Source organism: Onychostoma macrolepis, chromosome 20 (assembly GCF_012432095.1).
Source record: "Onychostoma macrolepis isolate SWU-2019 chromosome 20, ASM1243209v1, whole genome shotgun sequence".
Taxonomy (NCBI): Eukaryota; Metazoa; Chordata; class Actinopteri; order Cypriniformes; family Cyprinidae; genus Onychostoma; species Onychostoma macrolepis.
Window position 1 is genome coordinate 15,736,368 of NC_081174.1, and position 72,089 is coordinate 15,808,456.

The 72,089-nt window shown below is 37.9% G+C and overlaps 1 long non-coding RNA gene across 1 annotated transcript; it reads left to right on the plus strand.

The window, feature by feature from the left end:
* The first annotated feature begins 7,187 nt into the window (after positions 1–7,187).
* On the plus strand, positions 7,188–28,785 carry LOC131526935 (uncharacterized). The gene is made up of 3 exons (XR_009267558.1): positions 7,188–7,252; positions 16,631–16,879; positions 28,047–28,785. It is a non-coding gene; the product is annotated as an uncharacterized LOC131526935 (long non-coding RNA).
* The last annotated feature ends 43,304 nt before the right edge of the window (positions 28,786–72,089 follow it).

Below are 72,089 nucleotides of genomic sequence, written 5' to 3' on the forward strand. Positions count from 1 at the left end.
TTGGCCTAATTTGTAAACAGTCACTTTCTCTTTCATCCTTTCTCTAAGGAGTCATAATCATCTGGCGGCACACTGTGTGGCTCATGCTCTCTAAGAACTGGGTCAGACTCTCAGTCATGCACTCAGGATTACCTGTGTGTATCTAATTATATTCGGTATGATATATTTACTCGATTTTACTTAAATGACAAAGCCATACAGGCTTCCTTAAGCCTATCATAATTTAAATCAAACAAGCGTATGGCAAATACTGAACAATCTTGTCATTTTCTATTTATTCAGTCATTTTACATCAGACTTTCTGCAAGAGTATTCTGAGAGTCTTTCTAGGGGCTTTCAGTGCAATAAAACTGGAAGTATGGTGTGTGTGAGTGAGAATGCGTTTGGCCAGGGATCCTCGGAAAGGGCTGCAGTGAAATGCATATCATCCGTGACCTTTCACTGGACAGCGGAGAGCCGTGATGCCATTAGCACCTGAGGCAGTGAGGCAGGCTCTCCGTGTGGCCGAGCCGTGTCTGGGTGAGGACAGGCCTGCCACTAATGATGGTGTCTGCCATGCAAAGGTCAACGGAGAGACCACAGGAGGGTTTGAAAAAGAAAAACTTGTGCCAAATATACAGTGTTGGGCAAGCTACTTGGAAAATGTAGTGAGCTAAGCTAACAGTTACTCTTCTTTAAATGAAGCTTAACTACACTAAAGCTACAGCCCTGGGAAATGTAGCAAGCTAAGCTACAGCAACATGGCAAAAGTAGTTTACTACATCCAAGCTATTTAAAAAAAAAAAAAAAAAAAAACAACATCATACCAAGTCAATGCTCTCTCAGTGATCAATAAAACTGTCCGTCAAGCAGATAGACAGGCATGTTCCGTTTAATTGTTTATTCAACAGCTGTTCCAAACCAATTTGGCAACATAATCAGTATCAAATACAGGGCCGGATTGACCTCAAATTGTGTTTTTGCTGGAAACCTCCTATTGGTAGTTGGTATTGTGGCTTTATTGTGTACAGATACATTTATATAAATGGTAACACTTCACAATAAGATTCAGTAGTTAGCATTAGTTAACTAGTGTTAACATGAACTAAGAATAAACAATACTTCTGCAGCATTTATCTTAGTTAATTTCAGCATTTACAAATGCATTATTAAAATCAAAAGTTGTTTGTTAACATTTATTAATGCACTGTGAACTACCAATGAACGACTGTATTTTCATTAACTTTAACAAAAATTAATAAATACTGTAACAAATGTATTTTAATGTAATACTGTAATGAATGTATTTTATACATTGTATGCTCATGTTAGATAATACATTAGCTAACATTAATGAAATCGTATTGTATAGTGTTACCATATAGATGTTTAGGCTGCGTTTATTTGCATCGTTGCATGTGTCATAATATTAATATAAACATTTCACCAAAATCAAGTTCAAATACGAAGCTTTTGACCAGTGAATGTTTTTTTTTTTTTTTTCTGACTCGTGTCCCGTTTTCCCCAGTTTTCTGTCGCTGTGTGGGCGTTCAGTTTTTTTCTGTTATTTGGCCAAAGTATCATATTATGAAAGATTCAGCGCTTCGCACGAGCTATTTGGCTGTGACTTGACAACAAATGCTAGATAAACTCTTCCCGCGCCTCAAATACAAAAAAAAAAAGCATTAGCCTTTATAAAGTGTTTTTTGAGTAAAGAAACCGCTGTACTTATTCAGTCAACAGTTCTTTATTTACCTTCAGACTGCAAACAAGCTGAGATGCTCTAAACTGTGCGCCGCACTTCATTCACGAGAGAGGCGGGAGCAATAATGAGGTTTGACTGACAGTTTGAGGAGCCAATGGCATTACGAGCTTTAGTGGCGGAGGCGTCACTTACTGATCCAGGATCAGTGATCCGTAGCAGTTATATTTCTGATTTGAGTTTGAGCTTCAGAATGCTTTCTTTGGAAAATGTAACGTTAGCTTTTGTTGACGCTACCGCGCTACTTGATCAAAAAAAGAGCTTAGCTACTGAAAAGGTATTTGATTCAGAAAGCAGTGACGCTACCGCCACGCTACTGAGAAATGTAGTTAAACTAGTAGCGTCACTACTTGTAGCGACGCTACTGCCCATCACTGCAAATATATAAATCTGCCGATTAAGAGTGGTGACTGGGCATTTGAGACAGTTTGGAGAACTCTGTCAGTTAAAAACGTTACAATATATTTATATAAAGAACTGCTTGATGCTTTTTTTTGTTGCAGACACATTTTCACTTGGCTTTGTTCAGAAAGGACATATAAGTGATAAAAGCTTGAGCTCTAATCATTTTTATTATATTGTAGCAAGAAAAATGGCTAACAAGCACAATAACATCTTTTTCACTTGCACAATTTTTGTAATCTCCACTATTTTGTCAAGAACTGAAGGAACAGACAGTTTTTCAAATTTTCACTATTTTGTCAACAATTGAAAATCTAAAAATTATATGCATATTCTATTCTATTCTGATGTATTATAATAATTATAATATATATTATAAATATTTATATTGTTTTATTTAATTTTGTTTACCGATGCTTGTATTAGTTACACCAAAATGCTGGTGCCGCTCAAAGTCAGTAACTCCAGTAAAATCAAAAGGGTAAATTCATGCTTGTAAATGTAAAAATGGCATTTATTTTAAAGAGTTTGTTCTGGATTACTGACAGGCCATCATATTAGAATGAAAAAGAAGTCAGCTGCCATGAGATGGGTTTCCCTTCGCTGGAACTGAATAAAAGGAACTGTAAGAAGCTACAACTGAAGGAGCGTCTTGATTGCTTTTTCTCTTGCTAAGGAAAAGCAGATCGGCACATGCTCTTCCTGCAGAGCGCTGGTGATGGAGAGAGCACTAACATCTGGCTCAGTTCACTAACAGAGTTACCAGGAGCTGTAATCTGTCATTTTATGCAAAACAAACAGGAGTGAATTCACTAAACAGTTGCGCCATTTTGGATGCAGTATTCTTTTGGATTCTTTTCAGTGCAAACATGCCTACTTTCTATGTAAATGAGAATCATTTATTGCACCTTGAATAAACGTTGCACTATTATCACCATCAGGGAAAGCAGATATAGAATAATTTTACCTGAACATCATGTCAGATCTGCTTTAAAACCAAACACATGTAATGAAGATGGTTGTATAACAATTAAAGTGCTACATTGACGTTAATGAGTTTTAGTCCTTGCAAAGTGAAGACCTTTGTCCTAAGTCCTTTGCAAAACTCAAACTTTCCATGAAAGTAAATTCATCTCCGGAGCCAGTTCTTCATGCTTCAATGCTAAGCCAGATTTTCAAAGTGTTTTTACCCGGAAATTTGTGGTCTGAAACCTTATCCTCTGCAATCTCTGTCACTCAAATCCATGTTGCGACTGGCATATGAGAGAAAGAGCTTATTCGTTTGATTTGCACAATAGAAAACACAATTTCTCTTTCCTTGAGAGGTTGAAATGGCCTGTGATGAAATGGGCCGAACAGCAGTTGGAAAAACAAAGACAACTTCTCATCTTGCTCGTGTCAGGATGCATCATGCTCGCTACATCATCAGACAGAATGATGACTGGGTTGTTGAAATTTCGCAAATGAAAAATATTGCTGATGAAAATACATCAAGCTTCTCAGATGCAATCTGAACAAACAGCTCATAGGGTGGTGACAGTATTTAGCTAGTGTTATTGCGGGAATAATTTCACCCAGCAGACATTAATTCTTCAAACAAGCCCAAACCAAGCCTGCCTTATTAAATGCTGTAGAACAACAACTGTTGCAGGATAAATAAATTAAACAGATGGAGATACTGGAAAAAATGGTCAAATTTTGATAAGTTAGGAATAACCACAATCTCTTTGCTCGTGAACTTTGAGTTTTAATGTCAACATCAATAAGCCATTGCTAGATTTTTCTAAATTAGCATCTACATCAAACCTTAATGGGTTTTCTAGCTTTAAAACTCAACACATTTCATGACCCGGATAACTTAATTCACAAACCATGAACTAATATAGATGTGATCTTATTTTTCATGTGCCAGTGCCTCTGCTCAACACTAACCTGACCTGAGGGTTTATATTGAGTCCAAGGCCCTTTTTCTCATTTAGTGTTGTCATAAAATTGTCAAGGTTCCCCTGCAGTAGGAGAACAGGTTGCAGTCTTTTATCCATCTGTTTCTGAGTACCAAGCTCAGCACATTAAGAGGTGAGATATGGGTAACAAGAGCATATCACAGTCTCCAGTGAACCATAGTTCAGGAAAACAGAGCTTACCCGAACTCTTCTCTTCAAAAATAAAAAGTGTAATGGATATATTTTTGATAAAATATATCATCATAAGAAAATATATCATCAGCATAAGAGACTTTTTCCCAGAACAATCTTAACGTTTTAAAACTTTTGAATGGTCGGTAAGATTAAAAAAAAAAAAAAAGTTTTTTATGTTCAAAAATACAGTAAAAAGTAAGCCATTAGTCTAAACTTCAGTGTCACATTATCCTTCATAAATGTATTTATATGCTGATTTTGTGCTCAAGAAATATTTCAATTACAGTAGAACTTTTTCATTACTTATTTTAAAATGCAAATAATTCAGTGAATACAACTACATACCTCCATGTTTTCTTAATTTATTAATTAATGTCAGGATGCTACAACTGTTCTGATATCATAATGAAGAAAAAAATCCTAATAAAATAATTGAGTGAATATATATATATATATATATATGTGTTAATTAATAAAAGCTGTTGTAAATAGGTTTTTTTAAAACATGTTTTTCCATTTTTATTTAATTTTGGCACTATTATTTGTCATTGACCATGCTAACAGTGAACATACTCTTTTGCATTTTGTGTTATACAGGAGCTGATGTGGCTTAAATAAAAGCCGTTGTTGTAAGTTCTTTCTCCTTAATTACATTTTTAATGATCTACTTTAACATTTAGATGATGATTCAAAGCATTTTGTTATTCTTCATTATATCTTACAGATTTGCAATAGAAAATGGCAACAACTACAATGTTCTTCTCCCTGACCCTGATGGAGGAGCTCTACATGCTCAGTGACTGTGGAGTGAAGTAGGGTTGGATTGAGACAGCAGAGCATGAAAATTACTTTCCCCAGGCTCAAGGGTAGGCAGAAAGAAAAGAAACGGAGAGGATGTGTAAGCCACGCCAGGCCTCTCTGCTCTGCAGGAGAGGACGCTTCAGTCAGGGAACTAGAGCAGCAGGAAAAGTCACAGCGAGACATGTCTACAAGGCGCTTAACGATTGTCACGAGCACTTGATTAACATTGCATTTGATTGCAGCTGTTTGCTAACAAAGGTTCAGCAAAGTGGATTTGCATCATCAAAAGAAATGACATCAGTATGACCCCTGGCAATAGAGCTTGAAATATACCTGGTGATTCTGATGGTAGAATTATTTATTTAGTGATACATAGAATACTGTGCTGCAGGAATGATGACAGATAAGAGATTGTTGTGGCCTTTCCCTATTTAAATATTAATTTGAGCGTTTTTTTTTTTTCAACTTTGTGGACTATAAAATGAATTTTATTTAACATATCCTACTTTTTTTGCACTCATGCATTGCAGAATAAATATTTTTGTTGATTTTTTACTGAAAGCCATAAACAGTTCTATCTCAAATAATTCACTGTCTGATAGCTTCTGTGAACGCAAATGATGATGTTGGAAATTACATTTAACTGACTAAAACATGTCCTTTGTCATGCTACACAAATAAATTATATTTTTTGTATAGCTAATTTAACAAAATGAGACGGTGGAAATGATGCAAGGTAAAAATGTCCTGTTAAAAAGTGATATTTAACTAGGTTTGTTTTTGTTAGCACATCTTTTTCATATAGAGTAGAGTGGGGGAAAACGCCCCCCTTAAGGATTGTGTCATTTTTTGCTCTTCAGTTCTTTTAGTGGCAATGACATAAATTATGAACCAAGTATGAAAAATGTGAAAAATTTAACAAAAATTGTATTTGTACCGGACACATGTAAACCTGGTTTTATCCTCTGACCTTACTACAAATTGATTGCTTTGCTAACCCAAGTTTGTGTCTTCTTAATGATGATTCTGGTCTCTGTATAAGCTTAATACAAAAGAGAATGTTGTTTGCTGGTTTTACAGCTGCAAAGAAGACAATAATACAGAACTGGTTTACACCGCACATGTGTGGAAAAACATATTGGATCCATAGCCTCCTGAAAATAGTGACTTGTGAATGTACAACTGTGTGAATTAATGGGGCCAAGCCTTCTACTATTGATGCGTGGCAGGGTTTTTTTCTTTAACATAAACGATTATAAAGGAATGACTTGTTTGTTTTTTTCCCCTCCCTCTCTCTCTCCTTTTTGACTTTTGAAGTGTTGATTGTATGTCTGTTGTTTTGTTTTGTTTTGTTTGTTTTGAATGGATGTTGTGATGTTATGTAGAAAAATTAATAAAAAGTTCATAAAAAAAAAAAAATAAATAAAAAAAAAAAAATTTGTACCAAGGGGGGAGTTTTACCCCACCTATGGGGAAAAATGCCCCCCAGTCTGACAAAGCAATTTGCTTTAAACATTTAGACAAGTTAGCTAATGATAACTGGCTAGCTAACGAGCTACCTGATGCTAACTTGAGGTCATTTTTAAATATAAAGTCCAAATATTCAACCAACCAGTTAGAATTCATTTTTACCCCACACACTATGTTTGAGAAAAAAATTATGTTATTCTGAAAATATAATTATATTTTTTTTATCAAATAACACGTACTCTCTGTCTACAGGCCCTACTGTTCTCATATCATACATAACTGTGATGTTCTACAAAACAACAAGCTTTAAAACACTTTTTTTTTTCTTACTGCTGAAAATGAGATAATTTACTGTGAAATCCGTTTTCTCTCTACATCACTCTTGTCTGTGTAGTCCATAGTTACAATAAAAATGTATCTTGAATTTATCTTGTGGTTATTTTGGGAAAAACAGTAGGAGGGCGTTTTACCCCATGGGGGCGTTTTCCCCCACTCTACCCCAGAGGTCTTCAACCCAGTTCCTGGGGACCCACTATCCTGAAGAGTTTAGCTACAACCCTAATCAAACGCACCTGAAGGGGCCAATCAAGCTCCTCAAGACTGCTTGACAATTGCAGGCAGGTGTGCTGAAGCCAGTTGGAAATAAACTTTCCAGGAGAGTGTGTCCCAAGGAGAAGACCTCAGCTCTACCCTATGTCATGTAAACGAAACTTTTAAACTATTTTTAATTATTCCTAACTTAGATCACCATTGCATCCAAGATGTAATAATTCCAAATAATTCTATTTTAATTATAGATATTCATAGTTTAAATAAGTTATATGGTTAAAAATAAACGATTGGTCACGTGACACTGGTGTTTCACGTCAGAGATGTCAAACCAACAGCAGCGTCGCGTCAAATAGCGCCATTTTTTATTAAACACGTTGTGAATCTGCAACTGTAGGTGAGTTTCTCAACTGTCATATTTCTCTGAATTATGTTAATACTGTCAAAATAAGTAACGCATCAGAACTTCGTAAAATAGCCTACATATGGGCAATATTTGGCACTAAATTAAAAACGTTTTGTGTTAGTTTAATAATATAATCTTATTGGTAATATTTTAAACTAAAATAAATATTGGTGTCAATGAATTTATTGATATTATATTGAGCTGAATTTACATACTAATGATAAAAAATAGTACTCGAAGCAAAGACTATGGGCGAATTCCAGTGTTGTATAAAGTACTAGAAAGCAATACTTGAGTAAAAGTACAAGTATCGTACTAGAAAAATACTTTGGTAGAAGTGAAAGTTACCTTTTACAATAGTACTTAAGTAAAAGTCTTAAAGTATCTGATATATACTGTACTTAAGTACCAAAAGTAATTTTCTGATATTTAATGTACTTAAGTATTTGAAGTAAAAGTAAAAATGTTTAAAGCAAGCGGTAAGAACTTTGATTGTGAACTTTATTGTGGCTTTCTTATAGTAAAGCATGAAGCATATTCAGGGTATCTTCTTAATCTCACTCTCACAAAATTAGTCTTTTCCAGGACTTTTCAGGCACAATTCTCTTAAGTTCAAAAAACAAACAGCATATTTTTTGAGCTGACATCAAAGAAAAAAACAGAAACAGAAATTTTGATTCTGTTGATTTGTTTGCTTTGTTGCTTGGCAACCTCTTTGGAACTACATTGCTTGGCGGAGGAATACATGTGTTATAACGTTATATTTGTTTGTTGCTGGTGTCTATTTTATGAATAAAACAAATATTAAAATGAATATTTTAATGGAGTAACCGTTTTATAAAAGCAAAAAGCCCCTTGAAGCCGTGTTTTACAGTGGATTTAGGACAGCTGAGGGGGTTTTAACATGTGCGCCATGTCAGTTAATTAGCCATGCTTAAAACAAGCAGACATTAGCCTGGCCATCACGTTAGCTAGCCAGATCTGATACGGCTTATGATAACTAATGTTGAATCACATTGACATTGTGGCTTTACTGAATAACTATTAATTTAACCTACCTCGATGTGCTTCTTCAGGTTGGACGGGGAGTTCTTGAATGCCAAAATTTCAGTGACTTTCGGTAGGCATAAGAGGCACTTCATCCGGTAGGAAGAATCTTTCACTCCAATGTACAGAAACATTTCTTGCAAATACGGCCACGGGTGTATAACGTTATCTTCAACCTGTTCACCGAGTTCACCACTATCGTCGGGGTGGTCGTCTAAACGGGAGGTCCTCCAGTTGGTGCTTCCATGGCGCCGGCGGTTTCAGTTGTGCTTCCTCCGCCTTTTTGGAAGCATTACGCTGAAATAGAGCGTGTGGAGTGTGCGAATCTAGGAGAAGTGATTCGCCAAACCTCCCTTATTGCAGTCGCACACATTTCTTCTTCTGATCATTTTATTTTGTAGTAACGAGTAACGAAGATGCTTAGTGGAAATGTATCGGAGTAAAAGTATACATTTTATCTAGGAAATGTAGTGGAGTAAAAGTGAAAGTTGACATAAATTTAAATAACGAAGTAAAGTACAGATACGTGAAATTTCTACTTAAGTACAGTAACGAAGTATTTGTACTCCGTTACATTACAACACTGGCGAATTCCAAACAGAAGTGAGCATCCCTATGCCCTACTCCCTTCAAAGGGCAGAGCCCTTGAAGTGTGTTCTTTGAAGTGTGTAGGGCATTACTGTCTCGTATAAGCGTTTGGAACTCGCTTGGCGAAGGGAACAATGGACAAAATGTTACCTTGACAACGCTGTGCATGCATGCAGCATTCAGCGCTCCAACAGTTGTTGCAAATAAATATTTCTTCTTATTGTTATTATTTTATTCAAATACCGTCTAATTGTTTCTTATTTACTATTAAATGTTTTCAAACTAAACTTGCTCTGTTTTAAATCAATACTTTTATCATAAGTATTAAATCATATTTTTATCACTGACGAAAATATTTTGTATTACATAAAAATAAAGACAAATTTAATTAGTTTATCCTACTTACGTTTGTATGTAAAGTCAAAATAAACCCCAACTTTGCTTTAAAATGCATCGCAAGATCTCCTAAGTGAAGATTATGGAGTCAATTTAATGCCGCATATATATGCAAAAGAAAATAAAGTTTTACAAAAGAAAATAAGTTTTGCAAATAAAAATAAAGAATTGCAAAATAGATAAATAAAACAGAGCAAAAGCAATGATTTTGCAATACATATTTTCCATGGCCATATCTACTAATTTATTTGCAATGCAACTTTTATTTTGCGTTTCAGTCAAGTTTGAGCTTGCGATACCGTTTTCCCTTTGCGCTTCACGTTTCTGCGCGTCTCACTTTGTGGCGCTGTTTTGACATGGGGGTGGAGTCAGGGGACGGGGGCGTGTCCAACAGGCCTGGGCATGCCTCCCTGGAAGTGACGTCATCGGCCCGAGACGCAGATCACAGCTGATCCAGGCACCGTCACTGAGCAGAGGCATGCGGGCGGATCGTTTCCTTTTATTCACTAGCTTTAAAACATGCATGTTTTCATTTTATTGACAAATGTATATGTGTATTAGCAGCGTTTGCTCAAGTTAAAGAAGTTGTTAATATGAACATCTGCTGTTTATTTCTCTCAATGTGTGCACACTTTAGCATTAAAATGTGTGTTGTTTCATTTGGTTAACTAAATGTGCATTAATAGTGCTTGTTTAAAATCTCTTAACCTGTGCACAACGCTTTTTGTTTACATTAGTTCAGAGTTACTGCTAGTTTTAATGTAAAAGAATGCAATTAACTTCACAAACTATACATCATTAAAAAGGTCTAAGACTCAAGCTTCATATCCATCTCGACTTCGTTTTTCATTTACATAACTCCTGGCATAAATTAAGAAATGACTGGCACTGGAAGTTTAAAAAAAGATTAAAAAGTATGTTTGGTTTAGTTTTGTCGTGGCCACGAGATATTAAGTCGTGGGAACGTGATAATACTGTATGTCGTGGCCATGAGTTTAATCATGCATAAACAAACCCGCGTGACCATAGCAACCTGGGATTATCAGAGATTGATCAAATATATTTATCCATCCCACAGTCCGTTGATCGTGTCTTTTTATGTAATATATGTGTATATTAGGCTATTATTATTATTATTATTATTATACAGCCCTGAACGTTAAGAGATCGAAATGAAGGGAAAATAAATCAAATACATAACAAGGAATATAAAAATATTACCAATACTAATAAAATACATGGACTTACAAGACTTGTGGGATGGATAAAAATGTTTTCTTGTCGGCCTATTTTATTATACTTTATGTAACATTTATTCATAATAAACTTAATTTGAATGTTGTCTACATCGCGATACAGTCCAGTACGTAGCCTATGGTTAACACTTCAACCACCAGAGGTCGCTGTATACCTAAAAGCGCCAGCGGCTCAAATTCACCCATGCCATGACTACTGTTTTGATATGGCTAAAAACGTAGTTTGTCACTGTATTATGACACTGTCTTCACAATGTCTAGAGTCATAAAATTATTATTTTGAGTCATCAGCTATGTTTTTGTCCTGTTGTTTTAAGTTCACAGCTATTTTTAAGCAGGTTACACTAATCACTTTTCTTAATGATGAATAAACCAGCCTGCAATTACAACGAGAATTACGAGGAAATAAATACATATTTGGGTGTTGTAATATTATAGCTAATAAAATGTTTCAAGATAACCCATGTTATTTAAATGACTAAAACACCCTAAATAGACTATTATAAGCAATACTAATTCACCACATTGCAAAGGATGTACAATGACAAATTCAAGTGCACAGTTTCACCTAATTAATTAATTTGTTTAGTTATATAATTTATCATTTGAATAAGAGAACAACACCAATAAACTTGGGGTAATCATAAAATTGTTTTATTCATTACATCATAATTCAGATTTTTTTCAGGAATAAATAAGCAACACAGTAGCGAACCATAAACGATAAAAAATTGCAAACACAAATTAATATTTAATCCAAAGTTTGAACATTTATGAGTAGAGGAATAGACATCTTCATTTGAACGTGATGACAGGAATTATGCGTAAATTTGTCCTGATGGCGCTTATAGGTATAAATGCCCCATTTTTGTTCTGGTTTTATCTAAACAATTTTTTAACAATAAACAGGGATTGTAAATAACACAATTTTAGTAAAAGTCAATGACTGTAAGACTTGGATATTTTTAATTGAAAATATATTATGTAGCCTATTTGAAAAACAGCCATGGGTAAAATTACCCCGTGGTGGTGTTAATATAATAATTTAATAATGTATTTTTTTTTGTATAATTCTCTGATAATCCCAGGTTGCTATGGTCACGCTGGTTTGTTTACCCATTAATATATCGTGGCCACGAGAAATTTAAACCAAAAAGACTCAAGCTTCATTTTTATTTTTTTTTAAACTTCCAGTGCCAGTCATTTCTTAATTTATGCCAGGAGTTATGTAAATGAAAAGTCGAGATGGATATGAAGCTTGAGTCTTAGACCTTTTTAATGATGTATAGTTTGTGAAGTTAATTGCATACTTTTACATTAAAACTAGCAGTAACTCTGAACTAATGTAAACAAAAAGCGCTGTGCACAGGTTAAGAGATTTTAAACAAGCACTATTAATGCACATTTAGTTAACCAGATGAAACAATACACATTTTAATGCTATAAAAGTGTGCACACATTGAGAGAAATAAACAGCAGATGTTCATATTAACAACTTCTTTAACTTGAGCAAACGCTGCTAATACACATATAGATTTGTTAATAAAATGAAAACATGCATGTTTTAAAGCTAGTGAATAAAAGGAAACGATCCGCCCGCATGCCTCTGCTCAGTGACGGTGCCTGGATCAGCTGTGATCTGCGTCTCGGGCCGATGACGTCACTTCCAGGGAGGCATGCCCAGGCCTGTTGGACACGCCCCCGTCCCCTGACTCCACCCCCATGTCAAAACAGCGCCACAAAGTGAGACGCGCAGAAACGTGAAGCGCAAAGGGAAAACGGTATGGCAAACTCAAACTTGACTGAAACGCAAAATAAAAGTTGCATTGCAAATAAATTAGTAGATATGGCCATGGAAAATATGTATTGCAAAATCATTGCTTTTGCTCTGTTTTATTGCTTTTGCTCTATTTTGCAATTCTTTATTTTTCTTTGCAAAACTTATTTTCTTTTGCAAAACTTTATTTTCTTTTGCATATATGCGGCATTAAATTGACTCCATAGAAGATCACATGATCACAAACGGAAATCACTTCCGTGAAGTGACCATGGCATGTTCCCTTCACTAACGGACTTCTGGAAGGGCCCTTCGTGAAGGGATTAAGTTGTTCACTTTCGTTTGTAACGTCCCTACAAATGGCGCCCCCTTCCCGAAGTGCCCTTCAAGGGTGCAAAAAAGCCGTTTGGAATTCGCCCTATAGAATACCCAAGACGTGTCACTCGTATAGTTTTGAATGGGGAAAAATGCATCGCTCAATATGGCCGCTCAATCGCAGGAAGCCCTGCCTTCTGAATGAAAGAGCCAATCACTAATCGGTAAAGTCAGCGTGTCACTGCAGCTGCCGTTAGAAGTCCCGGTTGCTATAGAAACAGTCAGCGTTCTGAGACGTGCGTTTAGGACTGTGCATGCGCACTGGCTGATCTAGCCTGTAAAATAAGCTTTTTATAATGCTTTTTGAGCAAATGAAACAACATTTATGATACAGTTGTTGTCAGATTTCTTTGGTGATTTCAAATATGAAATTTAATCGTAAGCTTAGTGAACAGTTTTGGAGAATTTGATGTTTCCCCATTCAAAGAGATAGGAGCTGCACTTGGATGCCCGAGAGGCGTTTCAAAGATGGCCGCCGAGTGACATGACTTTGCTCGAAGCTACACAGACCATAGACTGTAAAAAAGATGGACGAAGCGTCTCCGCTTTCTTCCATATAGAAAACTGAAGCAAATACATCTCAGTATGGCCGCTGCCATCTTCAGTAAATGACGTCATTTGGAGCCCAAGTCTGCACAGTAGAGATTCGTTTGGAGCCTGAGTCTGCACAGTAGAGTCGTGAGGTGGAGCCGCGGAATCAAACTCCCGCCCAAACTCCCGCAGACCCAATCAACCATAACGACACTCCCCGTTTTTATAGCATCAAATTACTAGCTAAAATCAAACGTATCACAAAAACGAACAATTGAACATATATCAGTGTGATAACAACTACCTTACCCAAAAACATATTTCGGAAAATTGTATTGGAAGTGTAATTAATTTTTTTATTTTGACGGAAGTCCCATTCATTTACATGGAGAGGGCGGGGTTTATGACCTGTACTGCAGCCAGTCACCAGGGGGCGATCAAAGAGCCCACAGCTTCACTTTTAAGGACGAGTGAGACACACCCGACACAGACTAATAAAGCTGCGTTCACACAGCGACTTTGTTGCTGCATGTCACCGGGGCTGGCGATGAGGTCATTAGTGGGCGTTCCCACTACTGGTTGCCTTGACAGCGAGCAGGTTTCTTGCCGCTAAATTCAAACATTTTGGAGGGAAAAGACTAAATATAATCTAAATCTAAATTATATCCGTACATACAAACAAAAATGAATGAGAAACAGAGCCTACTTTCTTCCATTGCGTATGTTTATCTCCGGCTGAGAGGAGAACGATCACATGAGCTCAATCGTCTTCTTTCCTATTGACTGTCGCTCCCAAAAGTCGCTCTTCATTTGCATAAAGTTTAAGGATTCTGAACTTTGTCGCGTCGCTGGACACGCCCCATCCGGTCGCCAACGGTCGCTATCGTTCAATGTCGCCGGAAATTGCCAGCTCTCCATTGAAATCAATGGGATCATGTCGCTTTGTCGCTGCGTGTCGCTTGTAGTGTGAAGGGGGTTATAGTCAGACAACAACATTTAAAGCAATTATATGAACATCTTTGAATTCCACCCCTATTTTAATTATTTTTATTGAATTACACCCTTGATTGTTAAACATCTCTTGGTATGCAGTAAGAATCCCAGCTAAACTTCAATTAGGTTTACAGGATGCTGTGTGCTTGCTTGGTCTGTCACCTGCTTACCGCTGTGTGATGTAAGCCTTTATCCTTTACTGAGGAGAATTTGTATTCCACGAGACCTCTGAGGTGTTCTGTAGTTTTTATTGAGAGAGAGAAAAATAGAAATCTCACAGGAGCTCATTATGTCAAACCTGATATCTTCATCTCTATCTCTGATGCCCCCTGAGGAAATTTTCCACATAGAGTCTCATGTATATTATCACTATGCTGGTTTGATCCTGTTACGCTGGGATATTATTTGAAGCACAGTTGACTCCATCAATATTACATCAGACAAAAAGATCACATACATAGTCTATCCACATCAAAATGTACCTCTCACCGACAAATATTTGAATGTCACCCTTTTCCGAGTTTTCCTGCCCCATGTACGTGTAGTCTGTGAATTATAGGGTTTTATAAAGCTACAACAGACCTAACTGGTATCCAACTGGTTGTTTTTCCTGCTGCTGGTGGCAGGCATGTGGTACAGGTCCTTCAGAGGTCAGTGATCTAAAGAACAGATGAAATGAAACAACTGTCAGAGGAATTCCTGCTAACACCTGCTTTTTCATGCCTGTCCATGCACTGTGGTTAGTCAGAAAACGATACTGCCTGACCAGGCTTGTACCATTGCACCAGACCCATTGTGCTCAGTCAGAGGTTCTCAACCTTTTCCACCAACCTTTGTCCAAAAATGAACGTTCTGTCATTTACTCACCTTCATGTCATTCCAAACTATGACTTTCTTTTTTTTTGAAGAAGAAGAATGCTGGATACAGTTTTGGTCACCATTGAGTTCCGTTGTATTGTCAAAAAAAAAAAAATTATTCTTTTATGTTCCACAGTAGAAGGAAGGCCATACAAGTTTGAATCGACATTTTTCATGTCCACAATTTTCATTTTTGGGAAAACAATCCTTTTCATTCTTTGCCAGGCTGTGACCAGTGTAAGAGAGTTTAATGTTGATGAAACGGTCACTTGTCCTATGGATGATTTTTACATCCACTGAGGTTGTACATCCATTTTTTTTAAGCCTTGCGAACATGATTATTTGGGTTTTCTGCGATACATGTGTATTCTACACTGATGCTGCAAATTTGGCTGATTTGTCACTAAGATAATGTTATCCTAAGATAATGTTTATCTGTCTGAATGACTGAGTTTAGGTTTTGTTTACGTTTTAAAAATGCCTTGGAAGCTTTTCATAAGAATGTGTTGAAAATTCCAAACCAATCAGTAATGTTTTGCGCAATGTCACCATTTATCAGCAAAAGTGTATTTATGATTATTGCTGCATAATTAATTATTATTTTAATTATTTATTATATTATTATTATATAAATTATTTATTTGTGGTACGGCCAGTGAAAATCAGAACTTCTGATAGATCTAATCATCATCTATGAAAATTACGCTCTTTTAAATAATAGCATAGAAATCTCCCCCAGCCCCATCAGCATCTTTGGCAAGCCCATGTTTGAGGTATAATTTTATTTCCCATTCCATGCTCTGTGATTTGAAACTGGCTGATGGAAATGAGAATGACTGAAAAACAAACTGCATTAGACCATTTGGGCTTGAGTGAATCATAAAGATTCAATAAAGCGTAACCTAGAGCTGCTGTTTTGTGTTTCTGGCTCATGACAATATTTCAACATTAGCCTTATATCGCATGGAACCACCTTGGTAGTTCCATTGCCTTCGCAGACGTTCTCATTACACCGGACCACCTAGCTCTCAAGTGTCGACAGATAATTGTTTAAAAGCTCTCTCCTTTACCTGACAGACCCATTAATGGTTCCATTTACAGTGAATGGGCCATTCAGCCCAGTCAGAGCTCATAGAATGAGCTAATGCCACACTCTATTCAACAAGTACAGCAACCCAATTTAATCTCTGGTGCTGTTAGCCACCAAGTGGTTATTCTCTTGCCTGAGGAGAAAGTCTTGGACACCTAGACCTGTCAGTTCAGCACTCACTTCAGCCCTTCTCTTCATGTTTCTTTTTTCAGCACGCTCAGGAGGGAGGTGAAGGTCGAGCAGAGGCTAATGACGCTTCAACACAGAATGTTCTTTGAGATCAGGCTCCTCGACTCGCAGCCTGGCAGCCTCTGATTATAACAGCGATGGCTGGACAAGCGAAGGAATTGCTGGAATTGTGCTTGTGGAGCAGAACAGAACGTTTGGAGATGTTTCCAGCATGTGATCAGTTAAAGAAGTTTCCCTCCTCGGAAGACCTTGAGTGTGTCAGTGGAGGACAGGTAGGGTGGTGGTGGCTGCTTGTGTTGGTAGAGCTACTGAGAAAGCTCTCAACTGACAGTTCTTGTTTGATATGAAGGGGCTCTTTTAAGTGTTTGAAGTTTGTTTTTGAAGTTGGTTGAGTTCACCTATTCACTTTGCAATAAAGTAACTGAGGTTAACCCTTATCAACGGTTTCCTTTTGGAAAGTATAAAATGTTTGTCCCTGAAAAAAAAAAAAAACTAGACAGATGAGAAAATATATATATTTGAAAAACGCTGCCAACAGCTAAGCACTTATTGTGTTTGAATTTGAAAGTCCTTTATAAAATGCTGTAAGGTCATTTCACTTCAGAGAGCATCAAATATTATTTAAAAACCATTCATAAATGTGTTAATTCACATTCTGGTCAATTATTTGTATGGTAAAAAACCCTGCCAACTCTTCCCTTAAATTTCCTCTTTTTTTTTTTTTCCTGATAAGATGATTTAATTCTCTGCAAACAGCCTTGCTCTTTGCTGCACTCTCATTTAGTTTTTCTGATGAAATAAATAGAGTTAAATTGATTCCGTCAGCCGGTTATAATGTTTCATCACGGACAGTGTCAGCATAGCTGCAGGCAGTCTATACCATTCTGCATAAAATTGCTCTTCAAATAAAATTTTTTTTTTTTTTTGGCAAGACAACTAAGTGTTATTCATTATCAAATTCGAACACAGAAGAGCAGGTGCTGACCTAAGAACGCATGCAACACACACTCACACACACGCATACTACCAGTCAAAGATTTGGGGTTGGTACTGTAAGATTTAACCTTTGTCTTATGCTCACCAACACTGCATTTATTTGATCAAAAATACAGTTATATGGTAAAATATTATTACAATTTAAAATCCATTTCCATTTTAATACATTGTAAAATGTCATTTTATTCCTGTGATTGTAAAGTCGGATGTTCGACAGCCATTGCTCCAGTTTTCAGTGTCTTATATATACATATATAATATATATCTTCTACGATTAATGGGGCCATGCAAACTAAACAAACCATGACCTATTTGAGTGTATTTGAGCCAGAGTTTGAGTGTTGTTAGATTGGTCTAAGAAAATGGTTGTTGTCTCAAGGACAAATCGCAATGCTAATTGTTTCATTCCGGTTATGTAAGAAAAAAAGTCTTTGTGAAATAACAAAATAATGATTGAGCAACGATTCTCTCAACTTCTTTCAAATAGATATCTGTATGAAAAACACAGCAGGCTGAGGCATGCAGGTCAAAAATGCATCATGCCATCCTTTATGTTCTTCATCCCATGTGAAGACAACACCCCTCCCCCCTCTTCTTCATCTTTTGATGAGAAAATAGCTTTCTTTTGTTTTCCTGTTGTATGTGGAACAGCAGTCCTGACAGGCTTAGTCTCTTCTGTATCTCTTATTAACTCAGCTGTGACTTTTTTTTATGTACTATCCTACTTCAAAGCATTGCATAGTCAACACTCGGTGAGGAAGAGATGGGATCAATGGCGTCAGTCCACTACCTTGTTTATTACCATAAATGTCAGCCGGGCACTTCATCCTCAGCTGTCCTCTAGCTTTGGCTGACAAAAATGTCAAATGTATTTATGACAGTCATTATAATCAGATGATTCTTGGTGAAGAGTATAGAACATAGTAGATTTAGGAGGAAAATAACAGTATTTTAAAATAAAGTGTTTTCTTTTATATGTAATTTCAATAAATACTTATAGCCAAAAAGAACCGTGGCAACTTATGAACAACCCGAGTCCTTGACAGAGACTGGATATTGAGTGAGTGCTGAGATATATAATACTCATATTTTATGGATTTTGAAAGGTCAGAGCACTTAAAGGTGCGCTCAATCATTTTTGTCCTCATTAAAAAGTTTTACAGTTGAAGAAATGAATAGTACTTTTGAAAAATACCTTTAAAATGATACACATGACACACATGAGAGGAAGACTCAATACTGCTTTCAATAGCCTATCAATAGACTTTTTTTAGGAATTATTATTTTTGCCTTTAATTTGATAGGACAGGACGCACAATGAGAGAGAGAGGGGGACGGGATTGTGAAAAATCGCCTGAAGTGCAACGGTGCTGTATTTCGACATGCTGCCCAGAGGCCATCCGCGCTGACACAATAGCCTTTTTGAAAGCTGATTTGTTTTACATGAAGTGAATCGATATGATATGACTTTCATATACACAATCATTCAATGGTAAGATATTTTGTATGTTATACTTGCCAAGGATACATTTATTTGATCAGAATTACAGTAATAGTAATATTGTGAAATATTATTTCAGTTTAAAGTGACTTCTATTTTAATATATTTACAATTATAATTTAGTTATGTGATGCAAAGAAATCATTCTAATATGCTGAATTAAGTGATTTCTTTTTATCAGTGTTGAAAACAGTTGCTTAAAATTCTGTCATCAGTTACTCACCCTCATGTCGTTCCAAACCTGTAAGGCATTCACTCATCTTCAGAACACAAATTAAGATATTTTTGATCAAATCCGAGAGCTTTCTGAACCCGCATAGACAGCAATGCAACTGACACATTCAAGAATTTTCATTTTTGGGTGAAGTATCCCTTTAATAATTTTGTGGAACCATGATGTATTTTTTGGTGTCATTCTTTGATGAATAGACAGCTCAAAAGAACAGCATTTATTTAAATAGAAATCTGCTTAACATTATAAATGTCTTTACTGTCACTTTTGATCAATTTAATGCATCCTTGCTGAATAAAAGTAGTAATTTCTTTCAAAAAAATATAACTGATAACATACTTTTAAACAGTAGTGCGAGTGTGTGATTTTTAAACATTTTTCAAAACTGCTATTAATTTCTTTGTACAACTTTTTAACTTGGGAAAAATTACTGAGTGCACCTTTAAAACCAAGTAAATACTGAGTGCGAGCTAATATCCTTAATGTATTTGTCAGAACCCCTCAGCTGAAATAGCTGTCAAACCAGGCAGTTTAAGAACATTTCTGTGCTTTCGCATCTACTTGCCTCAAATTGGCTTCTGCTTTGCATAAGTGTTCCAGCTCAGCCCACTCTGCACATGCATAATGAGAAACTCTAAAATGCATAAATCGAATTTGTTCCCCTCGCTTGTTGCAGTTTTGCATGTGGCATTGGGTTGACAGCCATCCGCGTATGCTTGAGGCTAGTGGTTGTTAGAGTTTCCAGCATCGTTTTACCCAGTAATGCTGAGGGGGAGCTATTTTGCTAGTCTTCAGGGGTCTGTTTTAACAAGAGCAAAGGGACCTCTTTTTGGAGCGAGTTCTCTTACGGCTACTTTGTAAGGATGCCAGTTACGGAAAACTCTTGACAGTCTAGATAAACTCAGCATGGAGTCAATATCACCTGGATTTTGTAGCCTGCCTGTTTTTGATTCTGTTTGAGTATTAAAACTTCAGAGTGCTAAACCAAATGTCACTAGAGGCAGGCTCTCAATAGGCCGGTGAATTTCACAGTGATGGGGACGTTCTGCTCGGACATTAAAATGATGAAAAGGAATATTTTTATGACACAAACAAATGCGACACATTCAGTCAGAACTGACCGCTCTCCCATCTGCCTACACACACACACACATACTGTACACCCTCCTGCTGTATGACTTACTCTTCAATGTGAACATAAGGGGAAACCTTGTTTACACACTGCTTTGCATCAGCAGCTTTCCTTAAACTTCAGCGAGTTGATGAACACAGTTAGATGAGAATATGGCGGGCCCCGGTGCTCCAGAGCATAATTGCCCACAGCTGTGAGAGCTGTGTAAAGCAACGCTGTTGTCTGCACTGAGTGCCACTTTTGAGATGCCGATTCTAAATTGCAGGCGAAATTAGGGATTCATTCACATTTTAATCAACATAAAGCGCTCATCAGTCACACTAAAACTTTGGGCCACCATTGCAGTTTCTTGGTAAGCTTTTCGGTATAGCAAATAAAACCAGCATGAGCATTGATAATTAGAAGAGGGTTTTAATGATAAATGTACCCACATATGTGCATAAATTCACTCTTAGAGTTTTCAGAAATAAATATTTTTGAAATATACTTGCAATTCACTTGACTACATCAAACAATATATGACTGTAAAAGTGTTAGTAAACAAATACATTACAAATGCAATGAATCTGTTAATTTTATACCAAATATTTTTTTTTTTTTATTGAAAGACAAAACATTTTTATTCTAAAATTAGACCATTTTAACCAAAAAAAGAAAAGAAAATATTTTTACGAGTAAAAATATGCATTTCTTAATTTATATATACAATTTATATTTAACAAGGCAATATGTACATGCAACTTACATTTGTTTTAGAAAAGTCATATTGGTTATTTTTGTTTTTTGAGTGTTTTATAGGGTTTTGTTAAAGTGCCCCTATTATGGATTTTTGAAAATTACCTTTCATGCAGTGTGTAACAGCTCTTAGTGAATGAAAACATCCTGCAAAGTTTTAAATCTGAAAGTGCACCATGTATAAAATTATTTTCTCTCAAAAGTAAGAGTCAACCAAGGATTTGGAACAATGAATCGTTGAGCGAATCATTTGGGAGTCGCTGAGAAAATAAGGTAAAAATAAATGCATATTATAAGACAATGAAAGTGTGACCTTGCATGCATGTCAACCAAAATATGAACCTTTTATTACCCATAATAGGGGCACTTTAATGTTTATTGGATCAGTGGATCACACATTGGATATTAATAATATTTTAGAATTTTATGACGTGCAGTTAAAAACAGTAGCCATCCCGTAACATTGCTGCTGTATTTACTGAAGTTAAATTTTAAAGTTGTTTTACCGTAAACATATGTGTATTTGCTATTACACTAACACAGTTGTCTAATTTGCTCATGTTCAATTGTTAAATGATGTTCGTTCCTCTGAAAGATACCTCTCGTGACATGCTTGGAAGAACAAATATCTTTGGTTTAACTGGCATTTAAAAAAGAGATTGGCATCAATTACTCTCATCGTGTATCACGTAATGAGCGCACCGACCCATGGTTGTGTTCTGGTTGGCCACCCACTAGAGAAGGAACCACATGTTTGACGGATGTGTGAGAGGGACCGTTGGATTGCGCTGCATTATTGTTAATCCTGAGTGAGAAGGGCAGATGCTATCAGAGCACTGTGATCTGGGATTACAGAGAGCTGAGGGCATCACAGCACCCCACTCAACTCGGATCTTCTCTCCTTCAAACCTTTTTCTCTTACTCGCTGTCTTATCTTTACTTATATCTAAAGTTTTCCTTAAGTTGTTTGCTCTACTCCGGTTCCCTCTCTCTCTCTTTTTCCCTCCATAGTCTTTTGCTTTCTGCCATTTTGATGTTCTTTATTGGCATGGCAAATAATGGTGCTTTGTATTGCCGTTCTCTCTGACCCTCATTCTTTACCTACTGCAATGCTTCAGGTGAAACACCAGCATTATACATAGTCTGATTACACGAGGGACGTATACAGTAGCAGTGCATGTGAACAAAGTCTGTGCTGAATGCTACAGAAATGTCTAATAATACTTTGCACATTGTGAGTAATGGAGGCATACCTATAGGGCTAGTGCTCTTGTGTATTGACATACATTGTAATTTCACACATTCCTTTGGTTCTTAAATTATAGAATAAGCCATGTATCACACGTGCAAACCTTCCAGTGCAAATTCACAACTGACTTGGAGCACTGTACTAGGAAAAAGTATTAGTAGTCGTCAACAACTTATATATTTATTTATTTATTTATTTACTTACTTACTTACTTACCTGATTTTAACTTGATTTATTTTATTTTTTTAAATTATTTATTTTATTCTTTTGTATGTATTTTTCCAGAATTTCTTTAGCAGAACTGGAATTGGTCTGCCAATGGAATGAAAAACTGTGGCCAACTTTCCTGGCTAGTCAACAAGCCAAACATTTCTGGGAAAATGGTAAAGAAAATTAGTTAAAGGGCTGAGCCGAACCATTCTGAAGTAAATCGAAAGGACCATAAATAATGAATAACATGCGGTTCTTGTTGCACTGTCAAACAGGGGGCACAGCAGAAGTTTGCTCAAGTTTTCAATTTAGTTGCATAAGATGCATGAAACAGAGGCTGCATAAAAAGATCTTAAATCCCTCTATATAAATCCCAGCATAAAATCAACCCATATCAAAAAGGGGGTTATGTACAAACAGCACAAGATAAATAATATGATTATGCACAGCAGGGGCAAAGCCTGGTTCTTTTCTAATGTCTGATTAGGTATAGCAGAAAAGGAAATTGCCATTGACACCTGCTAAAAACTCAACAATTAAGACACGGATATGCATGAGCATTTGCAATCACTGACACAGAAGATTGCCTTTTAAATGAAAACATGTTTGTGACTTGATGCTATGACGGAAGTGGCACTACCTGACACATTTTACAGTTTTATACCATCAAAAAAACAAACAAACAAAAAAAAACCGTACAGACACATTGTGCTGTGGGGCCCAAGTAGAAGATTTTGGTTCAAATCTAGCCTGCTTTGTAGCCTGATTAGTTTCATTTACTGCCTTTTCTGATACTGTTGTTTCTGTGCTCAAAAACGTCCCATTAAAGTTACATAAAGACCTACCGTTGAGGCAGTTATGTGGTACGTAAGGGATATGTTAAAAAATTATACTTGATGATAAAATTATACTCGAGTCTCAGCAGAATTGCATGGCTTCAGAAGCATAGCTACATTTATGTTTATTCAGCATCTCCTAAGTTCCTCCTGCAGAGCTGAAATTCTCACAAATGCTAGAAGTACGTTCCCATATTTTACTCCCACTGTGTCTCAGAGTGTTTGATCAGCAGAGGAGCTGGAGATGAGCAGAGGAACATTATTTATGAGGAAGTGTTGGCAGGACCCTGTTCCTGGACCCGGAATCTGCCCCCTGTCCAGGTTAAGGTAATGTAAAGGAGACTATATTCACCCAGGACTAATTACATTACCAACCTGATAAACAGCTTGTACTTTGATAAACTTTTTTGCTGGTGCCTATACTTTTGCACTTGCTGCCTTCTAATAAATATTAATGACTCTGAAAGAAATCAAAGATGCATTTTTTTTTTCTTCTTCTGCCTGTCCTTGTGAGTCAAGGTTATTATGTTTCTTCCTAATAAAACACAACCTGTTTAATGAAGATACGGGCTTGAAATGATGGTCCTGAAATTGGGGAAAACTAAGCCAAAAACTATAAAAGCTTTTCAAACAAATGATACTGATAAGATCTGCTGTCTCACTTTGTGTTGGGAATAGGCTGAATACTTTTTACAAATGCATTTGGTAAAGGATGAAATATATATATTCATCCTTAAGAAAGGACACTGGCTAGGTTCTTAATTCCATCTACAACATGTTTAAAAAGTGATTTTCATAATGGTGCTCTCTGAGCACAAAAAAACAAACAAGCAAACAAACAAAAAAAAAAACTTTAAATATGACCTACACACACCCATATAAACCAACTGGATGAAACCTTTGAATGAGGATGCTCATTTCATAACCCCAATGAAATGTCCATTCTTACTCAACCCAACAATTAGTCTTGGTAAAAGATGAATGAGGCAAATGTCTGTGGGGATTGTTTGTACTGTATGTTGTCATATCATTAAGGCCAATGTATGAGTTCTCACCTAAGACTATGGCACAAGAGACCTATCACATTCTGTGTATTGATATTTGTTTGTTCCTTTGCCCCTTAAATGTGTCTTAATAAGTATTGTAATAATGTGATTTTAACATCGGCCTAAATATAGGCTACAGTATGTTCAGTGAAGGGGCTTGATAAGTCATTTTCTCCTCACCTTCACAAGCTGTGAAATTCACCAACAATCAGTTTTGCTGTACTTTTGCTAATCATCTGAAATCAGTAGAGTGCACACTATTGGGAATCTGTGTTGCAGATTTGGCACATTTTTCTGAAGAAACCTTTAGAGTCTAGAAACTTACTACAGCTAAAGACACAAGTCTCACCATGTATTTCAAATCTGAGAATAATGAAATTATTTAAAGATGATGCTGTGTTTTTATAATTTTTTTTTTTATGAGACTTTCTTTTTGGGTCAACCAAAGAAAATGAGAGATATGAATTGAAACATCTGGTATGTTTCTGCTAACAGGTGCTGTAAGTGCAGAGTTTTGAGTTGCAAATAATAATAATAATAATAATAATTTGTAATCATGCAGTACTTTTTAAAAAAAAATTTTTTTTTATAATTATGACCTTTACCTTTTTTAATAATTTAACCACACTTCAAATGTAGTGTTTTTTCACAATTTTGCATGGTTATAAAGCAGTTTTAAATATACAGAAAGTAGTTACAAAAAGATATGTAAACAACATACAGTCAAACCAAAAATTATTATTTTTTTTTTAATCTTTTTTTTTTTTTTACTAGTGGGTTCTGGACACTATAGTTCATGTATGTAAGTGAGGATAGCAAAATAATGTAAACGGTGGCATATTTTACCCAAAAATTCTTCATATAGTGGACTACCAGTAAACTTGATAAAAATTTGGGAACAAAAATTATTCACACTTTGACCTGACCGTGTTTTGCTCATGTTGTTTTTTCTTTAATTGCTAATGCAAACTTTTTTACATCACAGACTGAACAAAATGAAGCATTGCTTGGTAATTGGTTGACCTAAATTGGTATTATCATAACTGTGTACTTAAATGTAACAGCTGAATAATGTTTGGTTGATTGTAATCCATTACATACCTTTCTATCAAAGTTATCATTATCAAGATGAATTTACTTTAGTATATTCCTAATACACTCCAATGCACCTGTACCAGCACACTTTTTTTCCCGTACAGACAATGGCAACATTGCACTTTGCACTTTGAAATGTGGACTGCAGGCCTTTGGCCTGTCAAAATAATATGAATTATTAAACAAATTATTAAAAATGATCATACTGACATACGTAGTTCACATTCTTCCACCAACGAACGGAACTGTCTGTGTTTTAGTGTGTGCACAAAAATAAAACTAATGTTATGCCATATGCAATTGTTTCCTGCAGCGTTAATGACAGATCATGTCAGGTAAAAGGGAAGCAAAACATTCTGCAGATGATATTTATGTTGTGTCTACTGGCTTGTCTTTAACAGCTTCAGGTTTAACGCACTTTCATGTTCTCAGGCCATTTCACATTTATTTTCACGCACCGCTTACTGCGCCTATATTAAGACGGTATAGCTACTGTTACAAGTACTACTATAAGCAAACAGATGTTTTCCATCGATGAAAGCACAAATTATATGGATTTAAAGACTGAATTGCTGAGTAGTCTTATTAAATAAGAGGGAGAACAGTAGTCTTATTATTAAATAAGACTACTCAGCAATTCAGTCTTTAAATCCATATAATTTGGATGTGGCTGGTATGCTGGGAATGTTAGTAAAAGACAAATTGTAAAGCTGTGCCGTATTTTATAAAGATTAATTAATTGCATTAGAAGCACAATAATGATGCTATTAACACACTTCAAGTTTACTTGGAATGCCACTGCAATGCGTTTTAAAGTCACTAAAAGTAAAGGATAGTGTGACCTCAGTTTGTTATTAGTATAATATTAATGTATCTTCAACACTCTTAAAGTGCAATTGAATTGCAATTGTAATGTCAGCAAAATACATTTGACGTTTATGCTGATTGCATTCTGCATTTCAAAACTTAAATGCAAAAAGGGATATTTAAAGTGTACTTGAAATAGTTCCACTTGAGCACAAACAAGTTTATTTATCACAACTTTAGTTGAACTTAAGCGCTGCTTTGGCACAACTAAAATGCATTTAGTACAAAATTAGTTGTTCCAATTTAACAGACAGTATACCAATTTATAGTGTGCCACAAATACATTTAGTTATACTAAAGTACATACGAATAAATTGTGCTTAAGTATGCTATTTTTTCCCTAGGGTAATGCATGAACTAATGTTTACAAATTGAACTATAGTAAAGTGTTACCGTAGGTTTGCGTAAAATATGAAGCAGCACAACTATTTTTAGTATTGATAATAACAAGAAATGTTTCTTGAGAACCAAATCAACATATTAGAATGATTTCTGAAGGGTCATGTGACAATGAAGACTGGAATAATGACTGATGAAAATTCAGCTTTGCCATCATAAATTACATTTTGAAATATGTTACAATGGAAATCCCATTGATTCCTGCTTGAATTCATCATACAATATGATCATATAAGTAACAACAATAGTAAAATATGTTCTAAATATGTCCAAACAAATGCACACAGACTGTGATGAGTTTTCTTGTCTTTAATGAACACATTATGAAAACATCCACAGTGCAAGGTGGAAAAAGTATGTGAGCCCCATTTTGAAATAAACAAAAATGGTCCTCATGAAGGAAGTCACTGTCCAAAACAAACTATCAAGCAAAAAAATTCTTCTGAATGTTTGAAGATCGCAAAAGAGCCTTTGGATGCTCCACAGTGCAATTGGAAAAATATTCTATGGACTTGAACCAAGAAAGTGTGTGTGAAAGCCACAGTAGACCAACTTCAAATGTTCATCATGGCTCGGAACTGCTGCCTCAGAGCTATCATTGATGGAAAACTTAATTCTCAAGTTTATCCGAGATAAATTAGTTTTGTCCACCAATTGAAGCTCAAGATATGTTGGGTGATCCAACAGGACATCGATCCAAAGGAGAAAATACTCTTACAGTACTACTCTTACAGGAGTAAATCAACAACAGAACAACTTCAACAGTCCTGACCTCAACTTGACTGAGGTACTGTCAGTAGTTTAAAAAACTAATAATAATACTTGCTTTATGTATGTGTATTTAAGACACAAAATTTGGTCACTTATGTTTTGTTTTTCTCCAACCTTACAACGATCTGCTCCTGCTTCACTCTGGGTTTTCCATTTCCTGCTCACCACTCACTGTGCCATTATTTATATATATATATATATATATATATATAAACCATATTAAATATTATATAAACCATAATAGATAAATGATAATGTGTATTCGTTTTTAAACCTCATCCTCTGCCTCGGTAACGATGTTTGAAAACGTATGTCTGCTTCCATTTATAATGCACGAGCACTAATGCACATATTCTGTTCCGGCGTGCAGGAGCTGAGAGGGGCATGGGAGACGCATGCAGTCGTTTGATCAGAGCTAATGCGCTGGAAGCTGCTGAGGATGCAACCCTTACCGCTCTTTTCCCAGGAGAGACGGGGAGAGAAGAGAAGAAAGGGGGAATGAAGATGTTCCCAGCGGACACCTGCAGAGCATACCTCACCTTCATCCATCAGGAATCTCCCTTATGAGTTAATGCCAGCAGGGAACCATCCTGACAGGTTTGGCCTTAATGGCACATTCTGTAGTGAATTGAGAATATTGCAGGAGTGCTAGTTAACTAAGATGTGCTCCTGCAATGCTTTTGTGTGGTGTGTTTACGTCTCAGCTTGGTGACATGGAGGCCAGCCTGAAAGTGAAAGCCAGTTATGAGGGTCAGACTCGAGATTGAAACTTGTGAAAAGCTTTCAAACCTTGTGGTTCCATCAGAGCCTTGTTTGTCTTTGAAAATGTGCAAAAGAGCATGAATATAGCTCTTGAATGGTGAATCTGTTGTTGGCTTTTACCCAAACCTGATCTGCACTCAGTTCCATTGATTGCCATTTTTGTTAACAACCGTTCATATTCACATGTGAGAAGTATGCATTTAATGGATGAAACATTTCAGTACTTCTTTCATACAAACTGTCGTATGCAGCTCCATTGCTTTGTGTTTCTCAGCCTTGCAAGGTCAAATGTCTAGGTAAATGTGCAAAGCGTAGATTATTGGAGCCCCATACATTTCATCATGAAATAGGAGGACTTGCAGACCTGAATAAATACGATGTGTGTGTTTGTGTGTAAGTAATAAAAAAAAAAATGAAAGGCTCAAATGGGTTATGATCAAATGTACTGGCTGTGCTGCAACAAATCATGTTAAAATAGCCCTTCATTTAGTGTCTTTCACAACAATAGACACTTTACAACTCCCTTAAGAATATTGAATCACCTCATGATCAATCCTGCTATACATGTTTGAGAAGTTCACTAATGTTTGATTGGTTAATGGAGACATTCAGCAGTGTGTTTTTAATATTTGCTCTCAGTTTTGAGTTTGTTTCATCAGCACGTTTTTTTTTTTTCTTCTTCTTCTGCTTTTCTTCAGTTTTAGCCTGGGAGCAACTATTCAACTACTTTATTTCCCAAAGTCGATGATGGGATTTACCATTGTTTCTTCTGTTCTCAAGGCCATAAGCTTTAGTTGACACCTGCATGATTAACTGGAATGCTGTGTACATGTACTAAGTTGATAAACTACTAATTCCAGTCAGTTTCATCTGCAACCTATCTATCAATATCCTCCAGAGATAAATCAGGAGGTAATATTTTGGATTGCGTATATGTATGCGTATGTTGTTGGCGAGTTTTTGCATGATGAGATGTGACCTTGCTTCCTGAAGCTGCTTATACTTGCTTTGAGGCATGTTGGCAATTATGTCAACATAATTCATGGCAACTAGGACTTCAGGGAAGAACAATGAAACCGGTTTAACAGATTTATTACCTCACAATCTGGATTCTCCATTGTTTTGCTTACCCTCCCTCTTGAGACCATGTAAAACAGCCTCTCTTGGAAGATGCTCACAATGCCAGATGTTTTATAGCGAGGAAAGCCTTGACACTACAAACAAATAGAGGTGTGAGGAAGCTGGAGAAGAGCTAAATCACATGATCAATCATTTGAGCAGTAAATCACTCAATCGTTCAAGTAAATTTGATCACTGTTGGGAGTGTTAATTTTTAAAAGAAACATACGTTACTGTGTTTGGTTACTTTTGTGTTGCTTTCTCTATCAACTAAGACTTACTCTCTTCAGTTGCTATGTGTTACTATTTTCTCTTTACTTTTATCCCCTGATATACATTAGTTTGTGTGTGATGACCTTGAAAAGATGCATTTCCAAAAATTTTAATGCATCAAAGTGTATTAAACACAGGAATCATTAATATGAGACATCATCAGAGAATCATCAGTTTTTTAAACCATTTTTTTTTTGTTTGTTTTTAACCTTTTTTATTTACATGTCATGCATTATTTATACTGATAGAACAGCTTAAAAAATAAACATTAAATTATGAAATGTTTTCCCATTCATCTCATTAGCAGCCCAACACCACCACCACCACCACTACTACTACTGCTACTACTTCTTCTTCGTTTTCTTCTTCTTCACTTTCTTCTTTGCTTTCTTCTTCTTTTCTTTCTTCTTCACCTTTTTCTTCTTCATCTTCTTCTTCTTCTTCAAATTCTTCTTTACCTTCTTCTTGAGCAACTACTTCACATTCTTCACCTTTTTTTCTTCACCTTCTTCTTCTTCTTCATCACCTTCTTTTTCCTCTTCTCCTTGTAAAACTTTCTAAAACCAGATGGTTCATCCGATTGTTACCAAAATTGACTCGGATCATCTTCAGATCATACTGGCAAAAAGATGTTAAAACGATTTTCAATAGACCGAACAGTTCTTATATAGCACATACAAGAATGTGAGGAGCCCAGCACCACCACCACTATTGGCGCTTTTCCACTGCGTGATACGTCTCGGCACGGCTCGGCTCGGTTTGCGTTTCCACTGCAGTTTAGTACCGCTTTAAACTGGGTTGGATTATACACATGGATTGTACACATACAAACTTTTTCATTCCGCGTCGCCCCATCAAGCTCTCACTGGATCTGCTCCTCGGCTGTCAACGAGAGAACTATCTGTACTTTCTCGGCAGACCACGAAACAGCCATTTTTTGGTTGTTAAAAAAGTTGCGCTCGTTCAAAACGGTTGTGTTCGATCTTTTGCTTTAAATCTAGCTGGTCTGGTTCAATGACACAGGTAGTGACGATTCTCTCTGGCCTGTCAGTGATTAGCAGCGTTTACACGTCACATTTTGGTAATGGTACAGCTTGCTTGGAACCTCAGCCGAGGTGGTACTGAAAAAAGTACCAGGTACTGTATACAGTGGAAAACCCCCCAAAAGTGAGCCGTACCGTAAATTCTGAACAGGAAGATTAGATAAGTAATCACCAGAGCTGTAAATAGTTCCTCCAAAACTGCATCTGACATCTATTTATTTCCCACTTTTGCTTAAGAAAATCTGAAATTTATAAACCGCGTGGTCTGTGTTTGTGCAATCATTTTAGGAACAGGCAACTAGTAGTTCTTTTCTCCAGTTTTAACTGGTTTGTTTATGCATTTGCAAAATAACTTACGCATACTTTACATGCATTCTTATGTCATCGCTATTTATGATTGGTTTTAACACTTCAGAGTTCACTAGAGATTATTATTCAGAGCATGGCCAAGCTTGAGGGAATTCAGTATTCTTGTGCAGTAAACATTGTTTTGACATCATGACAGCTGTGAACCAAAGATGCCTGCAGCAACTTTGCGCCACTGCACAAAACTTTATCTCTGCTGTGCCAAACAATATTCAGCTGACTACAGCAGATGAAGCCATGCACGGCGGCACGCTAAACCTGTAACTGCTGCTCAATTAAACACAAACCCTTGACATCTGAGTGAATGAAGGCTGACAAATGTCACATGACAGTGTGGTGCATGACTACATCTGAATTCACTGATGCATGAGAGACAGAGAGGGACTCTACCACCAGCCTATCATTAGGAAATGGGTTAGTGGACTCAAACACACTCTCAAGACCAGATGCGTAGTTCGGTCTGCACAGCTGTCTGATTCTCATGTGTGAAATGCTTGTGAAGAGTTGGAACATAATTGGTTTTCTTCTACCGTACACCTACGTACAAGCTCTCTATTCGGCTCGAATGGACGGCTCGCTATTCTGCTCTAAATGTTCTTCCCTATCGCCATGCTGTAAACCTGAGATAATGATGCGTGTTTAGGACTTGTTTACCACTTTTTTCTCGGCAGAAACAGTATTTCCAGGGCACTCTGCTCTCATTCATGCCATGTAAAGAAATAACTGTGATTGTGGCACACTTTAAAGCTGAAGTGTGTGATTTTTTTTTTTTTTGCAATCTTGCAATACTTTCTCCTTTCGCAGCTTAATGCATGGACAAGTAAGTAAACAATTTTCTATGTTGATTTTCCCAGAAAACGTAAATACACTCTGGTGGGATTTTATTTTATTTTATTTTATTTTATTTTAATTTCACAGTGAAATTCTAAATACAGTCATTTATTGTAAGAAAAGACAACATATTAATGTTTTTCCCGTCTTCATTGAGGTTTTAATAGACTAAAAACGTTGCCATTCAAAGAGTTCATTTTCTGGGATCTAAAAGTACTGTAGACCTTTAGAAAGGTCAAGAGCCGAGACTGGGAGCAAACACACCCACTTTCCACAAGATCGATATGATACTTCAGTCCAAGTGTGTACTGCTTCTCTGAGCCTATAGCTCACCTGCAGAACATGACATTACGCTTTTTTATTATTATATATATGATATAAAAAGCCAGATGCCTTCACACATACAGTATATTGATCACATACTCAAAATTGCCTCAACTGTGCTATTGCTGTGTTGTTTGTATGGAGTGTGTTTGAATGAGTTAATAAGTGGACACTATAGAAGGGTTAGTGGCAGACGTGCTTTAAACAATTAGTTCAGTTTTCTAATAAGCTTTAAGGTTCAAAAAATAGGCAAGTGAATCAAATGCCTGCATTGTGTTAAACTATGTTTTTTCTTAAAACAGATTCTCTCCTAAAGGAATCGCTAATGATGATGTTAAACTAATCCCCTGAAGCACACAATAATTACGATTATTGTTACAATTGCTCTAACAAAGTTGTAAGCATTTGTAATGGTAATGTAATTGTTTAGTCATCATAAGTAGTGTTACGAACCCCACTTCAAATAAGCTCATTAGAAAAGGGGGTAAGCAACATAAAAGGACACGTGAGAAAAACAACCCTTTTTAACCATTTATTCTCCATACACGCGTCACCATGTGGCAACTGGTCGGACATATCCAAACCAAACTCATAAACAAACAACCACAAACTAACACAAACATTAACACAAATACAGGAAAACACACACACACACACACAGCCGAACATCAAGCTCAGCTGGACAGCAAGAGACATCCAAGCTTCTTTCAAGAGGGCACCCCACTCCCTTCAACTCAGTGACTGGAAACGGTCGGGCGGCTAGACTCAGGTGGAAAACATGATCAGCCAGCCCCGCGGTTACTCTCTCCCCATCCTATATTCAGCCCTCAGCGTCATTAGTGAATAGGCAGCAGGTGTACAGGGGCGGAGCTTACCCTCGGGAGAAGAACATAAGAAATCAATACAACACATACCAAGCATAATACTAATAACAACAATAATAACAAAACTTGGATCGTAACACTTCCCCACCTAAAAAACAGAAACCGTTACATGTTTCAACTCATTTCCTTTTTGGGAAAGAGGAGAAAAAGAACTGTTTCTGTGAACAAAGTTAAAATTAACCCCGTGACAAAGCGTCAGCAACTACATTCTCAGATCCCTTCTTATGACGGATCTCTAAATTGTATGGTTGCACCATTAGTGCCCATCTCATCAAACGTTGATTGTGATTGTACATCTTACTCAAAAACACTAGTGGATTATGGTCCGTAAAAACCACAACCGGAACTCTACTGGCTCCCACATAAACATTAAAATGTTGCAACGCCAGTAAGAGTGCTAAGGTTTCCTTCTCAATTGTTGAGTAATTTAGTTGAGGACGATTGAACTTAGCAGAAAAATAGGATATTGGGTGAGCTATTCCATCAGCACCCTCTTGTAGCAGAACAGCTCCCGCTCCGACAGCGCTGGCATCTACCTCCAGCTGGAATGCACCAGACACATCCGGAGCCGAGAGAACAGGAGCACTGCAAAGCAAAGATTTAGCAGACAAAAAAGCTTGGTGACACTCTTCAGTCCAAATAAAATCAACTTTGGGGCTACACAATCGGGTTAATGAAGCAACAACACTCGAAAAATTCTTACAAAAACACCGGTAGTATCCTACCATCCCGAGGAATCTACGTAACTCTCTCCTTGTTGTAGGTACTGGATACTCGAGAATAGCAACCACTTTCCCATCTAGGGGTCGTACCTGCCCATTTCCTACCCGTTTTCCCAAGTAGGTAACACAAGCTTTGGCAAATTCACACTTTTTAAGATTTAATGTGAGAGATGCAACAGATAAACGACGAAACACTTCATACAAAGTTGACAGATGTTCAACCCATGTGGACGAATAAATGACTACGTCATCTAAATAGATGTTACAATTAGCAACGTCCCCCAAAACCATGGACATCAAACGCTGAAACGTTGCCGGTGCATTTCGCAGGCCAAACGCCATGCGCGTATATTGAAGAAATGAATCAGGAGTGGCAAATGCAGAGATCTCAGAGGCATGCTCAGTTAAAGGCACCTGCCAATAGCCTTTAAGTAGATCTAATTTTGTAATATACTTAGCCGCCCCGATATTATCAATGCAATCATCGATACGCGGTAACGGAAAAGCATCAGGCACAGTGACCGAATTAACCTTTCTAAAATCAGTGCAAAACCGGATAGACCCATCAGATTTTGGCACCAATAAAACAAGGCGAGCTCCAAGGACTGCTACTCGACACAGCAAAACCATTCTGTAAAAGATATGACACTTCTTGTTTCATTGCTTCTCTTTTACTTACCGGACAACGGTAGGCATGTTGCTTAATTGGTAGTGCGTTACCGACATTGATATCATGTGCAATGACAGAAGTACCCGGAGGGACATCATTAAATAAATTCGGAAAACTGTCCAACAATTTCTCAATGTCTTGCTGCTGTTCACCAGACAAATAAGACAGTTGAGAGGGAAGCATTGATAAAACTTCAGAGTTTTTCAAACAACTACCCCCTAAAACTTCCATGGATACCTCCAAACCATCATCTACCTCATCTGTAGGCAAAATACAAGTGAGCAACGACACACTCCCCTTTGACTCAGTCACTAGCTCACATAAGGGAACATCAGCAATACCATTAAAATGTTGTTTCGCAGGTTTTTCACAACTCTTTACCTTCACATCATCTCGGCATACATACGGCTTTAACATATTCACATGACAGAGGCGAGTTTTCCGTCTCCGTTCAGGAGTATGGATTACATAATCTGTCTCACTGACCCTGCTTCTTATCACATAAGGACCTGAATACCGCGCAGTAAAAGCAGACCCAGGAGTAGGAATTAACACCAACACTTTCTCTCCTGGTAGAAAATTACGCCACTGCCTTCTGATCAAAACAGTGTTTCATTTTTCCTGTGACAGAGCAAGAGCTTCTTTGGCCGCAGAACAAGCGTTTATAGCGTTCACGAATGCGAGAGACAAGATCAATAACATTCGTTCTCTCAAAAAGACCTGTACCAAGTAATTCCTCTTTCAACATTTTTAAAGGCCCACGAACATTATGTCCGAACACTAATTCTGAAGGACTAAATCCCAGCGAATCCTGTCGCGCTTCACGCACCGCAAATAACACAAAAGGAACACCGTCTTCCCAGTCATTCCCAGTCTCAAGGCAGTACTTACGCAGTCCAGATTTCAACGTCTGATGCCAGCGTTCCAGAGCCCCCTGAGATTCAGGATGGTATGCACTGGAGACCACGTGAGACACTCCTAGCGATTTTAACACTTTACGAAAAACGCGATATAGAAAATTGGACCCCTGATCCGTTTGAACAGTTCTGGGCAGCCCAAAAGTCGTGAAGAATTTTATAAGGGCTTTTATCACAGATTTAGCAGTAATACTCCTTAAAGGAATTGCTTCTGGAAACCGAGTAGCCACGCACATGATCGTCAACAGATAACAACAACCGGACTTAGCGCGGGGAAGAGCACCTACACAATCTACTAAAACACGTTCAAACGGTTCTCCCACAGCAGGTATAGGACAGAGAGGAGCGGGTGGCACCACCTGATTAGGTTTTCCTCCCACCTGACAAATGTGGCATGTTTTACAGTACTTAGAGACATCGGATTTTAACCCTGGCCAAAAAAAATGCCGAAGCACCCTATTATAGGTCTTATTAACACCAAGGTGTCCAGACCAAGGATGGTCGTGAGCTAAACTTAACACCTGCTGTCGAAATTCCAAGGGTACCACAATTTGATGCACCACATTCCAATCCTCCACCTGCTCATCCTTCAGCGTACTGCTCCATTTACGCATTAACACTGCGTCATTCCAATAAAATAATGAATTACGCAGTGACAAATTTTTCTCAGCACTAGCACGACACTTTTGTAAGGTCGAATCATTTTTCTGTGCTTCAATCAAAGCTTCACGTGAAATTTTTGCATCAACCACGAAATCAAGACCAACCGGTGAACTCGTGATTTTAACTCCATCCAAGGACTCGGGGAGTACGTCACTCCCTAGAATATCTGAGAAAACAGAATCACTGAGATTATTATTCTCCAAGGCATTGCATTTAGCTTGTGCTCGTGTGGTAACGGCACTCACTGAAAACACATCTGGTAACGTCTCAGCAAGTAAATCAGACTGTATATCTCGACACGGAGTATCAATCACCTTTACACATGGCATAACCTTACCACCAGCAATATCATTTCCCATTATAAAATCAATACCTTTCACAGGTAACGATGGGCGAACTGCTACTTCAAAACACCCAGATGCCAATTCAGAAGTAACCCATATACGATGAAGAGGAACAGTGACAAATCCCATTTCTATTCCCTGCACAATCGTGCTAGTTTCACACGCAGAAGTCGCAGAAAAATCCAAAATGTTCGACAATATAAAGGACTGAGATCCCCCAGTGTCACGTAAAATTCCAGAATCACTCACACGCTTATAAAACACTGTTTTATGCATCAAAGCATATTCATCGGCTAATACAGCAGCTTGTTGCACCGTACTGACTTTTCGTTCATTCAAGTACAACACCGTACGCTCTGGAACGCAATTCTTAAATTCCTCAATCAACATAAGTTCCGTAAAGAATTATAGTCCGCCACCTTACATGCTTTAATCCAGCGATCAAACAAAATTCCCTTCTCACGAGCAAATTCGACATAAGTTTGAGACGCCAGCTTCTTTGTGGCACGGAAACGTTGTCGATAGTGCTCGGGAACCAACTCATATGCCCTAAGGATCGCAATTTTCACAGCATCGTACTGAACACCCTCTTCTAACGAAAGAGATGCACAGACTTCTTGCGCCTTACCCGTTAATTTGCACTGTAACATCAAAGCCCAAACTTCGGTTGGCCACTTCAAAGCACTTGCAATTCGTTCAAAGGCTTGAAAATAAGCTTCAACTTCCTTCTCACGGAAAGGTGGAACTATTGCTATGTTTTTAGCTACGTCAAAATGTAAAGATGGCACCTCTACAGACTCGGATACATTACCTGATGGAACAAAATTATCGGAGACAATACTCGAATGTGATGGACCAGCAACTGTCTCAGAGCTACCATTCAAACTGGTAGAAGTTTTAAAAATCATTGGTTTAGGTAGATCTTGAGCAGCCTGCAACTCAACTTGTCGCAGTCGCACTTTTGTATAAGCATCAATTCGGTACATTTCAAGCTGACGTTTTAAATCATCCTGTCTCGCTTGAGCTCGATCCTGAGTCTCTAATTGTAGACGAGCTAAACGAAATTTCAAACGCAAATCTGAACGAAATTCAGGCGATGCCTCGGTAGAAAGAGAAATTGGTTCAATTTAGGCATTGAAAATGGTGGACCTACCTCCCCGCCAATAGTCACTGGAGTAGCCTGATCACCGACCGGCACTCGCAGCGAAGGGCTTCCTCCAACCCCTATCACTGGATCAGCTACCTCCTCAGGAACTGCCTCCATCGAAGGGAAAAAACCTTTATCGACCAAAGCAGACACAATACAAGCTTTAATCTCCGCCTTACGCTGTGTTTTTAAAACAGAGACCCCATAGTGCTGAGCGATCAAAAGCAGATCATTTTTTCGACATGCCTCTAAACTCTCAACACCAGGTTGATCTGTGAATTCCTTTAAATCAAAAGTTGCCATAGAAAGAGAAAAAAACAAACAAACAAACAAACAAAACAGAAGGAAAAATCCACACACACTCCGGACCTACCTACCTAACCAGAAGTCTAACTACAGCCTATAGCTAGTCTTCGGAGGGTACCGATTAAGAGAACTCTCTCCCCCGGAATACCTCCAAACAAAACAAACTAAAATAAAGAAAAAAATAATAAACAGCAAACCGTAGCCAGAACTGGCGCTAAGCACAGTCCCGTTGGCTTACTCTAACTGACCGGAGCATGTATTAGGACAAACCCTCACTCACAACCACATTTAATTACTTACAGCTGAAATCGCGGGATACAATTACTTAAAACCGGATCCCGGACGAGCCCCCATTTATGTTACGAACCCCACTTCAAATAAGCTCATTAGAAAAGGGGGTAAGCAACATAAAAGGACACGTGAGAAAAACAACCCTTTTTAACCATTTATTCTCCATACACGCGTCACCATGTGGCAACTGGTCGGACATATCCAAACCAAACTCATAAACAAACCACCACAAACTAACACAAACATTAACAAAAATACAGGGAAAACACACACACACACAGCCGAACATCAAGCTCAGCTGGACAGCAAGAGACATCCAAGCTTCTTTCAAGAGGGCACCCCACTCCCTTCAACTCAGTGACTGGAAACGGTCGGGCGGCTAGACTCAGGTGGAAAACATGATCAGCCAGCCTCGCGTTTACTCTCTCCCCATCCTATATTCAGCCCTCAGCGTCATTAGTGAATAGGCAGCAGGTGGACAGGGGCGGAGCTTACCCTCGGGAGAAGAACATAAGAAATCAATACAACACATACCAAGCATAATACTAATAACAACAATAATGACAAAACTTGGATCGTAACAGTAGGAGCTCTAGATAAAACTAGTTTATGCATAGGTTAGATACTTGTTTTCTAATGAGAGAATGCACAGATGGAATTTGTTAAAAATAAACTAAACTCAGGCTAAACGCAGAAACAGTTTTGTCGAGTTGTTTTCTTTACAGCTCATTTTGTAAGCTGCATGTATATCCTTAAGCTGCTTGTGGATGGTATCACAGTTTACTTGACTTCCTCAACTCTCTTCCAGCACTTTCTCACATGTGGGAAATTTGCATTAATTAAGCAAACTCTGTGATTCAACCGAGGTGCAAGAATGCCGTTGCAGGAGGAATATATTTGAATCAATTTCAGAGAAAGGAAGTAAACGAACAGACTTTCGGAACTCATCACTTGCTCATGGTGCAGAAAAGTTGCTAGACCTGTGGTGAGATTAGTGTTTTATAAACATGCCCTGTGTCTCAGTCTGGTTTTCATTGATCTTCTGCAACATTGCTGCAGTTTAATGCGTTATGAATGACAGCTTTATTTTGGATCCCATATGGGTGTTTTAGAATATCAGTTATATGCCTGACTGATCTAATTGCAACTTAACTGATGTTAAATTTAAACATTATACAATGTGTAATATATGCTGTATAAGGCTCTGTGGAATGTCTCTTGATTCTGATTGGCCAATCGCTGCATTGAGAGCTCAGAATCATGTGTTTTTGTGGCAACACTACACTAATATGAATCTGTGTAATTCAAGTAGTTAATAGACATACCCACAATACAATAGGCAATGCAAATTACTATTACTATTCCACACATTGCAGAAGTCTGGTGGTACTGAGTTGGAGATCTCTGAAAATTCAGAGTTTACAAATATTACAAGAATTTGACAGAATCTTGTAATTATGATTTCCACCATAATGTGTTTGTAGGAAATTTTGAGATAATATACACATAAGATTGTAAAATAATTTAAACTCAAGTATTTCATGTCTGCGTATTAATAGGTGAGTAGGCATGTAATAAGCAGGATAATAAACTACAGTCAACGGGTTAGACAGAACTTGTTGACATGACATATTTTCTATAGTATTTTGAATAGTAAACATACATGACTTGTGTTTTAATACTTTGCATACAACCAGAGTGATCCTGTCAAAAGGCATTCCAGCACTTTCACAAGTGCTCTCCATCCGTTCCTCTCAGCTGAAACGTCTATCTCTTAATCTGCAGGAACTGAATTATTAACACGCCTGCTGGCGGTGAGAGAACACACCTTCCAGCAACAAATTACACACAGCGCCCACAATTAACAAGCTGACACTCTGCTCGAGCACTTCATTGGGCTTTTAACGTTTCCCATTGCTACTAAAATGCTAATCGCTTGCAGAGATGCCATTGCCAAGCATGTGTTAAATAAGCAGATGAAAGTCTTTGAGCTGAATTACCAGTTGTGCACATCAAGTTCACATTACATTTGTATTCACAGTATGGAATGCTTAGGTTAAGATGGTCTATGCAAGTGCTCTGAAATACTCAATTCTGATTGGCCAGTGTTCATTGCAACGCTGTATATATAATGTAAGACCACTTATGCAACCACCGCTACTTTCTTTTTGAATCACAATGCTGACTTGTGTGGCTTTTTTGAGTCATACAAACACAATCTTTTGCTTTCAAACTAAATTCCCGATCACGTAGATTACTGGATTGTGCCCTTGAAAATTTGGTGAACAGTAAGCAGGAAATAGAATAGAGGATACCACGCTAAAAAATAGACTATGCTTACCTAGCGTAAGTTGGTCTAGCTGACCTAAAAAGTGCCCAAAGCTGAAATGTAAAACTATTAAAACAGACCAGCATATACAATTTGGCCATGCTGGGAGACCAGATTACCATCGTAGGCTGTTTTTCTCAGCAGGAATCATATTTGTTGCATCCATTTATCGTGAATGCATGGGAACGAAGCTCTCTCCATCTGTCCTAAACAAAAGCTGGTTTCAACCGCAATTCCTCCTGGTTTTTGCTGGATGAGACATCATTTTGCATGGGCCAAATGATTTAATGAAGTTTCCAGTCCTTTAAAACATGTTTAATAGTCATCTTACAGTTCCAGAACAATCTGTAGAGAGTTGAGGTATTACAGCCGTCCACCAAAACAAAAAAACTCCCATCCCGACTGAACTGCGCTCTTCCAGGATGCGGACACTGGGGAGGAATCTAACGTCCAATCAGTAACCAGGATCTTTTAGAACAGGGACACTCACATTCAGATACACACATATATACAAACTAAGTGTATTGAATTACCATTGTCTAACTTTGTGTTTTATTTCAAAGTGATCCCATTATTTTGCAGCCTCTGAACAATTACATATCCATTCACTGCATTCATGGACTCAAATGAAGTGGAACTGCAGATGAGAGACTCTTCTCCCGTCCTGTCTCTCTGGGGAGCAAAGGAGAGAGCCTTTTCCGTGAAACCTTTTCAAAGCCTCATCTGCGTCTTCCATTAGCCATGCAGAACGAGAAGAAAGCAAGACGCCTCCAGAAAAACGCATTTTCGGGTGCATGGGGAATCACCGGAGGCTCTGATCAGATGTAATGTAACAATTTAGCACATGGGACGCCGTGCCTGTTGCTTTCCCTTTATTAGAGAGATGATTATGATTGCACAAAGACTTGATTTGTTAATTTGTCTAGCATATGTTTTAAGATTACAACAAGCAATGATTCAGATTGTAAGGTGAGCAGTAAGCTGCAGTAAGGTGAGCAGTGAAGAAAGCAAATTCATGTAGAAGGATGCATGAGTTGCTGTTTTGAAATAAACTTTTAGAGACCTTTGAAACCAGGGTACTACTCTGCTTTCACGCTGCATGATCTGATTTTAGTGACGTTTATTCGATGTTAAATTGAGTTTAGAAAGCACTCACCTATAGCTCATGCATGCTAACCTGACAATGATTCATGTATGAGAGTCATTGCTGTTAAATTATTAACTCAAAAGCTTCAATCCAAAACAAACAGGGGCAACTGCGATGCCAGCAAAGAGCTTTTCTTTGGGGACAGACATTTGCTCCTCCAGGGACAGGATCTTAAATGCAAAGAGAGAAAGTGACTGAACCACGAACAAATATCAGACTGTTCACTTTAATGAACTGTCATAGTTAAGAGCTTTAGAATAAATTAACAAATAATCATGCAAAATTATAACCTCATTGTTCTACTAAAGTTCTTTTAAAGGAATGCATAAAACACATGTAATTCAGAATATTTTATGTATCTTAAATACACAAAATTATCATTCACAAACTTTTGATGTAATAAATAAAAAATTAATTAATTTTTTGTTTTCTTCACACATCAAATGTCTCTATTCACTCTAGTTGTCTCTATTCTATTCAAGTTGGTAACAATGTACACTAACTTTTGAAAAAAAAAAAAAAAAAAAAATTTCAACTAAAAATAACTACATTTTTGACAAATTATTTACGAGGTCCTTTTCCCAAAATAAATTTGAACATTTAGCATATTTTTTAAATATTTGTAATATAAATCTCAAATACATATACAATTAAATAAAAGTCAATTGGAAATAAGTTTTCAAGACAGTTTGTGACTTTCATATAAAAACGAGAAAAAAATATGATGTAAAAGTGGCTGTAGTTACACCCACACGTGTACCTGCGACATGTAGGTTGAACTGCTCATAGATTCATATGTCTGCTGCCAGGACGCATACTGCTCTCTCCATCTGTATCACTGACCGATACACAGTCTGCTCACCCACATACTCACCTCTGAGTGCTGGGGTGGGCCGCTCCATCACAGCACCTCTCACACTCAACTGGAGGTGGATGTGATCAGCCATGTACTGCATCATGTTTTTGCTGTAGGTCAGACACTCTAAAACTGGTGAACATTCCTGCAGCTATTTGGATCAGTCACATCTTAAATTAAAGTTTGTGTATTAAAGGTGAAAAGGCTTACAAAAAAATACATATGTGCCATGACCTGAAGGATGACATTTTTTATTTTCTTTTTTCAATTACTAAAATGACTTTTACTTGTGTTTATATATATATATATATATATATATATATATATATATATATATATATATATATACAGTGGGGCAAAAAGTATTTAGTCAGCCACCAATTGTGCAAGTTCTCCCACTTAAAAAGATGAGAGAGGCCTGTAATTTTAATCCAACCTGATCTCACAGAATTCCGTGTAATGTTCACGGACTTAATTAACCTCCGAATCTGTGGTGGCATCACGGAATCGCCGAAAATTCCGTGATGGGCTCACAGAAGGCATCAGCCGTGGTCCATGCACGGATTCACTGGTTCAACGTAAAAAGAGTGACTCCGATGCAGTTATACTTTCACTGGAGTACCTGACCCCACCCCTACCCTAAACCTACCCAGTTCTGAACAATAATGACGATAAATGTCCCAGTATCGCGTCGGCATATTGATGCTAAGGGTTTCCGTGCGTGGAGCACGGCTGATGCCTGTCACTGACTTACATTGGTATCACTTCTGTGAGCCCACCACAGAATTTTTTCTGTGAGCCCATCACGGAATTTTCGGCGATTCTGTGATGCCACCACAGATTCGGAGGTTAATTAAGTCCGTGAACATTACACAGAATTCTGTGAGATCACATTGTTTTAATCATAGGTATACCTCAACTATGAGAGACAAAATGAGAAAAAGAAATCCAGAAAATCACATTGTAGGATTTTTAAAGAATTAATTGGTAAATTCCTCGGTAAAATAAGTATTTGGTCACCTACAAACAAGCAAGATTTCTGGCTCTCACAGACCTGTAACTTCTTCTTTAAGAGGCTCCTCTGTCCTCCACTCTTTACCTGTATTAATGGCATCTGTTTGAACTCGTTATCAGTATAAAAGACACCTGTCCACAACCTCAAACAGTCCAACTCCAAACTCCACCATGGCCAAGACCAAAGAGCTGTCAAAGGACACCAGAAACAAAATTGTAGACCTGCACCAGGCTGGGAAGACTGAATCTGCAATAGGTAAGCAGCTTGGTGTGAAGAAATTAACTGTGGGAGCAATTATTAGAAAATGGAAGACATACAAGACCACTGATAATCTCCCTCGATCTGGGGCTCCACGCAAGATCTCACCCTGTGGGGTCAAAATTATCACAAGAACTGTGAGCAAAAATCCCAGAACCACACGGAGGGGACCTAGTGAATGACCTGCAGAGAGCTGGGACCAAAGTAACAAAGGCCACCATCAGTAACACACTGCGCCGCCAGGGACTCAAATCCTGCAGTGCCAGACGTGTCCCCCTGCTTAAGCCAGTACATGTCCGGGCCCGTCTGAAGTTTGCTAGAGAGCATTTGGATGATCATATGGTCAGATGAAACCAAAATAGAACTTTTTGGTAAAAACTCAACTTGTCGTGTTTGGAGGAGAAAGAATGCTGAGTTGCATCCAAAGAACACCATACCTACTGTGAAGCATGGGGGTGGAAACATCATGCTTTGGGGCTGTTTTTCTGCAAAGGGACCAGGACGACTGATCCATGTAAACGAAAGAATGAGTGGGGACATGTATCGTGAGATTTTGAGTGAAAACCTCCTTCCATCAGCAAGGGCATTGAAGATGAAACGTGGCTGGGTCTTTCAGCATGACAATGATCCCAAACCCACCGCCCGGGCAACAAAGGAGTGGCTTCGTAAGAAGCATTTCAAGGTCCTGGAGTGGCCTAGCCAGTCTCCAGATCTCAACCACATCGAAAATCTTTGGAGTCCGTGTTGCCCAGCGACAGCCCCAAAACATTACTGCTCTAGAGGAGATCTGCATGGAGGAATGGGCCAAAATACCAGCAACAGTGTGTGAAAACCTTGTGAAGACTTACAGAAAACATTTGACCTCTATCATTGCCAACAAAGGGTATATAACAAAGTATTGAGATGAAATTTTGTTATTGACCAAATACTTATTTTCCACCATAATTTGCAAATAAATTCTTTAAAAATCCTACAATGTGATTTTCTGGATTTTTTTTTTCTCATTTTGTCTCTCATAGTTGAGGTAAACCTATGATGGAAATTACAGGCCTCTCTCATCTTTTTAAGTGGGAGAACTTGCACAATTGGTGGCTGACTAAATACTTTTTTGCCCCACTGTATATATATATATATATATATATATATATATATATATATATATATATATATACACACATTTGTATATTTAACAAAACAAAACAAAACAAAAGTTTATACCATTAAAAGTAATTAAAAGACACTGCTTAAAGGATTAAAGCTACAAATTCTAGATAAATCAGTTAACCACATTGTAGAACCATTCAATTAGGGTCGATTACCAAAGTGACTTATCTTTAATTTGTAAAGGGGTATGTAGGGCCCTGTGAAATCATTTTTTTTTTTTTTTTTTTATAGACTCTGTTTTAATGGTTTAATTAAATTTCATAAATCAAAAAGCATGTCTAATTAATGTAAATCATGAAACGTACACAATTTAACAGCTATTTATTAAAAATTTTACAAAAACAAAAATTTAAGGCCCTATGAAATACGTTTATTTTTTCCCCAAAATGAGTTTATTTTTGTATATTTACATTTTTCTTGTAAATAAATCCTGGTGAATCATTTTTCTGGTAAATATTTCTTAAAAATAATTTTTAATAATAATTTTATTATTAGTAGTAGTACTGTCATTATATTAAGTAACACATTTCTGTCATAGTTTCTTCAAGTTGAAACCAAACTTTTATTTTGACGGGTTGCTGTGAATACCTTTAATTGTCTGTTTACAAATTTGTATATGATTATGATGGTAATAGTTCTCTCAAGAAACGGTAAAATGCTCATGATGTGACCCTCAGAGCAGTTATAGAGATTTTATTCATGTGTTCATGTACTCCTATATTGAGGCATTAGAGGCTGGAAACACCGCGTTTTCACAGAAACTAGTCCATATCACATTTTGATTTAAGTGTACTAACCTACTTTTGATTTATTCATCCAAAATTTGGCAAATTCTGTGACATTCCTTGTTATACAGTAAATTCCATTTTTATGACTGAATTCTGTGATTCTGTATAACGAAAGAAAATTCTGCTTGGTACCTCTAAAGTAAGTTATGTGGATATATTCAAGTTGTGCTTTATTTGTGTATATTCAAAACCCAGTGTTCTTTAACATCGAATTGTTGGAGCTTATTTCAACTTTATTCAGTTAAGACAGCATTGATTACTTCTTCCACTACTGCTGTTCACATCTCTCACTCACCTGTTCTCTCTCTCTCACTCACTCTCTCTCTCCCTCTCACCTCAGGAGCCCTGCACCGTCTGCAGACACTAACATATTCGTAAAGTGTGTGAAAGGAATTGCCACATTCCTGGTTGCCCCCTCCAGCACACAGTAGGGGAAGAGAAAGATCTGAGAGGCAGACAGACAGAAGTTTTTACCTCATGCTGCACAGTGAAGGTCCTATCAGGTAGCTTTTCGCACCATCCATGCTTTGATGCATAAATGATGAGATACTCCTCTAAATATTGAGTAATATAGTCTGTGAGGTTTTCAGGTCGACTTCTCGAAATTTGTCTAAGCTGCAATAACATGGATGGATGATGTAATGTGATGTTACTCTGGTTTCATATTGTCTTCATTGCAACACACATTTACATCAAATGTCAGATTTTAGCCATATTGAACTATCTATTAAAGAACTATCAGCTGCAAAATCCAGTATAATTTTTGTTAAAACACTTTTAATAGCTTATTTCCTCGCCAAATTTGTTTCTTAAAATGAACCAAATCAGATAAATCTTCTGTGATATTTAACTTTGCACATACTGTAGACTCACAATAACCTGCTAAATAATATTACCACAACCTTTTGGATGGAATTTGTGTTAGCGCAGACTTTGCTTGTACCAGAATTACGAAAAGCTAAACTACACGTTATGTGTGTGTATTGAAAGTTTAATTAAAGTTCTGACTGACTCAATGTTTTAAGGGAGGCCCGTCGGGATTCCTCTGCCCTTTTTTAATATTGCTTACTGCCTAATTCAATTTCAGTGGTCCGCTAGCGGCAGACTGAAGCCAGCGATTCGGTCACACTTTAAACATGGCTGGAATAACATTAGCAACTCAGGATGTAATTAGATGGGGGAAAGTTATGCATGGTGTATGTGTGTATTGTCTTGTATGTGGGGCTAACTTGGCTTAAACTACGTGCTTTGACCCGTACAGGCCGCGTGTTGATATATTGCTCACTAGATCCATGTAACCTAAAGCTCAGACATCTTGCTGCATGCATGTAGAGAACACTGATTTGGAAAAACATCACATAGGAAAAACTAGAAAGGCTAATATAAACCGAAACTGAATTCATTTCTGTAAATCATTTATTTCAGTTAACTGGTTGACAAACAATTCAGTGGTTTTAAACGCAGGGAAATCTGTATATGAAGTAAAATGTTCCTGTAAAGATAAATGTAGGAACATATTGCTTTATATTATTTTTCTGTTATTGTAATTACTGTAAAAGTAATTACAAAAATTTAATTTATTGTAATTCCATGCATCTTGTTGCATGTTGCAGCCATGATTTACCTCATAACAACTTCAGACCAATTTTCATTTACAATAAACAATAATAAAATTTATCTCTGAAATTCAGAGCAATTATTAAAGATTTTTTTTTGCCTCATCAGTCAAATCCTCTGTTCATTCCAAATGCTCACTAACTGGTTCTTGACTCATTAAGACACACTTTTCAGTACATTGAGTCAGTGAGTTTTTAAACCATCTCTTTATGTGTCACACATGTCTGAATAAGATTGATCTTGGTTTAATGAGTCAGTAAGATGTCTAACTCATAAGGAACCAGGTTAATGTGTCAAAAAACTGTTTTTGCTTTAGTGAGTCAGTGAATTGTTAAACCTGGTCATTACGAGTTGTACATGTCAGAAAGTCAGAGTTCTTGGTTCAATGAGTCAGTGAGTTTGAGTGAGACAGAGCTGCACTTCCTCATAGTGTCCAAAATACCTAAACATCAGAAACCACTACTATCCCAAAATAAACAAAATGTTTCCCCAATTTAATAATTGCACCCCAACTGAAAAACTCTCCTTCATTATTGGTGAAAAATCTGAATGTGCAAATATAGCGGCAAGATTTATAGCAGCCTGCCATCTTCTGAGGGACAGGCAAAGCCAATAAACCAATATCCAGTAAATATATGGCTAACTCACACCAAACCAACCACATGACTGTAGATAATGTTGATTTCAGTTATTCAGTTTATTAGTTAAATAATACATAAATAATGTTGTTGCACAACCTTTACTATATGTATCCATATGTTTTAATGTCATCCTTTTAATATTACTTGTTCAAATGTTATTTCAATTGCTATATTGTTCCAAATTACACTGTTGTATATGTTATTTTCTCCTATGCATGCTTTGGCAATTCAAAATGTGCTTTTGTCATGCCAATAAAGCAAATTTAATTCAGTTGATATTGAGTCAGTCTGATTCATCTGGCTATGTGAACCAGGTTAACCGATTTGTTGAAAGATAGATCTGACTGAAAAAGAAAAAAAAAGTTCACGAATCGGACATTACTAAAGATCACACAGATCCACTTGAGGGCCACCCCAGTGCATAACAGCCAGGATTGCAAGTGTATTGATGTGGGTGAAAGCGTGTACTAAGTACACATGACAGAGGACGAGATTGTCACAAACTCCTTATCTACACCTCCCTTACCCTCCTTCCCTCGCTTTCTCTCTCTCAATTTCACAGTCTCTCTCCTACTCCTCTCTTTCATTTTCTTCTCTGACTGGAGATTGAGTTTGAGCAGGTGTGCTGCTTTCCTCTGCTGCCAGCCCCCCTTTTGCATCGCTACGCCCTCTGCGCGGTGTTAATCGCCTGATCTTGGCGTCACTTTCCCTGCCACTTCTCAGAAATATTCTCCCGTCCTCTGCTCGCTGCACAGGTCGCCTGCTATTTTTACAGCCTTAGGGCTGGCAGCCTTTTTGTGAGTGTGTTCGCAAGCTTTCAGAGCGGAGCAAACAATAGAGGTTGACAGGAAAATAGGGGAAACACTCTATTGATTTGACCTATCCCTTACACACTGTGAATGGCATTCGCTGCTGATGGCGCCCCGTGTGCAGTCTGGGCCTTTTCAGAGAGTCTCTGACTACGGTCATCGACACCGCATTTTGAAAGGATGACTCATTATGGGTACACAATGGGAGCAACAGAGCCGAGACCAATTTGAACATTTAAACACAGCCAAGATGAAAACTTCCCAGTGAATTACCTGTAAGAGATGTAAACCTCCCTGCAGAAGTCCAAATGCCAATTAAAAGGTCCAACATCAGCTGTGAGGATTAAACAATGCTGCATATGTTGCAGTAGCTGTAAATAAGATGCCTTTGATTATGATGTGGCAGGGAAGTGAAGGATCACTGACTAATGGGATGTTTTGTTTTCTATTTCACCCTATTTTCTATTTTAATTATTTAAACATTAAAATTAATTTTTAAATGACATTTTATCAAAAAATATTATGATGTTCATGTTAATATATAAATTAATTTATTTTCATTAATAATTTAATTAATTTATTTTCTAAACAATTGTTTATTTGTGTCGCCTCTACAGAGATCAGCAGTTATTTATTTAGTATTTTGAAAGATTTACACTCTAAATTGTTGCGTGCCTCTTTCTATACTGACATTCATTTACTGTACCTGCGACAAGTTGGCCACATGCTGGGTTGGCAAGTCTTCAGTTTGCAGGTTTGCATAAATTAGATTTGAATGTAAGGATTTCTGACCAACCAGCAGCCAATGTTCTGCAAGTCAAAATAGGTAAGATGGATACTATTTTTTATAGAAGGAGACAGGCCAGCTGTGGTTATGATTACAATACAGTGAATTTACATTTGTCAGCAGAAATGTTAACTATGGGAAATAGGTTCAGAGAAAGTGCTTTTATACAACAGTTAAATAAACAAGAAGTTAAAACTGGGTAACTTACATTTTAGATACAATATTTCCAGTTATTTTATCTGCTTTTGTTCTATCAACGGTTTTTAAAAAAAGCCAAAAGCCTAAATGACTGTTCATAAAGACAGCCACTTGCATCATTCCTGAATAAATCAGCATTTTTAAAAAAGGGGACATGTTATGAAAGTCTGACTTTTTCCGTGTTTAAGTGCTATAATCGGGTCCCCGGTGCATCTACTCAGTAACTTTGTTTTGGTAAGCCTTTTTCTGCAAGAATGTGGGAAAAAAAAAGCCGCTCAGATTTCACTCCCCCTGTGACGTAGAAAAGGGGATCTTATTATAATATTAACACCCCTTAATCTGCACGTTTCCACCCACAGTACCCCAATTGTGTTTTCACAAGTGACAACGGTGTACTAGTTCTAATGCCATGGCGAAACTTCGAGCAAAGCATGCTAACTGTTCTGTCGTTGGCTGCACAGACGAGCACATAACACTGTTTAGAGTCCCAGCTTCGGAGGCGACAAGAGAGCAGTGGATTTACTGATTTATTTACTTATATTATACTGCTGCCACTCAGATCTAATATAAACATGTGATGTCTTTCTCAGCTGTTTACCTTCACAGACATAACCAGCTGTTTTTGTATCTCATATGTGTTTTTACCATAAACCTGTGTATTTGACAGTTTAAGTGCAATAAGACATGAAAGAGAATTTAGTTTACTACTCGCATGCCATGTGACCGCTGCTTTCTGTGCGCATGCTTCAGATGTGTGCACTCAGAAAACACTATATCATAAATTTAAACTAATATGGCTTTAAAACGCATAATTTCAGTGTGATAGACATGATAATGAAAACCAAACAGATTTTTTTTTTGACAGAATATAATAAGTCTCCTTTAACTAATTGGTTAAGTGAATGATTCACACGACTCCCTCATAAACATAGTATATCAACTCAGCTTTTAGACGGGTGAGTACCGTACACCAGTTCAAAAACAATTTTGTAATGTTGCATATGAACATGATGTTTCATACATATTGAAGCTCATGAGGGATTTATCTCTTTGATAACAGACTGATTTGAGCCCTACTCTTGTGTCATTCAGCAAATCTAAAGCAATGACTGCATTCACAGCGGAGCTATTGAAACATTATTGAGAATATTGCAAGGCAGAGCTTTCAGCTCACAAGTAACCTCATGTAAATCATATTTGTGATGCCTGCCCACTTAAGTTGGTGTCTGAGTGGTGAAGTGGCTTATTGAATGCAATAGATTCAATGGAGATTATACCCAGAGTAACTATTCGGGCAATATTGCTTGGCGATGAGTCTGGCAAACAGATTAAACAAGGGCAACTATTTGGCATTAGTTGTTGAGTACGTAATTTATGTCTTACCTTGTTTTCCACCACCAGAATTCAGCACATACTTTTTTTCTTTTTTTTTTAACAACAAAAATTATTGTATACATCATTGAATGGTTTAGCACATACTAATGATTCTTTACATGCACGCTAATCTCATTTACATGTCACACTACTCAGAGCTTGAATTTGAATTTTAAAACCTTTCTCTGTTGGTGGATTGGCTGCTGAGAGGAGTGGAAGTGAGACAGAGGGAATATTCTAGAAGATGAGATGCTGCAGTGATGTGTACATTGATGTTTGTTTTTTTATATTGGCTCCCTGCATCACAGCATCAAGGACATCTGTATATGTCAGTCTCAATGACTTTCATTCTCTGTTTCATTTCCTTTCTTAATTTCTCTCTCTCTTACTCCCTTACGGCTCTTACAACATGCCGTGGGTGCTTTCAGACTCTCTCTGCAATACTTCTCTGTCACTCAATCAGGGAAAAGTTTTGCATTTTCCTGTCAACTACAGTTTCACCATTCCATGTCTCTTGCACATCTATTATGGTGGAAATAATGTTAGTTTATAGCACTAATCAAATAAATAAATCATAATTTGTTCTATTCAAATTTTTCACTAGAAATTTATCTGGATTAGATTTAGACACTCCCTTTTTTAACGTATATGTGAAAGGGTTGAGCAGTATACAGCACTAGAGCAGAATAATATGGGTTTTATTTTTTTGTCTTTTTTTCATTTTAAAAGACTTCTATTGGAAGAAAATGCACAGATTAACTAGCCAGATTATGTCTGAATGTGCTAGTTTAACCTCTTTCATATATAAAAGTTGTATAAAAGTTACACAACCGTGCTGCAGTAGTGAATATTCAAGCATACACACTACGCCACAGAATATTAGTACAGCAACACTGCTGATCCATGTACTGCCGCCTTTGTGCTACGTGTCGTGACAAAGATATAAGGTTCATTTTAGTTGGAAGATCTGATCTGTTTTAAGTATATGACGTGATGTATTTTTGACTTTGTATAAAATCTTTTCCATCTGTTTTAATCGTTCTTCCATGGTCTGAATAATAGAGCAGTACACCTACATACACAAAAGCCCTTGACTCACTGACCCTCCCTTTGAGAGCGTTTGACATTAAGAGGGTGTTTATGAATGCAGACGATGTGGTCAGCCGTGGCCACTTCCTGTGCAAGGAGTTTGAGTTGATTACTTTTTGATTTACTCAGTACTTCTACAAGCACTACATCAACAGCCTTTATAATCGCATGTATAATCTTGCATGCAATCACAGCCGGTTTTCAACACCCAGTCCTCAGAAACTCAGGAAGAATTGGTCTGATTCCATTGCATATGGAAATAATATAATTGTTGTATTTTTCTCAGTTCCGTTTACTGGCTTTATGAGGGGAAGAAAGGAACCTATTTTATTTTTATTTTTATATTTAAATAATATTATTATGTATTGTTTTCTATACACAGCATAATATAATTAATAGTTATGTCTTAAGGCAAGACACTTAAGCTGAATGGTGTAAAAATGTAACCAATAGTTATTATACTTTCCTAGTTGATTGATTACATTAGGAATTTCAAATCTTTTTTTTTTTTTACAAGTTTTCTGAAATGTTATGTTTAAATATGCAAATAAGGGCATTATCTAATTAAATATGCATTCATTTCCATAACTTTTCAGAACAGAAATCTAAATTTTGGATAAAGGCTCAAATTTCTTGTTTAATTTTAAGTGTCAAAGGTTTTACTAAGGGGATTTTGCACATATTTTTAGCACTCCATAAATCAGAAGTGTCAACAGCTTGGAAGAAAAAAAAAAAACATGACAAGAATAAAATGTATAAAATCAGGCAATTGATATATGAACAATATGAACTCCTTTGTAAAAACTGTCAGGATATAAATAGAAATAAAACTTTTAGTAAGTGCTACTTAAGTGGAAATTTCTGTCTCATTGTAATAGAAAAAAAAAAGAAAAAAAGAAAACGGCATTCACCAGTGCCATATTTAAAGTCCAATCAAATAAAAACTTTGCCCAAATAGCCCAATAATTGTAAAAAAAAAAAAAAATTCCCAGTTCAAACTGAAAAAGTTCAATGAATAGAAGAATCTAAAATGAATAAATAAAGTTGAAATATGCAAAATTTCACAAATTGCTTACCTAGTGGATTGTGTTAGCACAAAGTACATTTTCACTTTGAGTTTAGCCTCATATGTTGCACTGCCACAAGACTTGCTCTCATGTGGTTTGCTAACACATTCCCTTCCCCTCTTGTACACACACACACACACATATACTTCTCGTGTCCTTCACCGGCTCCTGGATGAAGTCCAGCGATGCTCTCTTCTCACCCGAGTGAGAATGATGGGTATATTATGCATCCGGAGCAGCGGCAGGGGCAGAGTTGCAGGTGTTGTGCGGAGAAGGCCTCCCCCGGCGGGGCCTGAAGAGGGAGCGAGAGACCCCGGTTGGAATTATTTCCCTGACTCTCAATGCAATCAATCAGACACTCTGGCCATGATGCATTATTAACTTCCAAGGTCCTAATAAAGCACAGTGACCTTCGATTCATCATACCTTCCTTGTTTCTGAGTCTATGTACTCTTTTACAGCCAACGGAGTCAGCAAACTCTTAGACCTTTTTGTATTAGTATGCCAACAGTCTCTTCACTTCTTAGGATCACTTGTATGCAGTACAAAGTTAACTTTTTTGTTGCCCCCAAAAAGTGGAGCTATAGGTTGTTTCAGTCTAATTTGCGTATATTTGTAAAGCTGTTAACATTTTTAAAACAGCCTATTGAGTGGCTTAACATCCCCAAGCGCTCATGTCATACATGACTAATTGCTGTTGGCTTGAAGGAGATGAGTTTCTCCTTTCTGTCGAAAACTTTCCACTGTCTTGTTTTATTAACATATACTGGGCCATGCAATACTCCAACACCAAGTGAAAACCTTCCTCCCTCACCTTGTGTCTCTTTCTCTGTAAAATCTCTAGCCATTTGCCTTTTCATCCTGTCACTTACATATTCAGTTTGACTTGGACCAATGATAACAGTCTCAGATCAGTTTCCTTCTGTCCACACTATCATATTAATGAGGAGACAATATGCAAAAATTTATTCCAGATTAGCATTTTTATTGTGAGATATTTCAGAAAAATATAGGCCACTGTTTCTTCCTAATTGTGTGCCGCAGCTGAAGCGTGTGATTCACAGCTGAGGAGCTGGAGTCTCTGGACTCGCATTTCTCCCACACTGAGATCTTCTGAGTGAGACATCAAGCCTTCAGCCATAATTTATTGATAGACGTCAGGAAAAAGAGGAGGAGAGAGAGAGAGAGAGCAAGTTTGCATGGTTGGCCGTGCAGGATTCACAGAAAAGACAAAAGGAATGCTTGATGAACTTTGAAGTGCCTTTTCCGGAAGTCCTCGCAAATGCATATTGATGAAGAAATCGTCTTTCCTGGGGGGGATTGGAATGTCGACTGCTTTGCTTATCTTCTAAATATTCATGAGCGGAGAGGACACAGCTCGATCTGTTTGCGTGACGGGAATGGTAACAGTAACACAATTGGTTCTGAGCAAAGGTGATTAAAAGTAGAAAAAAATGTGGTGTGATGTCATAGGAAATTTTTATTTAATAGAATAAATCTGTATGTAAGACATGTTTTTTTACATAGATTTTTACGGTATTACACACAATATGATTGACTGCACTCTTATATATAGGCTATATACAGTGTTAGGTAAATTACTTACAAATTGTAATGCGTTAATAATTACAGATTACACTATAAAAATTGTAGTTAGTAATGTAATCCAGGATACTCATTTTAGGCAATGTATTTTGACTACTTTTTAGATTACTTTTAGATTACTTTTACCTAACTTGTTTTAAACTTACCCTTACATGCACCACATTGATATAAAAAAAAGCAAAGAGACATTACACATCCAAGGATTTCAAAGATGAATGCTATGACACAGTATACATTTTGAAAGATTAAAAGAAGAATTAGGGAAAATCAATAAATTATGGATAATTTGCTGCCATTGTGTGAATAATATGTAATCATGTAATGAATAAAAAGTTGTTGTAATCTGATTATGAGCATTTTAAAATGTAAAATAATCTAATTACAAGTACGGTATTAGTTTTTTGGATCCTGATAACTGATTATGTAACCCAGATTGCATGTAATCAGTTACTACCCTGCACTGTGTGTATACACACACACGGCAGTTCTTTCTGGTCCTCGAATCTGATTGGCTGAGAGGAGTGCAATATTCTAGTGATATCGGACCTCCAAACGTTTCGCCATTTGTATCACTTCTCTTGCAGTATTTCTCACAGCAAGTGTCATGGTGTATGACCAAATGCTATAATTTTTAAATAATACTGTTTTTGTGGCATGGATTGTAGTTTTAAGAGTTTTTAGGCATGAATGTAATTATTTAGACAGCAAATATGTGGTTTGTTAATAAAGATAAGGTCCATTTAAAAGTTTGCTTCAGTATTGTCGGAGATTTGAGCTCCAGGGTGTCAGTGGTCATTCAGCGCTCATGAACCTGCCGAGAGCAGCCTTACCTCGCCCAGATCTTCTGGAATTTGCTTGATTTATGTTATAGCTATAACATAAATCAAGTAAATAAATCAAGCTAAATGTTATTCATAAAACATTATTTATAATAATAAAGACATTTAATTCATTGCTATAACCATTTGCCATAGCATCCCTTTTTCCCTTGATTTTCTTGAGTGACTATTTATTTTGCTGGTGTACCATTTGATAAGAATCAACAACAGTGGCTGGCCACCATTTCATTTTAATCATTCAGTATTTAAACTGCCTCGCTGGGCAATAAAGAGTCTTAAACCGTGACCGTATGCCTGAGATCAAGGAGCGAGTCGGGAAGTACTGCCCATAGACATTATCAGACCTGATTTCGGCTGTGTTTGGTTTAACATAATCATATATCAAGCCATTCTCCATCTTTCTCCTTGATCTCAGGCATGCCGGAGCAATGAAAATGGCACGGAAACTTTCACCACTAAAAATAATTCAATATATCACCAGGACACAGGCCCCAGCTGATTTGAATCATGGGCAGCTGGGGTGGTTTCACATTTTAAGAATCCATCACCCTGTCCTCATAAAGCAGCAATACGGCCCACACTGCCTCATTTAAGAGACAATTACGATTCATTTCTCTGATTGACCACTACTATCATTCAGCAGCTCCCTGTTGTTAATCTATTTACTTCCTGATGGGTTCCAGCACTTTCCGTGGAGAGGCCAAATGCCTTTTGCTCTTTCCACATGAAAACATAGAATGGCTTTGAGATTTCCCCCCAAAATGCTTCATTACACTCAAATGTGTTCATTATTTTGTGCTTCCTTGCTATATGTCTGCAGTTCTGTGACTAAATTTAGTTTCATAGTGTCATTTCAAGGAGGAAAGTTAATTGCGTTTGTTTTCACAGGGGAGATCACTCAACTGATTACTTGATGTTATAAACTTACAGCCCTTGTTAACTTTTAGCTTCGGTGATATTTCATTATTATTATTATTATTTGCATAGACTGACGTGCTATCTAATTTAAGAAGAGATATTACAGGGCTGACAGCAGGAGGAAAGAAATTTCTTTCGTGTTGTCAGCTATTTTCATCATTTCATAGCAGTTACACTAATAGAAGGGCGATCAGGGTGCTATGGTTTTCTAATCAGTTTATATGCTTTTCATAACGCATTACACGAAAGCAGTAAATCTGAGCAGACACAATTAAAATGTGATTTCTTCTGGGGGCAATAGCAGAGTTGGCATAATGGATATCTGTGATCAGGGTTAATAAGGAAAGATGGGCATTGAAAAGACTTCAACAGAGGTATTATCTGGACTCGCCTATAGTTCTGAGATCGCAGAGTAATGATGCATTCAGCATCATGAGATTATCCAGTTATCATTCTTAACTATTGCTAGCATAAGGGTGAAGTGATATCGTATTCTTTGCATATTTTGGTAACAGTATTAGGGTAAATGGATTGGGGCACTGGAATGTTGTGATTATATGAATTTATTTATCTTAAAATTGTAAGGATTTGGCGTCAGTGTGACACAAACTTTAGTTGGCCGGTTTTAAAATTCAGAAAGTAATCTCCTGTTTTTTTTTTTTTTTTTTTTTTTTAAATTTCTCAGTTTAACAGGATTAATTAATTGACTGAATAATCTACTGATCAAATTTTTGATCGGCCTTTCCATCCATCCATCCATCCATCCATCCATCCGTCCATCCATTCATTCGTTCATTCATGTAGACTCATGAACTCCTAACCCAAAAGCATCATTAGCTAATTATGGTCATTAGTTCCGTTGAACTCTATTGGTAAGAATAGAACTTGTGACCGTAGTTGCTTTTGGAAAACACACCCCTGGTTGGTAAAATTAAATGATATAGTTCAGGCATATTCAAATGGCGGTCTCTGTCTGAACCTGAAAAATTGTAGATGTCGAGGAAACACAACATTAAAATTAGTTAACTTTGTTTTCTGCTCATGATGAGAGCATTTTAATTATGTTTTTTTTTACGCAAAATATAACAATGATCTAGACTTCAAGAAGAAAACTCTGAACCCCCATACGTTATCTTTTCTGTCACATGATCTTCTGCCTTACATATGTATCTAAATCTCTCTATCTATTTACCTTGATAAAAGATCTGCTCTTTGAATGTTCATATCTAATTGGGCTCAACTGATGATTTGTTTTTTAATAGAAAAAAAGGTTACACTTTATTTCGATAGTCCACTTTAGACATTGTACTAACTATAAGTAACTTTGTAACTATATGTCAACTAATTTTCATTAATTTGCAACTACATGTCTACTAACTCTCAGTAGGGTAGGTTTAGGGTTAGTAGAATAAATTGACATATAGGGTACAACGGGGCTAAAGGCGCCTTTGGTTTTATTTTCATCTAAACCACTAGATGCCACAAAAACATGGCTTAGCACTTTCCAAAACATTCGCTTTTCAAGATGCATGTGTTTATTTGTCTGATCTTTGACGCGATCATGCTTACTTGATCTAATATTTTATGTTTTTTAAAATGTTGTAGATTTAAGTAGAAAATGAGAATCACTAAAATTAATACATATATTTTGAGACAAAGGTCTTCTTTATGATTTTCATAAAAATTTTCATTTTCAGCAACAGTTTTTAAATAACGAAAGAATATGTAAAAGTATGGTATTTGGGGTAAAAAGCGCCCCTGCTGTTGGGGCTAAAGGCACACAGTAATTAACATGATAATTAATAGATCACTGACTTTTCCATTTGTTGACATGACATGGTTAGATTCAGATGGTAAATCACATATTATGTTGGGTGTCCATATTAGAGATAATCACCATGTTTAAAATCATATCATATAATAAAATATCATTTGTTGTTATACTACTGTAAATATATATTCAATTATTATTGGATCTCCTTCAATACTTTCAGAATTTTTACTTATTAAAATGATTTTGTTTCTGTATTTTAAAATATATTTTTTATATTAACATATTTTAATGACAGCATATTTACTGAACAAAAATTAATTATTTTATTTTTCAAAATAAGCAGAAAATAGTAGATTGTTTTGAACAAGTATTAACTTATTTTAAAAAACATTATTTTAGCTGAAGTATTTGTATCAATACCGTGTGCCTTTTACCCCTCGCCACCTCATGCATTTATACGATTTTTAAACAAAATAAACAGCTTGGATGATTTATTTTCACACAAAATCTGCTGCTCCATTAATGTTCAGTACAACGTATATATTTTTTTCTGCAATTATACATTTTAGGCACAGTGAATAGCACATTATTTCTTAAGGGGGGCCTTTAGCCCCGTTGTACAATACTTGCAAAGTTTCTAATACTCAGTATGTTGTGGACCCATCAAAATAAAGTGTTAGAAGATATTAAGCAGACAGTCTACTAATACTCTAATGACTGCTAGTTGACATGTAGTAGCAAAGTTACTTACTGTTAGTAGAATGTCTAAAGTGGACTATACCTTTATTACATAGTTGAAAGTGTATTAGTGGTTATTAGATTGACTTGTTGACACAACAGCTGTATCAAAAATTTTAATTTTGGTATGGAGGACAGAACTAACAAAATCATTCAAATGTACATACCAAATCACTGCTAGAGGAAACACATTTGTGTAATTGAATGTGTGATTAAAATTGCGTTAGTGAGATATAGCCGTTAGCTCTGGTCTCTTCTACAGTGTATATCTGAGAAAATATGTATCTGGGAAAACCTCCAGCATCCCCCAGATTTCGGTGTGTGTAAACAGGTATACATTGTGTTGAGCAAGCTTATCACTCAGACAGATGCAATCTAACTTCCTCTCTGCCAAGAAATATCCAAACAGTCCTGCAAAATCATATAAATCATAGTTTTGGTACAATCTAATTTAGAGTCCCTCTGAAGAGCCCAAAACAAAGGTTGAGCACTGAACAACACAGCAGTATCATCTGGGAAAACAGAATGAGAAATACTGTCTGACAGACACGACACAGACGTCCAAACACATTTACAGAACAATGAGCAAAATTACTCTGGCCATATTCCATCTGATTGTGTTTACATGTTTTCATAGTAATTTTGGTTGTGTGTGTTTTTCCATGCTTGCTAATTCCCAACAGTCTAGAGTGTACGGAGACTGTGAGCAAGTGCATGTCTGTATTCATTGGTATTTATGAAACCATTCGCTTGCCCTCATTGATTGATATGCTGAGCACTTGCCTCTGAAACAAAGGCTGTCCAACCTCCCAACCCCCCAACACTTATTGCATTTAACATTAAATAAGCATTCAAGAAACGTCTGCTGAGAAATCCTCTTCCATAAAACACCATCTGTGCTGCTTTCTTCATCCTTTCATTTGCCGGAATACATGACAGGGAGTGACACAATAAGGAAAAACAGAGAGTGTAGCGCAAATCAGGTCAACTGTGATCTGTGACCAATTAGCGTACGTGCTAACATTGCAGCTTCTTGCTCTGGTGATATTAAAGACATTTTTTTTTTTTTTTTTTACAAGCAGCACAAACATGACATTCAATTGGATGTGTTTGCATTTTAGCTGCAAATTTCAAGGGTAAACTTAGGCAGGGTTAAAAGAGCCCATAAAATAAGTTGTATAAGTTGCGCCATGGGAATTTGAGCAACGGAAGTGCTGAGATTTGCAGGAACATCTTTTAACCCGTCTTTACTCTCTAGCAATGAAATTAGCACACCACTGTATGTAACATTCATATTCCATATTTGAATATATTCAAATGAGGAGCAAAGGTAGGGTTCAGGGCAGGACTATCGGAGAGCAATCAGCATATTTACTGAGATGAGGCATCAGCAGAGAGACCTTTGCCAAAATGGGGAACATTACATATTCACGCCCTTACAAGGACTACAATAAGAAGAAATTAGCCTAGGCGGAAAGACTTTTTGTATCCCCACAGATAAAGTTGTTTGATGAAAAATATATATAGTACCAGAACTGCTCTGAGCGATGTTCTTTTCTGTGAAAATGTAGGCAATAACTAATGCACTATGTACTCAACAATCTATGAGATTTAAAGTTATTTTGTCATCCAGCATCGATCGGAGTCTGATAGCACTTCACCTTTGGCTATGTAAGCAAAGCAGTGACAATAGAATTCATGAAGTGTCCAATATACCACACTTAGTTTTTACGATTACATAGTGTGTCACAACTCACGGGGGAGCCCGGGAATCAGGAACGAGGAGACGAGGAATAGCAACACGGGAGTTTAATAGGCAGGAACACAGATCACAGGTAGGGTAGACACTTACGTAGACACTTAGGTTGACGTACAAAGACCGACAAACACTAACTGAAAGGACTGGGGTTTATAAAGACAAGACAATCAGTGAACTAAGGAGACACACCTGGCATCAAATTAAACAATCAAGGGGAGACAGAAACTAGGTCACAGGGCACACATGGGGAGCAAAACACACACAAGACAGTCCAGGGACGTGACATTACTCCCCCCTCCCGGAAGGTGCGTCCTCGCACCGTGGAACAACAGAGGGGGGGGGAAACGGGTGGGAACCATGGCGGAGGCTCAGGAGGAGGACGGACCACCGGGAGGAGGTCGGCAGACAGAGACCAGGGAGGCAACGAAGGAGGGAGGAGCCAGGGAAGAGACAGGAGGGACCCGAGCAGGAGGAGCCTGGCGGACCCAGGCCACAGCCATGATGATGGCCCACGGTGGAGCCGACGGAGGGAGGAGCCATGGAGGAGGAATGGCCTCCGACTCCAGGGGGCCGACCAACGGCGGCGGAGCAGGTGGTGGAGGAGCCCGAGGCGGAGACGGAGAGCCGACGAGCCAGGGGAATGCCGAGGATCCGGGGGCCAAGGTGGAGCAGAGTGCTCTGGCGACCGAGGCGGGCGGAGCTCCGGAGATCAGCGGCGGAGCAGGCGACTGAGGACCAAGGTGGAGCTGGCGGGAGGAAGGAGCCCAACTGAGCCGGTGGGACGGAGCGACGAGGTGCAGCCGGAGGAGCGGAGTCCTGAGGCGATGGCGGGTCGACGCCCGACCAAGGCGGAGCCGGAGGGACGAGGGAGCCTGGTGGAGCTGGAGGATCGACGGGTGACGGTGGAGGCGAGGGAGCTAGGAGCCGAGGTGGAGCCGCTGGGTCAACGGGCCGAGGCAGAGTCCGGGCCGAGGAGGTTGGAGGCGGAGGTGAGGGATACTCCAGCCCCGGCGATGCTGGAGGATGGCAGTCCTGTGGGGCTCGCACCGTATTGATGGTGGGCTGAGGGCGAGCAGAGGGGCTGCCAGACGACAGCGGTGGAGGAGGCAGGAGCGGGTGGGAGGTGGGCATTTGCGAGGGCCGGCACTGGGGGGCGCTCTTGAAGCGCGGACACTTGGGGGCGCTCTGGCAGCGCGGAGACAGGGAGACGCTCTTGCAGCGCGGAGACAGGGAGGCGCTCTTGCAGCGCGGAGACAGGGAGGCGCTCTTGCAGCGCGGAGACAGGGAGGCGCCTTCTTGGTGTAGGCACTGGGGGGCGCTCGGGAAGCGCTGTGCTGGACGGAACCAGCGGAGACTTGGGAGCGCCTTCTGGCGCAGGCACTGGGGCGCTGAAGCGCGGTGCTGGACGGAACCAGCGGAGACTCTTGGGAGCGCCGTGGCGCAGGCACTGGGGCGCTGAAGCGCTGTGCTGGACGGAACCCGCGGAGACACTTGGGAGCGCCTTCGTGGCGCAGGCACTGGGGGGCGCTGAAGCGCTGTGCTGGACGGAACCAGCGGAGACTCTTGGGAGCGCCTTCTTGGCGCAGGCACTGGGGGGCGCTCGGAAAGCGCTGTGCTGGACGGAACCAGCGGAGACTCTTGGGAGCGCCTTCTTGGCGCAGGCACTGGGGGGCGCTCGGGAAGCGCTGTGCTGGACGGAACCAGCGGGGACTCTTGGGAGCGCCTTCGTGGCGCAGGCACTGGGGGGCGCTCTGGCAGCGCGGTGCTGGACGGGACCAGCGGGGACTCTTGGAAGCGCCTTCGTGGCGCAGGCACTGGGGGGCGCTCTGGCAGCGCGGTGCTGGACGGGACCAGCGGGGACTCTTGGAAGCGCCTTCGTGGCGCAGGCACTGGGGCGCTCTGGCAGCGCGGTGCTGGACGGGACCAGCGGGGACTCTTGGAAGCGCCTTCGTGGCGCAGGCACTGGGGGGCGCTCTGGCAGCGCTGTGCTGGACGGAACCAGCGGAGACTCTAGAGGGCTCTTGCGAGGGGCAGGCACTGGCGGGCTCTTGCGAGGGGCAGGCACTGGCGGGCTCTTGCGAGGGGCCGGCTCTGGTGGGCTTGCCATACTCTCTGCCGGCGGCTTGCCATACTCTCTGCCGGGCTTGCCATACTCTCTGCCGGCGGGCTTGCCATACTCTCTGCCGGGCTTGCCATACTCTCTGCCGGCGGGCTTGCCATACTCTCTGCCGGCGGGCTTGCCATACTCTCTGCCGGCGGGCTTGCCATACTCTCTGCCGGCGGGTTTTCCTGGACCGCGAACGGCGGCTGGTGAAGGGAAACGTTGACCTCCAGATCCGTTTCCCAGTCCAGTAAATCCTCCTCCATGTCCAGCAGCCCCAGATAGATGATCAGCTCATCCTCAGCCGTGATGCAGGGGCGGAGCTCCACTCCGCCACACCGCCCACGGTTGGCTCCTCGCGATGGGCACCGTCGCGGCTCGCACCTGATCTGACGTGTTGGGCTCAACTTCCGGGCGATCTTCCGCCAGTCGCCGGCGCGCTGGCTCGCAGATCGCAGCGGCAATGGCTCTCCGTCATCGGTGGGTGAACTATCCCTTTAAGTATGTGAATTAGGGAACACCTTTTGAGTTTCCTGGACTTATTTAATGGTGACTTAACACTGCTGCTAAATCTACCGCACAAAGGAGACAGTGTGGTATGATTCACAATGAACAACTCTAATGAGTCTTCTTTTTAGTTAATTAAAGCCATATGGTGTGAACAGTATATTACAGGTATACTCCTGAACAAATGACTCTAATGCAGAGGTGGCCAACTTTGGTCCTGGAGAGCCACAGTCCTGCAGAGTTTTACTCCAACCCTAATCAAACACACCTTAACAAGCTTTTGTTAAGTTCAGATATACTAATTTGATGCCTGAGAAACATTTCTTCTTATTATTGATGTTCAAAACAGTTGTGCTGCTTAATATTTTTGTGGAAACCATGACATATTTTGGTCAGGTTTCTTTGATGAATAGAATTTTTTTTTTTAAAGTCTTTCGTAACATTATAAATAACTTTACTGTCCCTTTTGATCAATTTAATGTGTTCTTTCTGAATAAAACTATTTATTTCTTAAAATGAAACGACTTACCCAAACTTAACCAACTTTAATGGTAGCATGTAAAATATATGCTTAAGAACGAGGTCCATGTACACTAGTAGCCCTGGAGCTCAAAAATCTTCATTTGAAATGTATGTACATTGGCCTCTGCGTGGCCTCCCTGCATTTCAGGGTCACGGTACATTTAAATAATGTCCCATTCCATCACATAAATGTCAACCGCAACATCAAAAAGCGATTTGAGCACTTCCTTCAAAAATGCCCAAGGCCATAATAAAACAGATTTTGATATGCATTTTTAGTTAAACTTAAAATAACAACCGTTTATTCCAGGGCAAATTTACTCATTATGCTGGACATATTGCTATCTATTTTTAAAGGAAGGAGAGCTGCAGGAAGATGCTAAAAGATTAAAAATGTTTCTCTTGTGACAGGTAAGGCTATGAATCATGCAGCATATTTCCTGAAAGAATGGAATCATGCATTTATAGAAGCAATTCTCAGTGGCACCAACCCCAGATAGGATCTTATTTACCATTCTGTGGCAGGATTGAGATTGTTTATGATTACCTTGTTAAAAAGTGATGGTTATGACTGTATTTCTACATGCTTCATATGAGTGTGGGGTCTTTCATGGCATGCATTAATAACAGGGGTCTGTGATGCAAGGGAAGCAGGTACAGGCCATAAAGGTCAAGAAAATTTTCAGTAAATGTTACCAAATGGACTTTATATAAGACTTGGTCTTTTTGATGCATTTCAGCAGTTCTGTGCGACTCTTCAATGCAGTAATTACACATTGTCGGAATAGTGATATTCCGAAGCGCATGCTGTGATAACATTTAATACGTACACTTTTGATCTACAGTACATAGATTTCAAATTTAACACAACAATGCAGAGTTGGAGTCTGGCTCACTATTGAGAACAGAAAATAATATCTTCTCAAAGAAGAGCATTTATATGTCTAAGAATGACAGAGAGTCAAAACTAGCTTATCTTAAAGGCCATGTCTACAGCGTCTCAGATATAACCCTGAGCTTTACTTACTGTAGCAGGCTGACACACCATTGATTTCTTCATCATTTTTGAAGGCCAAGTGATCTCACATTCTGCTCTCACATCTGTAAAGCAGAACTATGTTGAACCAGCAGCACACAGACCGTATGTTTCCCCTGAGACACTAAGACACCGTAAACCTGCTGATCCTCCAGCATGCTGAACTCATCTAAGCAGTGTTGGGAAAGCTCTGAAACTGGAGCCTCCCAAGCTAACATAATTGATATATTCACTACCGGTTAAAAGTTTAATTAGGATTATTTAAATGGTTTTGAAGGAAGTCTCTTATGCTCACCAGGGCTGCATTTATTTGATCAAAAACACAGTAAAAACAGTAAAATTGTGAAATATTGCTAAAATGTATTTTATTTTTCAGCAACCATTAATCCAGTGTTTAGTGCCACAGGAAATCATACGCTGATTATATTATCAATTTTATATACAATTTATACTTTTTTTTTTTTTTTTGCTTGAGTAAAGTTACCAAAGTATTTTTATATTTATTTATTTGTATATTTAATTTAATTTAATGATTCATATAATATATTTAAAGTCATATACATTTAATTTTTCTTTTATATATATTTTGTTTTAGAATATTAATTTTTTATTTATATTTAAATATTTATATATTTATTTTATTTTAGTTATTAGTTTTTTATAGACAGTAAGGACATCAATTTGTGGTGAAAGCATTACACTTGAACAAATACACTTGATTTTCTAAATGAATCTGATACTAGAATGATATTTATGTTTGACTATTTTTGTTTGCTTGAAAGTAAAGCTGCATACACACATTACTAGCTGCATTTTATATTCTTTGCTTGCTAGTAAAGCAATTACAATCAAAATATATGCACATAGTCATTATTTTTTTCCTGCTAAAGTGTTTACGCAAATAATCTTGGTAAAGCAGCTGTAGTGTATCAAAAATAATAAAAAATGTTTTTAGAGCAGAAACACACAAGAAATTCACTCCCCTTGTAGGCCTGAGAAGAGAGAAGAACATTAAATCAAACTCACTTCCTTCTCTCCCCCACTCCTCATTTAAAGACAGGGACTAATTCATCCAGCCTCTCTGGGACTTTCCCATTTTCATTTTTTTTTTTTTTTTTACAGCAACAAGAGGGTGGATATGCTTGAAAGTTTTATGCGTTTAGTTCAAATTCGAACCATAAATTGCAGTCTGACAACCTCAGCTTGTTAACAAACCGGCGTCTGCTACAATTCAGAGGTATTTAGATAAAATTGCACTTCAAAGGAATTCACTGAACTTGTATATGTTGCGTTCACATGCGTGCACATGAACATGAGCTTCTAATGTAAATCACATGTTAATGTCCATCTGTTCACAGCACTCAACTGACATACAGTAAATCAAGATAAACAGAGAAAACTGGTTGTGTGCAAAAATTGGTTGTATTACAATAGGTGTATCAAGACACAGCTATATTTAGAAACTCTGTTTCATTGCCATCATTCCATCCAGATGTGTAAATAAATGCTTTCTTTACTTTACATTAGCTTTTAATGTCATTAATCTTGTGTTTGATGCCAGGTCAAACAGTGAGAAGGTTACAAGCAGCTCTGGGTGTTGATTGTGTTGTTACAACATGCCTGTGCGGCCATGGTTTTGAGCTTTGGAACTGTATACGAGGCTTAAACAAGCAGGCCGATATTATTTATGAGTGTCTAACTCAGAGCAGGTGCCCCTCAGGCTCAGACTCTCTCATACCTGAAGAAACTGCAGGGCCTGAGAGGCCTAAAGGTTTAGCTGCAAATCAGCACAGCACATTAAATTTTTACCTGCCAAGCCCTGACACTGTGTTATACTGTGGGAATGATGAAGATGTCATAGAAATAAGACTCCATTATAACTCAGGATGTGAATGACAGTTTTCTGGGAATTTTTCCAGTGATCAAACGAGGTCTGGTTGTCACCTGTCTGGATCTGCAGATATTATAATTTATTTATTATCTAGAAAAATACTGGTTTCTTAGTCTCAGAATTTTTAACAGCCCTCTCTGATGTTCTTGTGTGTCAGGTTTGTAGTCCTGCAAAACTGTATCAGTCGACACACACACACACACACACACACACAAACACAAACAAACACTTTTTTTTTTTTTTTTTGGACAACTTTTACTATTGCATCACTACATTCCACATCATACTATCCTATTTTTATGTCACTACATTGTATAAAAAAAAATATCATTCCTTATTTATTTATTTTTTTATTAAAGATTAACACACACTCCGAGGCATGATATCAATGTCTGATTGTATGATTCATGAACGAATGGTTCACATGAGGCTTTTTTTTATTTATTTATTATTTTTCCATTTGTTGTTTTACTTTCAATGCTTAAATGAGTAGTATTTATTTATTTATTCCACAATATTGGTTTGCAGTGACAGCCTGGCTCATGCCACAAAACTGATGCAGTATCTTAATGCAATAGTGAAATTTATTTAGTTATTTATTTAGCAATGACAGCCTGGCACATGACACAAACATTTAAAGAAAGAAACCCTAAATGTGATGTTAAGATTATTTACAGTATGTTTTTATATATGCATGTATGTATTTATTTTTAGATGAATCAGGGTCGCTATTGATGAAATTTACTAAAGACTTTTTTGATGGTTCACAAAATGTGAGTGATTCAGTTAAGCATTGGACTGATCCATTTGCAGCTGTTCTTAAGTCAGCAACTGATTCGTTAATCTGGCTAGTAGTTCATAAAAATATGTAAAAGCCAGTAAATTACTATTTTGAACAGTAAGACTGAGGACAATTGCAAGTAATAATCCAATTGATCCATTTGTAGATTTACTTTCAATGCTTAAATGAATTGTTCAACCGAAAATTAAAATTTCCTCAAAATGTATTCACCCTCAGGACATTCAAGATGTAGATGAGTTTGTTTCTTCTTCAGAACAAGTTTGGATAAATGTAGCATTACATCACTTGCTCACCAATGGGTCCACAGCAGTGAATGGGTGCCGTCAGAATAACAGTTCAAATAGCTGATGATAAAAACATCACGGTAATCCAAAAGTGCTCCAGACAACTCTAATCAATCAATTAATGTCTTGTGAAGCAAAAAGCTGCTTGATTGTAATAAACAAATCCATTTTACATCTGGGTACAACTTTCTATGAAGCCCGTATTTATAATACATTATAAGGATATTCTTAAGGCATTATAATGAATGCATAATGCATTATAAAGAACCATATATTGTGTTATAAAATCTCATGAATAATCATAATAACAATTATAATACATTATAGTACTTATGTATTTGTGGTTATAACTTTTAAGAGTATGATTATTTATTACACACAATGAACACCATATTAAATCTACTTAATTTATAATGGGCTATATCATAGCTTGACATTGTTTATTTAAGATCTGCACAGTACCTTACTACATCTCTTGAGTGCAGTGTTTATATATATATATATATATATATATATATATATATACTGAACAAAATTATAAACGCAACACTTTTATTTTTGCCCCCATTTTTCATGAGCTGAACTCAAAGATCTAAGACTTTTTCTATGTACACAAAAGGCCTATTTCTCTCAAATATTGATCACAAATCTGTCTAAATCTGTGTTAGTGAGCACTTCTCCTTTGCCGAGATACTCCATCCACATCACAGGTGTGGCATATCAAGATGCTGATTAGACAGCATGATTATTGCACAGGTGTGCCTTAGGCTGGCCACAATAAAAGGCCACTCTAAAATGTGCAGTTTTATCACACAGCACAATGTCACAGATGTTGCAAGTTTTGAGGGAGTGTGCAATTGGCATGCTGACTGCAGGAAAGTCCACCAGAGCTGTTGCCTGTAAATTGAATGTTAATTTCTCTACCATAAGTCGTCTCCAAAGGCGTTTCAGAGAATTTGGCAGTTCATCCAACCGGCCTCACAACCGCAGACCATGTGTAACCACACCAGCCCAGGACCTCCACATCCAGCAAGATCTCCAACATCGTCTGAGACCAGCCACCCGGACAGCTGCTTCAACAGTCGGTTTGCATAACCAAAGAATTTCTGCACAAACTGTCAGAAACCGTCTCAGGGAAGCTCATCTGCATACTCGTCGTCCTCATCGGGGTCCAGTTCGTCGTCGTAAACGACTTGAGTGGGCAAATGCTCACATTCGATGGTGTCTGGCACTTTGGAGAGGTGTTCTCTTCACGGATGAATCCCGGTTTTCACTGTACAGGGCAGATGGCAGACAGCGTGTATGGCGTCGTGTGGGTGAGCGGTTTGCTGATGTCAACGTTGTGGATCGAGTGGCCCATGGTGGCTGTGGGGTTATGGTATGAGCAGGCGTATGTTATGGACAACGAACGCAGGTGCATTTTATTGATGGAATTTTGAGATACAGTGATGAGATCCTGAGGCCCATTGTTGTGCCATTCATCTACGACCATCACCTCATGTTGCAGCATGATAATGCACGGCCCCATGTTGCAAGGATCTGTACACAATTTCTGGAAGCTGAAAACATCCCAGTTCTTGCATAGCCAGCATACTCACCGGACATATCACCCATTGAGCATGTTTGGGATGCTCTGGATCGGCGTATACGACAGCGTGTTCCAGTTCCTGCCAATATCCAGCAACTTCGAACAGCCATTGAAGAGGAGTGGACCAACATTCCACAGGCCACAATCAACAACCTGATCAACTCCATGCGAAGGAGATGCGTTGCACTGCGTGAGGCAAATGGTGGTCATACCCGATACTGACTGGTTTTCGGATGGTGGATGGATTATCTCGGCAAAGGAGAAGTGCTCACTACCACAGATTTAGACATATTTGTGAACAATATTTGAGATAAATAGGCCTTTTCTGTACATAGAAAAAGTCTTAGATCTTTGAGTTCAGCTCATGGAAAATGGGGGCAAAAACAAAAGTGTTGCGTTTATAATTTTGTTCAGTGTATATAAAACGAATTGTATTAGTAGACTTAGGTAGGGTAGGTAGAATGTGCACATACGTGCAAAGTATCCTATACTCAGTTTGTCTGTTGAGGAACCATCAAAATAAAGTGTTAGCATACAGTATATTCAGCAGACACACTACTAATACTCTCATAACTGCTAGTTGATATGTAGTTGCAGAGTTACTTATCAACAGCTGTCTAAAGGGTGCCATCAAAATAATCAAACTAATATTATTATTTTTTTAAATGTTCAAGGCAAATGTGTCATATTACACATTCATCTGATCTGATATCTGATCTTATGGCTGTTTGAGAGAAAAAAAAAATATATTATTGTTAATTTTTATTACTTATAAGTGGTCTTTGTCTGCTTTAAGTAAAGTAACGTGGCAAGATATGAGACTTATAATAAATCATAACTATGAGAAATATAATCCATTGTAATTTAAGCAGATGGATCGTGTCCATTGTGTGTTATAAATCATCATACTCTTAAAAGCTATAACCACAAATAAGTAACTATTATAATACATTAAAACTGTTCTTATGAATATTCATGAAATGATACAACATATTATAAAGTTATTTATAATGCATTATGCATTCATTGTAATGCCTTAAGAATATCTTTATAATGTATTATAAATATGGGCTTCATAAAAAGTGTTACCTAAATCTGTTTTTAACTTCAAACCATTGCTTCTTGCAAACTCATGTACATCTTGGATGGCCCAAGGTGCGTAAATTTTCATTTTTGGGAAAACTATTACATCAAAAATATGTACTTACTCAAGTAAAATTTAAAAGGAGTACTAATACTTTAAGTGGAATAATATTTCATTAGGTTAACTGTACTTTATCTCGTGATACTATATGTGTAATTTATCCACCATGATGTGTGGGGGCTATTTCAGTAAAAAAGAGCACAGTAGGCCCCTCATATAGATGCCTCAGAGCTGCAAGAGCTTTAGATAAGACACTCCATTAACAGACCATTATCAGCTGAGAGTGGCATCTCTGCATCAGTGTTGAGTGTCTTTCAGAAAAGATTTAGCACTAACAGTGAAAAAGAGATTTTTTTTTTCTGTGCAACCGAATAAGCTAGATTGGGGGAAAAAGTTATGCTGTTCTTTTGGAGTGGAGTACAAATAGTTTTTGACCTCTAAGAAAAGGTCGTCTTTGCTGTGCTTCTTAAAAAGCTTTCATGGAGTCAAGTATTAGACTTTCATTTGTTCCTGTTCCACCTGGTGCCATCATCCTGACTGCAGTTTATATCAGGGATGATGTGTCTTCATACAAAGGAATGAAAAATTCATCAAGTACCCATCTGCAAACTCTACTGAAATCTTTCATTTCTGGGGTTCATTTAGTCAGATTAAGAGCTCATAAAATGTGCTCGTTGTTCTAGTTTCTGACAAGCTCATATCTTTTGAAATGGCACTAAAAGCTAATAGGAATTTAAATGATTCTCTGACGAGTGAGGAGGGTGCAGGATTAAGTTAAAATACAAGATAATGGCTACCATTTCCTAAATGAAAGGAAGCTTCTTGCTGTGTAATGGTTCTTTAAGAAGTGAAAGGCAGAAGGAAGTGTGTATGTCTAAAATCACCATAAAGACTCAAGACAAAATCACATTACATTTTATCAGGCTTCTCCTTCGCTAAAAAAATCCCTCAGGACCACTTGATAATGAGAATGAAAATTTGACTAATTATGTGAAATATTAGTCCGTCCTGAAGGGAACATGTAAGTGAAAACAAAGATCTTCTAAGGTCATGTCTCTCTGCATTACTGTTGCTGTAAGCCATGTCCATCTAGAGTTTCTCAGC